Source organism: Coregonus lavaretus (genome assembly GCF_964263955.1).
Source record: "Coregonus lavaretus genome assembly, chromosome: 23".
Lineage (NCBI taxonomy): Eukaryota > Metazoa > Chordata > Actinopteri > Salmoniformes > Salmonidae > Coregonus > Coregonus lavaretus.
In genome coordinates this window covers 26,216,134-26,287,571 of record NC_140010.1, presented here as the reverse complement: position 1 = coordinate 26,287,571, position 71,438 = coordinate 26,216,134, and the positions used below count along the sequence as shown (strand labels likewise).

General features: G+C 44.4%; 4 protein-coding genes across 4 annotated transcripts; 2 read left to right on the top strand and 2 right to left on the bottom strand.

Annotated features, from left to right (window-relative positions):
- Window positions 1–736: 736 nt before the first annotated feature.
- vcpip1 (valosin containing protein (p97)/p47 complex interacting protein 1) lies at window positions 737–6,386 on the top strand. The gene is made up of 3 exons (XM_084139179.1): window positions 737–3,473; window positions 4,575–4,661; window positions 4,808–6,386. Exons 1-3 carry the CDS (start codon window positions 824–826, stop codon window positions 5,629–5,631), a joined length of 3,561 nt encoding a protein of 1,186 aa, XP_083995305.1. The 5' UTR covers window positions 737–823; the 3' UTR covers window positions 5,632–6,386.
- Window positions 6,387–13,465: 7,079 nt separating this feature from the next.
- LOC311150551 (myb-related protein A-like) lies at window positions 13,466–27,153 on the top strand (the record flags this gene model as incomplete). Its single annotated transcript, XM_084188029.1, has 14 exons — window positions 13,466–13,503; window positions 13,591–13,672; window positions 13,766–13,837; window positions 13,948–14,040; window positions 15,315–15,535; window positions 15,882–16,065; window positions 16,201–16,275; window positions 18,643–18,864; window positions 22,673–23,017; window positions 25,645–25,784; window positions 25,881–25,995; window positions 26,175–26,294; window positions 26,595–26,702; window positions 26,869–27,153. The coding sequence occupies 14 exons, from the start codon at window positions 13,466–13,468 to the stop codon at window positions 27,151–27,153; spliced, it is 2,100 nt and encodes a 699-aa protein (XP_084044155.1).
- A 5,195-nt stretch (window positions 27,154–32,348) lies between these two features.
- Window positions 32,349–35,070, bottom strand: LOC311099239 (uncharacterized protein). The gene is made up of 5 exons (XM_084139927.1): window positions 34,908–35,070; window positions 34,500–34,543; window positions 33,279–33,446; window positions 32,870–32,961; window positions 32,349–32,626 (listed from the first exon to the last, which is right to left on the bottom strand). Exons 1-5 carry the CDS (start codon window positions 34,972–34,974, stop codon window positions 32,407–32,409), a joined length of 591 nt encoding a protein of 196 aa, XP_083996053.1. The 5' UTR covers window positions 34,975–35,070; the 3' UTR covers window positions 32,349–32,406.
- An 86-nt stretch (window positions 35,071–35,156) lies between these two features.
- adhfe1 (alcohol dehydrogenase iron containing 1) lies at window positions 35,157–52,100 on the bottom strand. Its single transcript, XM_084139926.1, has 14 exons — window positions 51,992–52,100; window positions 51,724–51,761; window positions 42,307–42,350; window positions 41,936–41,989; window positions 41,528–41,682; window positions 41,001–41,197; window positions 40,541–40,618; window positions 40,285–40,390; window positions 39,763–39,915; window positions 39,513–39,611; window positions 39,295–39,373; window positions 37,102–37,198; window positions 36,721–36,878; window positions 35,157–36,495 (listed from the first exon to the last, which is right to left on the bottom strand). Exons 1-14 carry the CDS (start codon window positions 52,042–52,044, stop codon window positions 36,412–36,414), a joined length of 1,395 nt encoding a protein of 464 aa, XP_083996052.1. The 5' UTR covers window positions 52,045–52,100; the 3' UTR covers window positions 35,157–36,411.
- Between the last annotated feature and the right edge of the window lie 19,338 nt (window positions 52,101–71,438).

The following is a 71,438-nucleotide window of genomic DNA, read 5'->3' as shown; positions in this document are numbered from 1 at the left end:
AGTCCCCATGAAATAACACCATATATAGATTCAACAGACCCTAGTGAGTAATCCCAACCCCACTTTTACTTCTGCACCCAGAATACTTTTCTCTCTATAAGCCAATATGTATTTCATATACAGTGTATTAATAATAATAAGCCATTTAGCAGACACTTTTATCCAAAGCGACTTACAGTCATGCGTGCATACATTTTTTGTGTATGGGTGGTCCCAGGGATCGAACCCACTACCTTGGCGTTACAAGCGCCGTGCTCTACCAGCTGAGCTACAGAGGACCACATTGTATTGGGGACATTTATTTGACCTTGGGACATGTTTTAAAACCCAAATGTAATGCAAATTCCACTTAATTATGAACAAATATGAATCATTGTTGATGTTTAGAACAAATTAAACTGTTCTACTATGATTTGTAGCTCAGTTGGTAGAGCATGGCGCTTGCAACGTCAGGGTTGTGGGTTCGATTCCCACGGGGGGCCAGTATGAAAATAAAAATATATGCACTCACTAACTGTAAGTCGCTCTGGATAAAAGCGTCTGCTAAATGACAAAAAAATGAAGAAAGAAAAATGTAGGGGACTTTTATTTGGAAAATTACCAAAATTCCATGACCCGGAAGTACCTTTTAGTGTTGCTGATGACACGCTGGTCGTTCGTTCATGGAGAGAAAAAACAATCGCTTCCGTGTTGTTATCGGTTGTTATTCTGGCAAATAGCTAGCTAAGTACTTGACCCAAAGCGGGATTGCTAGCCAGTTATTTGGTGGTTAAACCATAATGGTTTTGTAGGATCAATACATAGTATAGTTTTATTCGCCAGAATGTCGTTGCTACAAGGCTCCAAGAAAAAGGACAAACGTATTTTGTCCGGTACCTGCCCAGATCCAAAATGCCAGGCGAGGCTATTCTTCCCTGCTTACGGCTCGATTAGCATTGAATGCACTGAGTGTGGCCAACGCCACGAACAGAATAATCTTTTAAATGTGGAAGAAGTAACTGATCCAGACGTTGTGCTTCACAATTTGTTAAGAAATGCCTTACTTGGTGTCACTGGGGCCCCGAAGAAGGGAACCGAGCTGGTGAAAGTGATGGGGCTTTCCAACTACCATTGCAAGCTCCTCTCTCCTATTCTCACAAGGTATGGAATGGATAAGCAGACGGGAAAAGCGAAACTGCTGCGGGAAATGAATCAAGGAGAAATGTTCGACTGTTCACTTCTAGGAGACAGGGCGTTTCTAATTGAACAGGAGCATGTATCTACAGTTGGCTATGGCAAGGACAGATCCGGGAGCCTGATATACCTTCATGACACTTTGGAGGAGATGAAGAAAGCGAACAGCAACAAAGAATGCCTAATTCCTGTTCATGTGGATGGAGATGGACATTGCCTTGTTCATGCTGTGTCCAGGGCCCTGGTAGGCAGAGAACTGTTCTGGCATGCGTTGAGAGAGAATTTGAAACAACATTTCAAACAAAACCTGGATCGTTACAAGGCACTCTTTCAGGATTTTATTGATGCAGCCGAATGGGAGGACATCATCAACGAATGTGACCCTCTGTTTATCCCACCGGAGGGTGTGCCACTGGGACTTCGAAACATTCACATATTCGGCTTGGCCAATGTGCTGCACCGCCCCATAATCTTGTTAGATTCACTGAGTGGAATGAGGAGCTCCGGGGATTACTCTGCAACTTTTCTCCCAGGGCTCGTGCCGGAAGAGCAGTGCAAAGGAAAAGATGGGAAGTTCAACAAGCCTATATGCATTGCCTGGAGTAGCTCAGGGCGTAACCACTACATCCCTCTCGTCGGGATAAAGAACACTCTCCTCCCCAAGCTGCCACCAAGGCTACTCCCCAAGGCCTGGGGAGTGCCACAGGAGCTCATCAAGAAGTACATAAAGCTGGAACAAGACGGGAGCTGTGTCATTGGGGGAGACAGGAGCTTACAAGACAAGTATCTGATGAGACTGGTCAATGCCATGGAGGAAATCTTCATGGAGAAGCATGGCATCCACCCCTCCCTTGTGGCAGACGTGCATCAGTACGTTTACAGACGGACCGGTGTGATCGGTGTCCAACCCGAAGAGGTGACGGAGGCTGCCAGGAAATCAGTCATGGAAAACCGGCTACATCGCTGTCTGATCTGCAATGCACTCTCTGAGCTTCATGTTCTACCTGAGTGGCTGGCTCCAGGTGGTAAGCTCTACAACTTGGCTAAATCCACCCACGGGCAGCTCAGACCTGACAAGAACTACAGCTTCCCGCTGAACAACGTAGTCTGCTGTTACGACCCTGAGAGGGACATCCTCATTCCTGACTACAAGCTGAGCTCTTTGAACACCTGCAACTGGTGCCATGGCACCTCAGTGCGCCACATCCATGGCAACGGCTCTGTGGTGTATCTGGATGGAGACAGAACCAACACCCGCTCCCAGGGGGGAAAATGTGGCTGTGGCTTTAAGCACTACTGGGAGGGAAAGGAGTACGACAATCTGCCAGAGGCTTTCCCCATCACTCTGGAGTGGGGTGGGCGAGTCGTGCGGGAGACTGTGTACTGGTTCCAGTATGAGATGAATGTGGACCTGAACAGCAACGTGTATGATGTTGCCATGAAACTGGTCACCAAGCATTTCCCTGGGGAGTTTGGGAGTGAGCTCCTGGTGCAGAAAGTGGTGAACACCATCTTACATCACACTGCCAAAAAGAACCCAGACGAGTATAACCCAGTCTCCATTGACGGGGCGCATGCTCAGAGGGTCACAGACGTGGTGGAAACCCAACAGGCTGTTGACACACAGCCACCGACTAAGATCATACTAACTGGGCAGAAATCAAAGACCATTCACAAAGAGGAGCTTACGATGAGTAAGGCAGAGCGGAGCCTTCAGCAAAGCATCAGCGAGCAGGCCCTAGTGACCCAGAAGAGGAGGACAGATCGACTGAAGCAGAAGGGACAGGGCAGGCCACCCTCCCCAAGTGCTGCTCAGGAACCTTCTTCCTCCTCCGCCCCAGCCACGCCCACCAAATCCTCCTCCTCCCCCACTGCCAGTAAGGAGAAGAAGATCCGTGTCACCACTAGCGATGGGCGGCAGGCCATGCTCACTCTACAGGCTCAGACCACCTTCTCCGAGCTCCAGAGGAGCATTGCTAATGAGTTCACCGTGCCTCCAGCCCAGCAATGTATCCGACATGGGTTCCCTCCCAAAGAACTTTTCCCTCCCAAGGATGGAGAGGAGAATGAGCCTGTGGCCCTCCAACACGGGGACAGGGTGACTGTGGAGATCCTGAGAGGTCCAGAGGACCGCAAGGCATCCGCCCCAAGCGCTTCCAGTTCCTATTCATCCCTGCATTCCCTCCTCTCTGTGAAGAGTGATGATCCAGTGACTTCCAGCAGAATGAATACTAGCAGAGAGCTGCAGGACAATATTGACCTTGAGATGTCCTCCCTCTGTCTCCTAGCAACCTTAATGGGTAAGAAAGGGGAAAGGTTTTAGTTTTCAAGTCAATAGTTAGTTAGGCTATCTTTATCTTTACATTCTATAATTATTTACTGCTACAAAAGACAGACAATCTAGCAACACATAAGTGACATAGGAGTTAAGCAGAACACAGCTGTGATGTCATTACAAAAAGTCTAAAATGACTGGCTGTAGAGGGAGAACTTGTTTGTTGATTCTCCTTTTAGACTAGGCCTATAGTTCCAGGCATATTAGTTATCAAGTCTTAGAAGCGTCGTGCCTTAGAACATCCCTTCAGTAAATATAAGGCCAGCAACTGAATGTGATAGGTGTGAGAGTGACAGGCTAGTATATAGGCGTCCCAGACAGTAGCTTTACACAGCATAAGGGCATGCTGTTCTTGGATTAGTTACAAGAAGCAGGATGAATGACAAAGTAGCCTACTACAGGTGTTGAGTGACTGGGTGGGCTTGCCAGGGATAGATCAAGGCCCAATCTTTGGGGATAATGACTTTTTTCCACTTGAAATAATTATAATCTACTCCAAGTGCTTTTTGTATAGCCTACATCAGCAACATGGCATTTGGTATTCATTGAAATGCGTGCAGCAGCAGTCTCAGGAAGAGAGAAGAGGGTAGATTTGATATCCACCTCGCCCTACCAATTTTTTTTTAGCGATGGTGGGGGAATCGATACAGTTACATATCGGGATATTATTTTTGACGATATATCGTATAGTTTTTACAATATAGCAATATTATTTTTGCGCTAGTTGGCTGTATCTGCACCTAAACTCCAGTATTTTTCCTTCATAGCTTGTTCTCCATCTTCTTTTTAAATAGGGAGCCAATTTGTTTTCAGCCCTTTATTTCCATGACTGATCAAAACTCATTTTCTCATGTCTGTCTCTTGTCGAATCACAGTAAAACCACAGTATCAAATCGCAATACATATAGAATCGTAGTACATATCGTATCGGCAATTCCCAGCCCTACTATTTTTACTACATAATTAGAATTTTGATCAAAGGCACACATTTCTCTGAGGAATTTTTGTGTATTAATTTATTTTCATGTTTCAAATGCTAATTGCAGTATGTTTTATTCCTATTCAGGAGAAGATGTCTGGTCATATGCCAAAAAACTGCCTCACTTATTCCACCAAGGTGGAGTTTTCTACAACATTGTGAAGAAAGATATGGGTATGTATTCATGTTTTCTGTTATAGGCTTTATGCTCTTAGCAATTTGTGTAACTTAAATGACAGCTACGGTATATTAGACTTTGCATGTGATATGTACTGATCTGTGTTTATGACCACCTATAATGGCTCTTGTCTCGTCTGCAGGCCTGATGGATGGCAAGCACTGCACCCTCCCACACCTGACTGGAAAGACGTTTGTTTACAACGCAGCAGAGGAGCGTCTGGAGCTGTGTGTGGATGCAGCTGGACATTTCCCTGTGGGCCCTGACGTGGAGGACCTCGTCAAGGAGGCCCTGGTGCAGCTCCACTCTGAGGCTGCCTCCAGGAGTCGCGAGGGAAGCCCCTCTCACAGCATGCTGAGGCTCGGGAGTGGAGGTGTGGTGCGCAAGAAGGAGCAGCTCCAGAGTGTCAACGCCTTCCAGGGTAAGGGCCACTCCCTGGGCAGCGCCCCAGGCGGCTCTCCCCCTGAACACAAGCCCATCACCAGGCAGCACAGCAGCGGGGTGGACCTGAGCGCCAGCGCCTCCAAGGGACCCGACCTCTCTGACATCTCAGAGGACGCGACCAAGAAGCTGGTGCGCATGGCTCCCGGTTTTGTCACCATGAAAGACAGCCGACACCTGGACCCTAGTATGATCGAAGAGCAGAGGAAAAAACTACAGGAGATGGTCTCATCCATCCAAGCCTCCATGGACAGGCACCTGAGGGAGCAGAGCAATGCAGGGGCAGGCACTGGGGGCCCTGCAGAGAGGACAAGTGGGGCTAAGATGAGTGCTTCCCAATCTGCCCCAGGGGCAGGCGACAAGGAGGCCTCTTCAATGGACGTATCTACTGCTGGTGCTCATGGCACACCAGTGGAGGCAGGGAACATGCCTGATGGAAAATATGCAGAGTCAGAGGAGCTGGAGGAAATGGATAGCCAGGATGCAGAGCATACCAATGCCCTGGAGCCAATGGATCATTCCTGATGGCAAAAGGGCCTGGTCCTATACTTTTCTCAATCATGATCAGTCACCCCTCTATCTGGTTGGCATTAGTGTGGGAATGCTTCAGGTTGTATCCAAGCTTTGGTATTCATTGTGTTTTGTTGTCTTTACTGCATGATTGACAAAGAGGTTGACCGTTTCTGCCTTTGGTGACAGTCTAATGCTATTATACAGAAACATGCACCAAGATCCAAGGAGCAATGCTGGTTCTTGTGTGTGAAATGCATTCCTGTACATGTCCTCCAAGTCTTAAAGGTCCAATGCAGACGTTTTTATCTCAATATCAAATCATGTCTAGTTAACAATTAAGTACCGTACTAACCATGTTTCCATCCACAGTTTTTATTTGAGTAAAGTAATACTGTATATAAAAATATACAAAAATTACGATAGCTGTGATGGAAATAGGACGTTTTGGTACAATTGTATAAATGCCACAGATAATTTGTTCATTCGACATAGTGGGATCTTTTTATGTCGGTAAAATTAATTAATGCGAGAAATGGCGGTGGAAACAATGACATGGTGTGTGGTCCTCGACTCCTCCCACGACGACTCGGGAAATTATGCAGTTTATTAGGCTACAGATTAAATAAATGATGATGCACTTCATAGGGTGGTGAAAGTGCATTGTATGAGCTTGATCCTCCTTTCCAATAAATGTTGAGGGTCTTATTCTGGTGACATGATGATCGATGCTTGACTGCCGTTTGACAAATAAAAATGTTCTCGCTCTTATTCATAATATTCACATCATGTAGACCAGGGGTGGGCATCCCTGTTCCTGGAGTGCCGCATGTACTGCAGGATTTGGTTCCAACTAGGCACCACGCCTGCCCAACTGAGCTAATTGATCGGTTCAGTGATTGCCTAAATTCAACACACCTGGTCTTCCAGGTTGGTTAAATCAAAAACATGGATCAGGGTTGCTTACCCCTGATGTAGACTAAGCTACATGCACAGCCTACCTGCACTGTATCTGTAAGCTGTTGGCTAGAGCGCACGTACCAAGACCAGAGGAGGCACATTTGCTATTTAAAGCAACCGTTTGTGACAAAACACTATCTGTTGAAAATGCGATGGAAACACATTGAACATTAGATTTGTATTCGGTACATGAAAACGTACGCAAAAAAGTACATTTTATGTGGACTACGTCGTCACACACTGATTTTTATCCGCAACAAGTCAGTTTGGTGGAAACACCACTGGTGGGAAAATGCGCATATTTTCTTTATGCAGATTTTAGAATATTTGCATGAAAATCTGTCGCCAATTGGATGGAAACCTAGCTACTGTGATTGTTTTCAATTAAAATGGTCAACAAAAAACAAAAATAGCTTCTTAGGAAAGAGCAATTTCTCAAGCAAGATTTTTGCTAGGACTGTCTGAGTTGGGAGGGGGAAATGGAAAACTATCTGTTATTGGTAGAGAGTTATTCACAGTATTTCACAGTATTATTCCAACCTCATAGTGTGGGAATGTATATAAAGCAGAGAAAAATCATGTTTTTGACTGCACTGGGCCATTAAGACAGGGAGTAGAAGAGCTTGAGTTAAGATCCCATCCCACACCAGCATTGTAATGTCCACAAACATCCGCTTCAGCATAGTGCACATTGTAAAGGCACTAGCCCTCAAACATGAAAACCTACTGTACCATCACATTTTCTGCTTTACCAACATATTTGCTATACCAACATATTTGCTTTAAACAACAGTGAAATATTCCAAATTAGTTTTATTTTATTGAACTTTGCTCCCCATGTGAAGGTTTGCTGTCTTAATTCCTGAAGGAAGGAGTCACAAGTCGCTCTGGATAAGAGCGTCTGCTAAATGACTAAAATGTAAATGTAAACATGCCCTTATGATAAGTAACATATGCATCAACATTTGTTGTCGGAAAACCTTGTGAAAAAGCTTTTTTAGTTTGGATTTGTTTTGGGAAAATTGTATAAGAGTTTAAAGATTTTGTTAAAAAATTTAATTGAGATTAATGCCATTTCAAGGGAAGCACTGTTCTGAAAATAACTAAGTTAATTGGTGAATCTATTTTGCCGGTGTGGACTGATTGGGGAAGATTCCTGTTGATTATTTTGGGTTCAAGGTTCATGCTACTTGCTAATGTTTGAAGTTATTTATGCTACTTTTCATATTTCTCACGAAACCCAAATGAGTGGGCCAAGTTAAGTGTGCTGTGCAAGTGCTGAACTACTTGATGTGGTGCTGTATTCCATTGGAAGGACCGGCATAACATACTACACACACCTGTGAGTACTGTTTATTCCATTTCCTCAATCACTTTTTTGACTTTAGTGAAAGATTGAATGCAGTGCAGGGTATTTTTTCGAAACATATTTCTAAAGTAAGACTTGATTTATGAATTTTCCTTTACCATACATGTATATGTGTGTGTGTGTGTGTACATAGTTCAGGTTTATAGATTATCAGGAATGATAAATCAATTCAAGAATAGCTGATAATTCTTTTTCCACGAACTGCCTGCAGTTTTAGTTGTTTTGTGAACAATGCTGGCATTTTATTATTCAATCGAAATAATACATTTACGTTTGCACTTGAATTCAAGAGGTGGAAATAAGGCGTGTTGTTGTGCAGGGGTGTGTTGAGCCCTATATATGCTCCCTTTAGTGCTCTTCCCATTAGTTGTGATAAACTTGGGATCATTCAACCATAAAAATTGAATGATTCATTCTAATTCTTTGGAACCAACAATCAGCTGGTATTACTAAGAATGTTATGTCTAGTTTCTTTATTGCTATTCAGCTCTAGAATTTCAACACAACATCCATAGTTTTAATCACTCAAAAAAGAACTGGGTCAATGGGATATATTAAAGTGCTGTGAACATGTATGCCTGGTTGCTGAGTATGACAACGTGATGTCTCCCTTGAGAAATCCTTGAAAGAAGTGTCATGGAGAAGGTATATTTGGTATCTCATAAACACAGAACTACATCTCACAGTGGTGTGTGAAGTATATTTCCAATTGGTTGTTCATCGAATGCAGTTGAATGTAAACGTATAGGCAAACTGTGTAGTAACATGTTGCATTCAGATCAGTTTTGTGGCAATAAATTCCTCTCCAGACATTATATATAAAACGTAACTCTTGGTTTGTTTGTTGGAATTTCAACCAAAAAGTGGGTTAGGGTGTTGATAGGCCCTCGCCTCAGAAGGCAGAGGTCTCACAAATTTAGAGATATTATGGCCACATTGAGTTTACACTTTTGTTACCGACCCAGATTTTGGAGTATTCCAGATCACCTTGTTGTTCTAGAATGACATGGTAACTTTGGATGCTGCCATTATCGGTTTATGGCCTTAAATCATTGAGTCTTACTGAGTCTTGACCTGACTTCTGGACAAGGTTTCTTATTATGGCAAAAAGCAGTTATATTTGTACCTGTCTAAAAAAACAAAAACATTAATTGCAGGTAATATTTTTTTACAGCTCCATGGCTTTTCTTTTGAGTGAACAAAATGTAAAACTCAGCACTTTTAGAAAAAGAGAGACTGTTAGAATAGAGCATATACTAGCTAAACGCAAATTTAGATATTGTCAGTCCAAGGAAAAATAAAAAGGAATTATTAAACTCGCCTAACTCAGACAACACTGATTTGACAAACTTGAAGTTTGTTTTTTGAGACTGCTGTACTAATTACATGTATTGTAAGCCAGTTGTATTATAATAGTATATATTATAGTATACTTTGATCTGTACAGAAACTCAAATTGTTCAGTAAACATTTTTGTTAACTTTTTTTCTTGTTTGCTAATAAAATATTGAAGATACCACAGCTACAACATTGCTGTGTGCATGTGTGATGACTTTTCAACCCAACAATAAAGTAATTGCTTCACAATTTTGTATTGTGGTCACTAATACTGCCTTAACTACTTGCCTTTGAATTCACTTTATATATATATTTTTTTACTTTTGATCAATGGCCTATGCTTGATCCCATAATCTTAAAGTTTGTTTCTTTGTGACTGCTGTACTTGTATTATAATACTTTATATTGTAGTATACTTTGATCTGTACAGAAACTCAAGTTGTTCAGTAGCCTATGCTTGATCCCATCATCCATTGAGCCTCGTTCACGCATTGAATGTGTATGTGCCATCCATTGTCTGTAACTTGCTTGGCAGGCCTATCTTTATTTCACCAGGGAGGGGTCACTGCCTTGTGGCTCACAGACAAGAATGTGACAGACTTTCAATTAGACTAATGGCAGGCAATAATACGTGCAAGGTTCTCTGTTATCTGTCCACCAGGCAGTAGAATTGCATTACTTTAAAATATCAAAAACATTCCATCCGCATACAGCTTTCAGCTGTTAAAATGTAATTGTAAGATTTTCATGAATGACTTGTCCAACAAAAGCTCTGTTAGTGATACAGGTGTTGTTGTCGGCTTTTAAAATAACCTGACTGCCTGAAAATTAATTTGATATATTTCACAGGGCTGATTTGACAGATACTTTGCGATTCTGACCAATGAGGAGAGAGTCCGCGTGCGCTGCACCTCTCTGGAAGGGGGTGGGCGCGAGATTCGGCGGGATAGACACATTTCTGAACAAGAATCCCCCAAAGAGACGGTCACCACGGAGAATTTAAATAAATCAAAAGGAGATGGGATGTGAGTAGCAAGATGAAGACATGAGCTGGAAACAGAATATATAATAGTTTTTGATCATCAGTCATAAACTCAACCACATGAATAACAAACATTGGATGTTTTGTAAATTGTTATTTTAGCTAGCTGGCTCAGCTAACAGTAACAAAGTATAGCTAGTTTTAGCTAGCCAGACATATTAGTTGGCTAATTAGCTTCTTGCTAGCTAGCTAGTTTCAAGTTTAAACGTTTTATTGTCGCATGCACAGGATACAGCAGGTGTAAAACAGTACAGTGAAATGCTTAACTTGCGAGCTCTTTTACAACAATGCAGGAATAAAGGTATCTAATAATATAGATAAGAAGAAGAACACGCGTGAAATACACACACAAAAAAAGAAGAGAAACACGATAATGCAGTTATATCCAGGTCAGTGCCAGTACCATTATTACAATGTGCAGGGGTACTGGAGTGATTGAGGTAGGTATACATATGTAAGCAGGGATGACCTTGTCATCCTTCTCTGTTTCTAGGAGTACTAGCAACCTAGTTTTGAGTTTCTTGTTGAACAAGAGTTCCCACGGGGGGCCAGTATGAAAAATGTATGCACTCACTAACTGTAAGTCGCTCTGGATAAGAGCGTCTGCTAAATGACTAAAATGTAACAACAGCTCTGCAGGAGACAGACCATGTTTTAGTGGAGTAGCCCTGTAGTTTAACAAGGCTAGATACGGCTCTGTCTTTGAGTCGAGAGCTTTCTTAAGCAGTTGTTTTACTGTTTTGACACCGTTCTCAACTAACCCATTAGACTGTGGGTACAGTGGGTTGGATGTGACATGCTTGAACCCGTACAGTTTAGCAAAATCACTGAAAGCTGAACTGTGAGGCGTTGTCCGTACAGACTACCTCTGTGACCCCATGACTAGCAAAGAATGACTTAATGTGAGTTTATCACCTGACTAGCAGGAGCGTCCTTCAGCAAAGCCATCTCTGGGTAATGAGAGTAATAGTCCATCAGTAGAGCATAGTTCTTGCCCTCAAGAGAAAAGAGATCTATTCCTACTTTGCCCCATGGTCTCAATACCTCTTTTTACCTCAACCCACATTGGCTCATTGCTCTGTTTTGATCTATATTTCTGGCATGTTTCACAGGCTCTGACTGTCTGCTCTATGTCAGCATGAATCTTGGGCCAGAATAACACTGCTTTTGCATGTCGTTTTGACTTTTCCATCCCTAGATGGCCATCGTATTTTGATCAACATGTTTTTCTGTAACACACTTGGTATCATAATTCTTGAACCCTTAAACAGAATGCCATCAAGTACAGATAGCTCATCCCTGTATTGACCATAAGGGTATGGTATAGCTTGTACAGACCACCTGCATATTATGGCTTGAATACCCTTTTGCAAACACTCATCTTCTGCAGTAGCATGTGAAATAACTGTCCACATTTCATCTATGAGACTGGGCAACTCATTCCGATAAGGTTTACATGTATGGTCTCGTTCTGCTCGTATATCTGGTTTGGTTCTGAGCTGTCAAAAGCTGTGGACAATGTGTCTGCCACTATCAATTCTTTCCCTGGTCTGTACTCGAGTTGCAAGTCATATTCCTGAAGTTTTAGAAATGGTCTCTGTTCCCTTGGTGGTGTGTATGTTAGACCCTTCTTTGCAATAGTAACCAAAGGTTTATGATCTGTTTCAGCCCACACTGTTTTACCATAGATAAACACATGGAATTTCTCACATGCATATGACAATGCCAATGCCTCTTTCTCAATCTGAGTTTAGTTACACTCAGAAGTTGTCAGAGCCCTGGAGGCATATGCGACTGGGCGCCATCTAGTGCCATACTGCTGTAACAACACTGCACCTAAACCTGCTTTAGAGGCATCTGCTGAGATTTTGGTTTTGCGCTTTTCATCATAGAACCTCAGTACTGGAGCATGCATGATTCATGCCTTGACAAGGAGTTAATGTTAGCTAGTTGACGTGAAGCCTCTTGGCGCCGGTAAGGATTTTCGACCAAAACTTGATGATGGATGAGTCAAAGGCGTGTTCTGTCACTCCTGGTACCATGTTGTATATTCTTGTCTAAGAAATACTAAAGAAAATAACTGTTTTTTAAAAACGTAAGTCCATTTTTATTCAAGTTAACCAGAGCCGTACAAGTATCATGCATTGAGCTGAGCTCTCCCACCCTCTGCGCGGGCTGTGCGTCCCCTAAGTGGTCATATTTCACAGAGTCGTGCGTGGGTAAACAGGTAGTACAGGAGGGGCTAAGCGCACACCCCAGGGGGGCCTCCGTGTTGAGGGTCAGCGTTGCGGAGGTGTTGTTGCCTACCCTCAACACCTGGGGGCGGCCCGTCAGGAAGTCCAGGATCCAGTTGCAGAGGGAGGTATTCAGTCCCAGGGTCTTAAGCTTGGTGATGAGCTTGGAAGGGATTACGGTGTTGACACTGAGCAGTAGTCAATGAACAGCATTCTCACAAAGGTATTCCTCTTATCCAGGTGGGAGAGAGCAGTGTGAAGTGCAATTGAGATTGTGTCGTCTGTTGATCTGTTGGGACGGTATGCAAATTGGAGTGGGTCCCTGGTATCTGGGATGATGGTGTTGATATGTGCCATGACCAGCCTTTCAAAAGCACACATGATTACAGATGTGAGTCATTTACAGATGATAGTCATTTAGGCAGGTTACCTTAGATTTTTTGGGAACAGGAACAATGGTGGTCAGCTTGAAACATGTTGGGATTACAGACTGGGACAAGGAGAGGTTGAAAATGCATGCTCTGAGAACGCGCCCTGGTATTCCGTCTGGCCCAGCGGTCTTGCGTGTGTTAACCTGTTTAAAAGTCTTACTCACATCAGCCACGGAGAGCGAGATCACACAGTCGTCCAGAACAGCAGGGGCTCTCATGCATGACTCAGTGTTGTTTCCCTCGAATCCAGCATAGAAGGCATTTAGCTAGTCTGGGAGTCCTGCGTCACTGGGCAACTCACGGCTGGGTCCACCTTTGTAATCCGTAATAGTCTGCAAGCCCTTCATAGCTATTTTATCTGATCTATTATTTCAGCAAACTACATTTAATCAACATCTGATGCTTCTTGTATGCTTTCTCCATAGTTTGTCAATAAGGTTGCTGCATAACGAAAACAATTTGAACAGGAGACAGTATGGCTAGCAGTGGCAGCAGAAGAAGTCGATACCTTTGGTAAGTTTGAGGGGATGTCTGTTGCCTGGAAACATTATTCTCCTCTCCTCTCTTGTATATGAATCTTATTGGTCTTTCCTTTCTCAGTGATGTTGGGGATGACCATGACTGCATTGAGGTGAAATGTCCCAAGAAGTCTTTGCAGAAAGTCAAGTGGTCGAGGGAAGAGGTAAGTCATGCCTTGAGTGAGTTGTCTTCTGTGGTAGCAGAGTTAACTCCCGAGAAAATAATATTTAATCTGTTTCTCCCTCTTGATCACAAGGATGAGAGGCTGAAGAGGCTTGTGGATGAACACGGAGCAGATGATTGGAATGTGATTGCAGATAATTTCAAGGTAAGTGTCACCCACACAAAATATGCCCAACTCTGACGTTTTTGTCCCTTGCGTACCTGTATATTGGACTGATGTCTTCCTCTTTTCTTTGCATTTCTCTACTCTGACAGAAAAGGTCTGAGTCTCAGTGTCAGCACCGATGGCAGAAGGTGCTCAACCCAGAGCTGGTGAAAGGGCCATGGACCAAGGAGGAGGATGAGAGGGTAAAGACAGTTTCTATTCAGTTTTCTGTCTACCAAGTTCACTACATGACCAAAAGTATGTGGACACCTGCTCGTCGAACATCTCATTCCAAATTATCATGAGCATTAATATGGAGGTGGTCCCCCCTTTGCTGCTATAACAGCCGCCACTCTTCTGGGAAGGCTTTCCGCTAGATGTTGGAACATTGCTGCGGGAACTTGCTTCCATTCAGCCACGAGCATTAGTGAGGTCGGGCACTGATGTTGGGCAATTAGGCCTGGCTTGCAGTTGGCGTTCCAATTCATCTCAAAGGTGTTCGATGGGGTTGAGGTCAGGGCTCTGTGCAGGCCAGTCAAGTTCTTCCACATCGATCTCGACAAACCATTTCTGTATGGACCTTGCTTTGTGCACGGGGGCATTGTCATGCTGAAACAGGAAAGGGCCTTCCCCAAACTGTTGCCACAATGTTGGAAGCACAGAATTAGAATGTCATTGTATGCTGTAGCGTTAATATTTCCCTTCACTGGAACTAAGGGGCCTAGCCCGAACCATGAAAAATAGCTCCAGACCATTATTCCTCCTCCACCAAACTTTACAGTTGGCGCTATGCATTGGGGCAGGTAGCGTTCTCCTGGCATCCGCCAAACCCAGATTTGTCCGTCGAACTGCCAGATGGTGAAGCGTGATTTATCACTACAGAGAACGCGTTTCCACTGCTCCAGCTGACGCTTGACATTGCGCATGGTGATCTTAGGCTTGTGTGTGGCTGCTCGGCCATGATAACCCATTTCATGAAGCTCCAGACGAACAGTTCTTGTGCTGAAGTTTCTTCCAGAGGCAGTTTGGAACTCGGTAGTGAGTGTTGCAACCGAGGATAGATGATTTTTACGCGCATCAGCACTCGGCGGTCCCGTTCTGTGAGCTTGTGTGGCCTACCACTTCGCGTTGTTGCTCCTAGACATTTCCACTTCACAATAACAGCACTTACAGTTGACCGGGGCAGCTCTAGCAGGGCAGAAATTTTACGAACTGACTTGTTGGAAAGGTGGCATCCTATGACGGTGCCACATTGAAAGTCACTGAGCTCTTCAGTAAGGCCATTCTACTGCCAATGTTTGTCTATGGAGATTGCATGGCGGTGTGCTCGATTTTATACACCTGTCAGCAACGGGTATGGATGAAATAGCCAAATCCACTCATTTGAAGGGGTGTCCACATACTTTTGGCCATGTAGTGTATATGTATCACATGCTAAATTCTTAACCTTGCTGTGGGTCAATGTATCTGTGCACAGGTCATCGAGTTGGTCCACAGATATGGCCCCAAGCGCTGGTCCATCATTGCCAAGCATCTGCACGGGCGTATCGGCAAGCAGTGCCGGGAGCGCTGGCACAACCACCTTAACCCTGAGGTGAAGAAGTCGTGCTGGACTCAGGAGGAGGATCGGATCATATACGCTGCTCACAAACGTATCGGGAACCGCTGGGCTGAGATAGCCAAGCTGCTGCCTGGCAGGTAGTAACACTTTTATAACAAGTCATAACACTGTTATAACAGGCTATAACACTCTGTGTGTGTCCCAAATGGCACCCTATTCTCTAGATAGTGCATTCCTTTTGACCAGAGCCCATAGGAATCTGGTCAAAAGTAGTGCACAATGTAGGGAATAGGGTGCTATTTTGGGCGCCATCTCTGTTTCTAATGGCATCAGACTTATATGTAGAAATCTCATGAGATTGATCAAATATATTTTGTTTGTCTGAATCACAGGGATATATAACAAATAACAAAAAATATAGTGTTGACAATATAGAACATAATATTGTTCTAATTCCATTTATTTGGTCTGAATCCCCCATAGGACAGACAACTCTATAAAGAATCACTGGAACTCCACCATGCTTAGGAAGGTGGAGCATGAGGGCTACCTGCAGGACGTCCCGACTCGGGTCTACAAGACCAAGGCTTCCATCAAGAAAAGGACCAAGTCCTCCTGCTCGTCCTGGCGGAGACAGAATCACTATTTCATGACTATCCCTACAAAGGTGTGCACAGATTTACCAATCAGCACAATAAACTAGGCTGAAGAAATCGACTGAAAATCACCATTGAAATCAGTCCCAAACTGTTTGTTCATTTTATTACACTGTTGTTTGTGTTGTGAATGTGTGTTTTGGTAGATTTCAGGATATTCCCTTGGCTTGTTGGATGGCCAGTACATGGACAGTGTTCCTGAAACCTCTTTCTTTGTCCCGGTGAGTATCCCCTCTCTGCACTCACTCAGCTTAGCTCAACCATGTTGCAAGTGAACTCCTTCCCTCCAATGTATAGTATTTCCTCCTCTGTAATTCAGCATTAAATGTAAGATAAGAGTGGAATAAGACTTGTAAATCAGCTGTTTTTCCAATCTCTCCTGGGCTGCGTGTACCCCAGCAGTCGTTCACTGATGGCTCCCCCAACAAAGAGCAGAGAATTAAGGAACTCGAGCTGCTCCTTATGGCAGCCGAGAGCGAAGTTGGGAGACGAGAAGCTTCATGTGTAAGAAGGAACACGTATGTGTAGTCAGTAGTGTAGTATGCTCTAGAACCCATCCCTACCACCCTCCCCACCGGCTTCCCATCTCACTCCACTCACCCCATCTCACTCCACTCACCCCTGGTTAGCTAGCCGTTCACCCCTGGTTAGCTAGCCGTTCACCCCTGGTTAGCTAGCCGTTCACCCCTGGTTAGCTAGCCGTTCACCCCTGGTTAGCTAGCCGTTCACCCCTGGTTAGCTAGCCGTTCACCCCCAGTTAGCTAGCCACTCACCCCCGGTTAGCTAGCCACTCACCCATGGTTAGCTAGCCACTCACCCCCGGTTAGTTAGCCACTCACCCCAGGTTAGCTAGCCACACCCCCGGTGTCAAGCCAAACATGACAATTGGCATGAAAGTTGTATGAGGAGTTGGCAAGAGCAGAAACGCACTGATACCCAGGCTAGCTGTTCACAACATCTGTCAGGACTCTTTAGATAGATGAATGAAAAAATGCACAGTTCATGTTTAAGTTTCGGCATGAAAGTGAGGCTCCTGCTGATGTCCACCCTTAGTCTCATTACATTTACATTGGTAAATGTACGCTACCAGTTACAAGTTTGGACACACCTACTCATTCAAGGGTTGTTCTTTATTTTTACTATTTTTTACATTGTAGAATAATAGTGAAGACATCAAAACTATGAAATAACACATATGGAATCATATAGTAACCAAAAAAGTGTTAAACAAATCAAAATATATTTTATATTTGAGATTCTTCATATAGCCACCCTTTGCCTTGATGACAGCTTTGCACACTCTTGGCATTCTCTCAACCAGCTTCATGAGGTAGTCACCTGGAATGCATTTCAATTAACAGGTGTGCCTTCTTAAAAGTTTGTGGACTTTCTTTCCTTCTGAATGCGTTTGAACTAATCAGTTGTGTTGTGACAAGGTAGGGGGGTATACAGAAGATAGCCCTATTTGGTAGAAGACCAAGTCCATATTATGGCAAGAACAGCTCAAATAAGCAAAGAGAAATGACAGTCCATCATTACATTAAGACATGAAGGTCAGTCAATACGGAACATTTCAAGAACTTTGAAAGTTTCTTCAAGTGCAGTTGCAAAAACCATCAAGCGCTATGATGAAACTGGCTCTCATGAGGACCGCCTTTTGACTGGTACTGTACACATTTTTACATTTACATTTTAGTCATTTAGCAGACGCTCTTATCCAGAGCGACTTACAGTTTAGTGAATACACATATTTTTTTATACTGGCCCCCCGTGGGAATCGACCCCACAACCCTGGCATTGCAAACGCCATGCTCTATCAACTGAGCTACATCCCTGCCGGCCATTCCCTCCCCTACCCTGGACGACGCTGGGCCAATTGTGCGCCGCCCATGAGTCTCCCGGTCGCGGCCGGCTGCGACAGAGCCTGGATTCGACCCAGGATCTCTAGTGGCACAGTTAGCACTGCGATGCAGTGCCTTAGACCACTGCGCCACTCAGGAGATCTCGTGGTCAGGAAAATTCCTGGTCCTACTCATCATTGGTTCTGACCTTTCCATAGCTCTGGTCCAGGGTGTTTTGTACGGCTTGCTTACGCTATGCCGTCAGCATTAAGGTCTCCGCTTGCTTCCCAGCCGAAACAGTTTGGAAGAGTTTGGGCATATATTATGACAAAGTTTTTGTTAGTTTTGGACTTTGGTGAGGGTTTTTCGGCCGTACGGGCACACATATTTTTTCTAGAGGCAAGCCGAAGTTCGGAGACAAAGTCTATCTTAGTTAGATGTAAAATTGCTCGACTAAGATCTCGGCAAAAACATTAAAATGAATGACAGATTTCTTGAGTTATCTTATATTAATTTGGACTATTTTGAGCTACGGTGTCTCAAAATAGACAAACAGTACTATTGCTGCTTTCTTCTCGTTTTTTCAAGCGAAGGTCTTTTAAGATAGTATGCGAGCACACTCGTTCGGTTCGACTAGACGAATTCGGCTCGGCGCCAGCCGAGCTGAAGCATGCTGATGCCTTTAGCAATCCACATGTAACGCACTGGACCAGAGCTAACCTTTCTTTGACCCCTCCCGCTCAACAGAACACGGAAGGTCACTACTCCAGCTGGTCCAGCAGCCTGACAGACGACGGTCTGACCAACACGACCCTGAGCAGCTTGGGGGACCAGAGTATGGAGGGCCATGGCTCGGCTGTCTACACTCCTATGTCTCCCAGCAGGTTCCTGGCCGTGGAGGCAAGCGCTGTCCTCTCCTCCCTACAAACCATCCCCGAGTTCGCAGAGACTCTGGAGCTCATTGACTCGGTCAGTTGGGTGATTCTCATGAAAGCAGTTTTAACCATGGAAGTAGCAAAATGAGTTAGAAAAACCATGATGCATCTGCAACAATCAACTATCATTCTGAAGACTATGTTGCATAGTTTATGGCACAGTGTCTCATTTTAAATACATTTAAAAATTCAGGCCAAATTCTTAATACTGAAATGCGTCCGTATTAAATTGTCGGGGCATTTTATACAATTTTACTTTAGAAAACCCCAATTTATTTGAATAAAAAACCAAATATGTTGCTGTAGTTTGTCCATAAATCAGAAAAATTGTATACTAGGTGAAGTTTACGTTAAGCTATAATGTTTATTACGTAAAAACACAGTGTCTGGACATGTTTCTCATTACCATAGCAATTTTTCAAGTTGCTGTAAAAACTCCAATCATTTTTTAAATAAAGTTTTATTCACCCATGATACATTATCTAGAGGAGCAGTCCTTAGATGAGCACAAGTTCATTTAATGTCTTCACTTATATGCCTTCAGAATGAGGATCTTATTCTCAAACAACCCCTTTATGACAATTGACCTTCTCATTACCGAAATGACTAAAAAGCTCAAATTGAGAATAACTTAGAGAACTATTACCTTACCAACATGGAGGCATGATTGGGCTTTAGTGATGTGGTCAATTGTTTGCTGATTCATAATAGCTGTCTCCTATTACTTGCAGATTGAGCTAAGGGCCTCTCAATACCGAAACACACATTTTTCATTACTGTATCATTTTAAGGTCCTTTTCGGTAATGAGATCCTTAATTTCGGCAATGATAATAAGCTAATTCTAATGTATGTAATGGGTGTGCTGTGCTGGTAACTTTAATTATTTACTAAGACCACTCCTTACACCTATTGTATAGATTTTTTGTAAAACATCAGTTATTTGATTAAGTAGGGTTTGTCAAGAAATATCAGTGTATAAACCCCATTTATTTAACTTAAAGCCACAATCTGGAGTTTGTGTTTCAGCAAAGAGCAATCTTCCATTTAAAGGAGGATATCCCCCATTTTGACATGTGTACCAGTTTTAGCACTTACGTATACTGTTGTTTGATATCCCAAGACAGTTTTTAGGCCATATCCCACATATTTAGATACTTTATAGGCATATCATATTTGCTCATAGGATCCCATTCAATTTAGAAATCAATCTAAAATACCTTAGAACCACACATATCCATGTCCTAAAACACCAATGTTACCTGTAAACACCTTGGAGAAAGTCCCTTATTTATGCTTAAGTCCACTTCTGACTTTTGAAAATACATGCATGTAATTACAGTACTTATACACTGAACAAAAATATAAACACAACATGCAATAATTTCAAAGATTTACACTTCATATAAGGAAATCAGTCAATTGAAATAAATTCATTAGGCCCTGGTCTATGGATTTCACATGACTGGGAATACAGATATGCATCTGTTGGTAACAGATGCCTTAAATAAAAAAGGTAGGGGTGTGGATCAGAAAACCAGTCATGTGGTGTCTGGTGTGACCACCATTTGCCTCATGCAGCGCGAAACATCTCCTTTGCATAGAGTTGATCAGGCTGTTAATTGTGGCCTGTGGAATGTTGTCCCACTCTTTAATGGCTGTGCAAAGTTGCTGGATAACGGCGGGAACTGGAACACGCTGTCATACACGTCGATCCAGAGCATCCCAAACATGCTCAATAGGTGACATGTCTGGTGAGTATGCAGGCCATGGAAGAACTGGGACATTTTCAGCTTCCAGGAATTGTGTACAGACCCTTGCGACATGGGGCCGTGCGTTATCATGCTGAAACATGAGGTGATGGCAGCGAATTAATGGCATGACAATGGGCTTCAGGATCTCGCCACGGTATCTCTGTGCATTCATTTTGCCATCGATAAAATGCAATTGTGTTCGTTGTCCGTAGCTTATACCTGCCCATACCATAACCCCACCGCCACCATGGGGCACTCTGTTCACAACGTTAACATCAGCAAACCACAAGATGCCACACAAGATGCCATACACGCTGTCTGCCATCTGCCCGGTACAGTTAAAACCGGGATTCATATGTGAAGAGTACACTTCTCCAGCGTGCCAGTGGCCATCAAAGGTGAGCATTTGCCCATTGAAGTCGGTTACGACGCGAACTGCAGTCAGGTCAAGACCCTGGTGAGGACGACGAGCACGCAGATGAGCTTCCCTGAGACGGTTGTGCAAACCCACAGTTTCATCAGCTGTCCAGGTGGCTAGTCTCAGATGATCCCGCAGGTGAAAAAGCTGGGTGTGGAGGTCCTGGGCTGGCGTGGGTACACGTGGTCTGCGGTTGTCAGGCCATTGAAAGTGCTGCAAAATTCTCTAAAACGACGTTGGTAAAGAAATTAAAATTCAATTCTCTGGCAACAGCTCTGGTGGACATTCCTGCAGTCAGCATGCCAATTGCAGGCCAATCTGTGGCATTGTGTTGTGTGACAAAACTGCACATTTTAGAGTGGCCTTTTATTGTCTCCAGCACAAGGTGCACATGTGTAATGATCGTGCTGTTTAATTAGCTTCTTGATATGCCACACCTGTCAGGTGGATGAATTATCTTGGCGAAGGAGAATTGCTCACTAACAGGGATTTAAACACATTTTTGCACAAAATTTGAGAGAAATATGCTTTTTGTGCGTATGGAACATTTCTGGAATCTTTTAGTTCAGCTCATGAAACATGGGACTAACACTTTACATGTTGCGTTTATATTTTTGTTCAGTGTACTTATGCTAAAATAACGGGTCTTTAGTCAATTGCGTTATCAGTGATTTTAGTTTTATGCAAGTCATTTGGGGTTGACAAATGACACAGTTTGATGATGTATTGGGTTACTGAATCTCTAATAGAGCCCGGTACAGTTTTTCAATGGCAAACTATGAAACACTCATTACCGAAACATGCATTCTCATCTCTGAAACCTGTTTATCATTACTGTAATGCACCAATATTGATAAAATATTAGGAAAAATAAAATGTGTACTTGAGTAATTTTGGCTTAATCTGATAGTGTGCCTTTTGTTCTCTATCTAATATGTCATTATAAATACCTAAACATGCCAAGTAGCTATGACAAAAGAAACTTGATTAAGAAAAGGTTATGTGTTGCGGAAAAATGACAAAATACATTTTAATAATCACATTTTAAATATATTTGTTTTCAGTGTCAGGCCTTTTAATTAGATGAGCAATGTACAAAAAATATTAGAAATATATTTGTTTAACTTTTTTTGGACTTCGAAAACTCTTGCTGTAATGAGAATTTTTGGATTGGTAGTTGTTGAAATTGTGGTAAAATGCATAATATCTGATCAATAAACATAACAATCATTATGAAATCGATAAATACAGATCCTGATCTTAGTGATCCAAGAGGAATTATGGTGGAAAATGTGTTTCTTTTTTTTTGTCATTTTGTTTTGTCAAATGAAAATTATTAGCATTCTATTTATGTGGTAGTGCTCCTCCTGTCTCCCTGTTGGGTCTGACTCAGTATGACACATAGATACAATATAATACTACAACAAGTTGTCTATTTAATTCTGTGGTGTTATTTCTGCTCTTTTTCCTCCTGTCTCTCATGTTTATTTTCAAACGAAGCACTGGCTCAGTTTTTTCATCCTGTGAAGTGTGTTCATAGATTAAGGTTATTGAACATGCAGATAACTGTTAGGTTGTGTAATTCTGGTTAACAATCCAAATACAATTAAGTATAGTCATTGTGTTATAATCACGTTTATGTCAAACCATTCATTCTTATTTGACCCTGTAGGACCCAGTGGCTTGGAGCGAGGTGACCAGTTTCAGCCTGAAGGAAATGACTTCGCCCCTGAAACAGGAAGTGACATTGTCTGTCTCTCAGGTGGGGATGCCAGAAGGAGCTAGCTACCATTTTGAGGACTCAGTCATAATGGACCTGAGTGAGAAATACACTGAACTGATGCCTGCCTCTTCACCCAACGTGACCAAGCTGAGCACACCTACCTCCATCCTGAAGAGGAGGGAGAGTGGGGAGCAGTACCCTGCTAGTCAGTGTCACAGCGCCTCCTTTTTGGATAACAGCACCTCCTCACCTAGCATCACTCATGTCAAAGCACTGCCATTCTCTCCCTCCCAGGTAGGATGTCCTGTTTAGGTAATGTATAATATAATACCATCAAGTAATTATGCAAACCACTGATCTATGATCTAAACAGATCAACATTCACAAGGCCACAGGGCAGACGGATTACAAGGACGTGTGCGCTGACCAACTGGCAAGTGTCTTCACTGACGTTATCAACCTGTCCCTGACTGAGTCTGTAATACCAACATGTTTCAAGCAGACCACCATAATCCCTGTGCCCAAGAACACCAAGGTAACCTGCCTAAATGACTATCGACCCGTAGAACTCACGTCTGTAGCCATGAAGTGCTTTGAAAGGCTGGTCATGGCTCACATCAACACCCTCATCCCAGAAACCCTAGACCCACTCCAATTCGCATACCGCCCCAACAGATCCACAGATGACACAATCTCTATTGCACTCCACACTGCCCTTTCCCACCTGGACAAAATGAACACCTAAGTGAGAATGCTGTTCATTGACTACAGCTCAGTGTTCAACACCATAGCTTAGTGAGGAGCTCTGAGCGCACTAAGGACCCTGGGACTAAAACACCTCCCTCTGCAACTGGATCCTGGACTTCCTGATGGGCCGCCCCCAGGTGGTAAGGGTAGGCAACAACACATCTGCCACACTGATCCTCAACACAGGGGCCCTTCAGGAGTGCTTAGTCCCCTGCTGTACTCCCTGTTCACCCACGACTGCTTGGCCAAGCACGACTCCAACACCATCATTAAGTTTGCCGTCAACACAACGGTGGTAGGCCTGATCAACGACAACGATGAGACAGCATATAGGGAGGAGGTCAGAGACCTGGCAGTGGGGTGCCAGGACAACAACCTCTCCCTCAATGTGATCAAGACAAAGGAGATGACTCCCGAGTTGCGCAATGGTCTAAGGCACTGCATCGCAGTGCTAGCTGTGCCACTAGAGATCCTGGTTCGAGTCCAGGCTCTGTCGCAGCCGGCCGCGACCGGGAGACCCATGGGCGGCACACAATTGGTCCAGCGTCGTCCAAGGTAGGGGAGGGTTTGGCCGGCAGGGATGTGGGTTCGTTTCCCACGGGTGGCCAGTATGAATTTAAAAAAAATAAATAATAATAATAACATGTATGCATTCACTAACTGTAAGTCGCTCTGGATAAGAGCGTCTGCTAAATGACTAAAATGTAAATGTTAATGATCATGGACTACAAGAAAAGGAGGGCCAAGCACGTCCCCATTCTCATCGACGGTGCTGTAGTGGAGCAGGTTGAAAGCTTCAAGTTCCTTGGTGTCCACATCACCAACAAACTATCGTGGTCCAAACACACCAAGACAGTTATGAAGAGGGCACGACAATGCCTGTTCCCCCTCAGGAGACTGAAAAGATTTGGCATGGGTCCTCAGATCCTCAAAAAGTTAAACAGCTGCACCATCGAGAGCATCCTGACTGGTTGCATCACCGCCTGGTATGGCAACTGCTCGGCCTCCGACCGCAAGGCGCTACAGAGGGTAGTGTGTACGGCCCAGTACATCACTGGGGCCAAGCTTCATGCCATCCAGGACTTCTATATCAGGCGGTGTCAAGAGGAAGGCCCTAAAAATTGCCAAAGACTCCAGCCATCCGGAGCGCCAAATCTATGTCCAAAAGGCTTCTTAACAGCTTCTACCCCCAAGCCATAAGACTGCAGAACAGCTAATCAAATGGCTACCCGGACAATTTGCATTAAAAATATATATATAATTGCTGCTGCTACTCGCTGTTTATTATCTATGCATTCACTTCACCCCTACCTACATGTATATATTACCTCAATTACCTTGACTAACCTGTACCCTCGCACATTGACTCGTTACCAGTACCCCCTGTATATAGCCTCGTTATTGTTATTTTATTGTTACTTTTTATTTTGTAAATATTTTCTTAACTCTCATTTCTCTTAAAACTGCATTGTTGGTTAAGGGCTTGTAAGTAAGCATTTCACGGTAAGGTCTACACCTGTTGTATTCGGTGCATGTGACAAATATAATTTGATTTGATTGTCATATAATTATAATAATTTATTCTCTGCAAATTGACCACAACTAAGCCCAAAAAGAGATTGTATTTGAAAATGACAATAATTTCATATCTTGATTACCGTAATTTTCGGACTATAAGCCGCGCCTTTTTTCCCATTTTTCGACCCTGCGGCTTATATAACGGTGCGGCTAATCTATGGATTTTTACAGCTAACGGCCACTAGAAGACCTCCTAGGTATTAAACATTAAAACACCTGCGGCTTATAGTCCAGTGCGGCTTATATATGTACACATCATTCAATTTAGCTGCTGCGGCTTATATTCCGGTGCGCCTTATAGTGCGGAAAATACGGTACATTGAGACACAATTGCATATGTCTATAATTGGTGAACAGATTTCCTAAATGAAACTCATTTTTAGCAGAATTCCTGGAGATTTTATTTTATTTTACCAAAAACTAAAATCCCCTAAAAACGTTGGGCTAAAAACCTAGGCGGGTCCAAGAAAGTCACTTGCGCGCCGGTTTTGGCCCGCGGGCCTCCTGTTGCCGACCCCTGCAGTAGAGTACATTTGTGATATATTATATAAATATATGGTACAAACACTACCCTGAACTTCTGTATTTCTCTGTAGTTTTTCAACGTGTCTGGAGTTGAGGATTTGACTCTAGACAACCCAGCTCTGACGTCCACCCCAGTGTGCGGTCACAAACGTGCCAACACCACCCCCCTCCAGAAGGAGTTAACAACTAAGTATCAGAAGGAGAATGCTGGGTAAGTGAGTTTTCTAGAACAGTTCTGTGTTAATATTTCACTCCTCCACCCATAGAGGGTTTCTCACATGCATGTACTGTCTGACTGTGTTACAAGGTTCAGGACCCCCAAGATTCGTAAAGCCATCATGTTTCCCATGCCACTAACTCCAACACCCTTCAAGACTGTCACGGCCACCCAAGAGAAGATGCAGGCCCAGCTGAAAATGATGGTATATTTATAACACAGGAATAACATGTTTATAAGTAATGTCTATATTGTGTGTATTGTATTTGTCGTGTGAGGGGATGTAACTCTTCCTGAGTGATGTGTGTGTGACTGCGTGAGCGCGCGTCCATGTATGTGTGTGCCCTTGCTCATGTTTCTATGTGTGTGTGTGGGTTCTGTTAGATGCAGCAGCCCCAGTCCCTGGCCTACCTGGAGGAAGAGGTGCTGAGAGAGGAGAACAAGGTTGATATGTTAATTCATGGAGAAACTCAGGCTGACTTCTGCTCCTCCTGGAAACATGAGGTATCCGAAGCTCGTATTCATCCATAGAGATTTGTACACAGTAATTATGAAGTAATTCAATTCCATTCAAACAACTTTATTTGTCCCCTTAGGGCAATTATGTCAGGGCTATAGCGGTGCTTAAGACACATTCAACAAACAACAAATGAGCACTAAAGAGTAAATCGAGAATAAATAGACAAGAACATGAGATATATTGACTTCAAAGTGCCGTCCAATAAATATATTAGTATTAAACATAGATGGAAATAAACATTTTGTTTTTTTACAGTCCTATCCATTCCATGTTTTGTAACCCAGGTTGATCCATCGTCCAGGAGTGTTAGGAAATCCCTGGCTGTGGAACCCTGGAGTAAGGACTGCCACAGTGCTCAACTCTATTCCCAAGAACACTTCAACAATGTACAGGTGAGAGGAGAGGTCAGTGAGAAATCACTATTCAAGTTACCATCAGAAACACTGAAAATGAGACTCATACAGACTATTGTAGATGAGGGTGGCAAACCACGGTGAGAGTGAAGGACAATTAAGAGACGATTGAAGAATGAGACAGTACTTTAAAACTCTGTCTCAGATCCATGGGGAGAGCCTGCTGACCAGCGCGCCCCTGAGGTCATCCATGCTGGGCTGTGAGGAGCTGGTGTACTCGCCATCCCCTGTAGTAGTACCAGGGAGAGAGGAGCCATGCTGTTACCTGCCCCACCACACCCTCACCATCGCCCCGAGGAGAGACGACAACTGTGAGTGGGATGCTGTGGTATTTGGGAAGACTGATGATCAGATGATCGTAGCTGAGCAGGCCAGACAGTTCCTCAGCTCCCAGACACCTGGCTTTACCTCCAGAACCTTGGTACTCTGACAGGATCTCAATACTACTTAGGCTGTTTTTAGACATTCAGCCCAATTCTGATTTTGTTTGCCACTAATTGGTCTTTTGACCAATCAGATCAGATCTTTTGCCAGTAATTGGGCAAAAGATCAGAATTGGGCTGCTTTAGTAGTGCAGCTTTAGTAGCTAACAGTTAGCCTGGTCCTTCTGTTTGTGCTGTCTGGCTTGACACTGACGATGGGAGTTGGCAAGAGAGCACAAACAGATCTGGGTCAGACTAGCTAACAGTCACTAAGATAGTTTTTACACAGAGGTATGCTAATACTAGACAATCTTACTATAGGTAGGAAACATCATATTACCTACTTTTATTTTTTGTCCAAGATTCCCACAAAACAACCACTTGTATTTCTTTATTTGTCTGTTTTCAATTAGAGGTTGATAGGAAAATGACAACCACATGTAGCCGATTAACCATACTGGTAGCAATTAATGTAAGTTATTTTGTATTTAATAACCTTATTTTGAATGTGCTCCGTTAGCACTTATTATTTAAAAAGGTGAATATGAAGAGAAATTCATAAATTGAAGTCTTAAAGACCATAATTCTGTTGATTTTGCACTATAAAAAAGTGGTATCTGTATGTGATGCATACTGTAGCAAGAGAAAGGTGGAGGCATTTAATGAATGTTTTCTGCATTGAAGGTGCAGAGAAATTGGAATGGGTACCTTTTAAATTTATTGTGCAGAAGCCTTTGAAGCTTTTCTCATCAAAAATCATATTTAAGTTGGACATCTGAAGGTGTTAATGCTGTGTTACTGTTAAACAAAACCCCACCTGATCTGAATTTTTAACACTTCATCAGTGAATCATGTTGAATACTGAATGTACTTTTCAAAACTTATATTGAAATGTACTGTTACTTCTTTGCACAGACTGTAAACATTTTCTAATTATTTTGAATTGGACAATAGCTTGTGTATCTAATATCTCTCCCTGGAGATGAAAGCATTGCAAAAACACATCCTGCCCCATGTTCACATTTTGTCCCATATTATTACAAACACCGTTGACAGCCTTCCACCTCAGATGTCTATGCAGATGCAAATTGCACTTATTGTTTTCAAAATGTGTGTATTCCTTTGGATGTAGCATACACATTTTGTTATGAGTTAATGTACTGTTAACTGTTATTATTAACCAGAAGTAATGGTGATGGAGGAGTTGGGTATTGTGGCATGATACTGTGTGCATATTTTGCTGCTACTGAGACAAAGCAGGTCATGCACTTCTGAGGGTCAGAAGCCATTGGAAAAATACTGCCTGGGATAAACATACTTGATGTGTACATAAGTTAAAGTACTTGCTCTATGGGTGTCAAAAGAGTTTGTTTTATGTTTATGAAAGGTACACTGATGCAGTGTAGAATGATTTTACTTACCGGTAGCTAAAATTGTAAAATGGATAGGTATGTAAACTGATTCCTTTCTTAGCAAAGTTTTAAACATGGATTTTAATTTGAAATCATAAAACACTATTTAGCAAGTTCCGTAAGGCATTTTTAAGAAGGTCAAGTGTTGATCTACAGTATTTGATTCTGAATCTTAGTGTGTTAATAGTTTTACCCTACATTAAGAAGTATTTTATCAACCTGTGCAAGCTATAGGTAATACATCCAGCTAAATATAGGGAGTGACATTTTTTGTTGGTAGGAGTACTAGGGCAACTGAAGGATATTCCAATCAAAGTTCATTTCAAGTGTACTGCATCTTTGTGTAAAGATTTATTGTAATATGGTTTAACATTTTGTTTACCTGTAATATAGTTTATTTTTAAACCTGTTCCTAATTATAGGTTTGGAGGGGAAAAGGTACATGCAGCACTTTGGTCTTTTATAAAATATAAATTTGTTTTTCAGTTTTTATGACACATTGTTTATGTCACCTATGTATAGAGTCACTGCCAACTCATGCACATGTACCTCAGTTTGGTAATAATAAAATGCTAAAACTATTATCTTGTGTTGCAGTAAGTTCCCACTGTAGAGGAGTGTGTTTTGCTTTTGAGTGCCTGAAGACTGGGTGGGCAGGATGCTCAATCTTCAATGTCATTCATACTATGAAGAAGGCAAACAATGATGTAACATTACAATGTATTTTATAAAAATATAATATATACAATATGTACAAATTAAAGTGAAGCAACAGTGCAAATAACAATGGGGTAAAAACAGCTAAAAATAAGGGATCACGGTTAGATATAAACAGTAAAGAAGACGGACAGAACATGTACCTTTGCTGTACTCCATTAATCTCAATGGTAAATAGAGGATAAACAACATACTCCAGAACAAGTAGTGCAACATGTCACATGCTTATGATAGATCTTTCACTATTACCCCAAAATATGACAGCTATAATAGCTACAGTTTTGTGAACTGTGTAGTTTGTGTTTTGATTAACTTAACAGCCATGGAAACTACCACAGAATAAAGGCCTGCACAAACAGTACCAGTCAAAAGTTTGGACACACCTACTCATTCCAGGGTTTTTCCATTTGTACTATTTTCTACATTGTAGAATAATAGTGAAGACATCAAAACTATGAAATAACACATACATTTGAAGTCGGAAGTTTACATACACCTTAGCCAAATACATTTAAACTCAGTTTTTCACAATTCCTGACATTTAATCCTAGTAACAATTCCCTGTTTTAGGTCAGTTAGGATCACCACTTTATTTTAAGAATGTGAAATGTCAGAATAATTGTTGAGAATGATTTACTTCAGCTTTTATTTCTTTCATCACATTCCCAATGGGTCAGAAGTTTACATACACTCAATTAGTATTTGGTAGCATTGCCTTTAAATTGTTTAACTTGGGTCAAATGTTTCGGGTAGCCTTCCACAAGCTTCCCACAATAAGTTGGGTGAATTTTGGCCCATTCCTCCTGACAGAGCTGGTGTAACTGAGTCAGGTTTGTAGGCCTCCTTGCTCGCACACGCTTTTTCAGTTCTGCCCACACATTTTCTATAGGATTTAGGTCAGGGCTTTGTGATGGTCACTCCAATACCTTGATTTTGTTGTCCTTAAGCCATTTTGCCACAACTTTGGAAGTATGCTTGGGGTCATTGTCCATTTGGAAGACCCATTTGCGACCAAGCTTTAACTTCCTGACTGATGTCTTGAGATGTTGCTTCAATATATCCACATAATTTTCCTCATGATGCCATCTATTTTGTGAAGTGCACCAGTCCCTCCTGCAGCAAAGCACCCCCACAGCATGATGCTGCCACCCCCGTGCTTCACGGTTGGGATGGTGTTTAGCGGCAGGTAGCTTAGTGGTTAAGAGCGTTGTGCCAGTAACCGAATGGTCGCTGGTTCTAATCCCCGAGCCGACTAGGTGAAAAATCTGTCTGTGCCCTTGAGCAAAGCACTTAACCCTAATTGCTCCTGTAAGTCGCTCTGGATAAGAGCGTCTGCTAAATGACTAAAATGTAATGTAAAATGTGTTTTCCTCCAAACATAACGATGGTCATTATGGCCAAACAGTTCTATTTTTGTTTCATCAGACCAGAGGACATTTCTCCAAAAAGTAAGATCTTTGTCCCCATGTGCAGTTGCAAACCGTAGTCTGATTTTTTTATGGCGGTTTTGGAGCAGTGGCTTCTTCCTTGCTGAGCGGCCTTTCAGGTTATGTCGATATAGGACTCGTTTTACTGTGGATATAGATACTTTTGTACCTGTTTCCTCCAGCATCTTCACAAGGTCCTTTGCTGTTGTTCTGGGATTGATTTGCACTTTTCGCACCAAAGTACGTTCATCTCTAGGAGATAGAACGCATCTCCTTCCTGAGCGGTATGACGGCTGCGTGGTCCCATGGTGTTTATACTTGCGTACTATTGTTTGTACAGATGAACGTGGTACCTTCAGGCATTTGGAAATTGCTCCCAAGGATGAACCAGACTTGTGGAGGTCTACAATTATTTTTCTGAGGTCTTGGCTGATTTCTTTTGATTTTCCCATGATGTCAAGCAAAGAGGCACTGAGTTTGAAGGTAGGCCTTGAAATACATCCACAGGTACACCTCCAATTGACTCAAATGATGTCAATTAGCCTATCAGAAGCTTCTAAAGCCATGACATCATTTTCTGGAATTTTCCAAGCTGTTTAAAAGGCACAGTCAACTAAGTGTATGTAAACTTCTGACCCACTGGAATTGTGATACAGTGAATTATAAGTGAAATAATCTGTCTGTAAACAATTGTTGGAAAGATTACTTGTGTCATGCACAAAGTAGATGTCCTAACCGACTTGCCAAAACTATAGTTTGTTAACAAGAAATGTGTAAACTTCCGACTTCAACTGCATGGAATCAAGTAGTAACCAAAAAAGTGTTAAACAAATCAAAATATATTTGAGATTCTTCAAAGTAGCAACCCTTTGCCTTGATGACAGCTTTGCACACTCTTGGCATTCTCTCAACCAGCTTCATGAGGTAGTCACCTGGAATGCATTTCACTTAACAGGTGTGCCTTGTTAAAAGTTAATTTGTGGAATTTCTTTCCTTCTTAATGCGTTTGAGCCAATCAGTTGTGTTGTGACAAGGTAGGGTTGGTATACAGAAGATAGCCCTATTTGGTAAAAGACCAAGTCCATATTATGGCAAGAACTGCTCAAATAAGCAAAGAGGAACTACAGTCCATCATTACTTTAAGACATGAAGGTCAGTCAATCTGCACAATTTCAATAACTTTGAAAGTTTCTTCAAGTGCAAGTGCAAAAACCATCAAGCACTATGATGAAACAGGACAATGACCCAACACACCTCCAGGCTGTGTAAGGGCTATTTGACCAAGAAGGAGAGTGATGGAGAGCTGCATCAGATAACCTGGCCTCCACAATCCCCCGACCTCAACCCAATTGAGATGGTTTGGGATGAGTTGGACCGCAGATTGAAGGAAAAGCAGCCAACAAGTGCTCAGCATATGTGGGAACTCCTTCAAGACTGTTGGTAAAGCATTCCAGGTGAAGCTGGTTGAGAGAATGCCAAGAGTGTGCAAAGCTGTCATCAAGGCAAAGGGTGCCTACTTTGAAGAATTTGTTTTAACACTTTTTTGGTTACTACATGATTCCATATGTGTTATTTCATAGTTTTGATGTCTTCAATATTATTCTACAATGTAGAAAATAGAAAAAATAATGGAAAACCCTTCAATGAGTAAGTGTCCAAACTTTTGACTGGTACTGTACATGATACAATTCTAAGAGATAAACAATCAGTCAGGTTCGAATGCTACATTGATGGAGCCATTGACGGAGCAATTTACATCTCCCAGTCCCTGGGCGTCACTCCTCCTCCGGTGGCCCTTGGACAGCACACGGTGCAGCAGGCTGGGGGAGCTGTGGGCTGAGCCTGACTTTGAGGAGGCCTTGTGTCCCAAAGCCCGTAAGAGGCTCTCTTTCTCATGCCTGGGGAGCTTTGGAGTACTACGACCGCTGCATACATAAAGAGGGAAACAAACACAGAGGGCTTCTTGTTGATTCTCTGACCCAATTTATAGAAGTCCTATTGGAGGGGAAAACTGCATAAGGTGGGAACAACTAAAAATATTCTAGTTTTTTATTTAAAACTGTTAAACAAATTACTATACTGAGGACAACTACAATCAACTGAAGTCAATTGCCTCTGTGGTTTTGTTGGGTGGGGAGGAGGTGGGATTGGATCACAGATGTTCTTACCTTGTGCAGCCACAGGGGGCATCAGGAGCTGCATCCTTGGATGAACTCCGTAACGAGCTTGGATTGGCATTCACTGGCTCATGATCATCACTCTGTAAACACAAACCAAACTCACTTGCCAAAATTAGACCTGGTCAACATCCATGAATACATCATCAAGTTTTTGTCCAACAATTAGTTGGGAGGGTTTATTTCTGTTGAGTTCATTGCCAGGAAGCTATATTATATATCTACACGGTAAGTTCTACACTGTGAAAACATGCTTGAAATCTATTTTTAGTGCAATATCTGGATGAGGAACCTTAAAATGAAAAGTTGTTAGCATACAAAAATAGAAAAAACGTTCTACATTCCTATTTTTATTTTTATTTTTTTATCTTGCTTTTCAGCAGGCAGAGGAAAACCTTACCTGGTTCAGTCTGGTCACACATGCGGTTGGGAAGTACCCCTCTGCCCCGTTCTGTAGACGCCCGAACCACCACGACGGCTCATCTCTGAAGAGAACTTGGATGACGTCACCCTGACATAGTTGAAGCTCATCTGGCCAATGAGGCCTGTAGTTGACTGCTGCTACCACCTGAAGGAGAATAAGTAAGTTACCACTGTAAGTCAATAAGAGACAAAGGACAATGTACAACTCAAGGAAAAGTTGATCTATGTTTGGTTCCAACTTCCAGAACCTCTTTCATTTGTTTACGCAAGACGATAAGAACTGAGCATGCTCTCTCCCTTTCCCTGAGACAACTGAAGTTAAACTCTGTGCACTCAGAATATTAAATCATGCTATATAGCCTATTCTTGAGATTTAATTAATGAATTAATATATTTAATTCATGAATTGTCTATCTTGCTGAACCAACAGGTCACAGAGGCCAAACCCAGCCGCTGCTCTTTCATTCAAAATGTCCCCACAGAAGACCAGATAAGAGGATTATCTTGTCTTAAATTACAAGTACTGTATGTCCTTCTTACACTGACATCAGTGACATGTAACTTTTGCCAGGAGAGAGACTTGGACACTACCGTGGACAGTGTATTTGTTGCTCTATGTAAACAGTAGTTACCGTACAGTTTATGAGCACAGAAGTTAGATAATAATGAGTTACTGAACACTAGCCAAAGAGAGGGATAAGAGTCTATCTCGGTCTCCTGTTCCTCATGTCTGTCAACAGTCCAAGGCTGTCTGGAGTTGATCTCCTTTAAATAACCTGTAGAGAGCTATATATAGATGGTCCTTAGCTGTGATGTGGAAAACGGAGAGGGTCAAGGCCTGCCTGGAGGAGTAGGCTAAACCACACAATAGGGGGCAACACTGCTTCCCTCAAGTCATTCCCTTATGTCACTTTCTGCTGAGACAGCCCACCCTTACCTGTTTTTTCAACCAATCACATCTGACTAATCTTGCAAAATTATAAGTACACCTTGTAGCTCTACTATATACTGTATAGTTTTCACTGTGTTGATCTTATCATGCATTCATTTTGTTGCTCCATTCCTCTAGTCTAAATGACAACACATCTTGATCCTCTGCAGAACATCACCCTGACACTGGATCGTTCACATCTGTGATGTTCTGGTTGTGAGTTACTATACATGTAGCTCTATCAATAATGAGAAATCATTAACATACCTTCACTGCTTCCCTAGGCCTGTATCTTGTTCTTGCTCTACAAGCTGATAAAAAAGGGTTGAAATTTAGATATGAAGTCATAAAGAGCTGTTAGGCAAGATGACAGCAAAACTATGATAGGCTCCCGAAAACCAGTTAATGAAAATAACCTGAAAAGGCAAATAAATTAATCTCTATGCACAATAATAACCTCAATAAAGACCAAGACAGTATGACAACATGAGACTAGCCCATAATAGAACTGGGTCCGTAATGGATCAAGAGTCTCAGAGTACTCTAGGATAAGTTACTTCCTGTTCATGCATTCTTATTCATTGTGATTCAAGGCAAAACTGATCCTAAATTAGCACTCCTACACTGAGAAACTTCATACCTACAGCCCCAGAGAGGATTGCAGGTGGTACTCACCTTGTGGGGGGAAGACAGTGGTGAACACCTCAAAGTGCCCATCACTCTGCATGTATATCTTCTGCATCCTCTCCTGCTGTGTCTGAGACACTGTCTGGCAGCCCCACACTATAGCTCTCCGCTTTAAATAACACCAGTGTCACTAATCCCACTGCACAGAAACACAGTAACACATACCCTTGCCCTCCATCACACACACACGCAAGTCGCATACAACAGTGTTTCTTCGAACTCGCTGACACCTTTGAATCTATTTTCATCTGCAATCTGTTATTTTTATTCAAACGAATACGATGACGCAAAACAAAACTGAGCTCAACAAAAAGTATGATTGATCCACCATTAACATTTTAAATCGTTGCCATGTAAAAACACAAGTATAATGTACTGCAGATTTTTTCTGTCTACTCATTCATTTGTAGCCCACATAATAAAATGTGGTTTTAATTAAAGTTTACAGTATTTAAATTACTATTAATTAATTGCAATACTTAATCTATTGAAATTCTTATTTTCTTATTCAGAAAAATTAAATGTGATATATGCATATATGAACAGGAGTGAAAAAATAAACATTGCCAAGACATGCTGTGAGAGGCGGCAAAGAAAACAGAAACTAAAATGATTTAGTGATTTTAAGGGATCAGAGTCATGTACGTTTACAAAATATCAATTATTCTTCCTATACTTGTAACCTAAAATGTATTTATTTTGACATCCAGTTATATCCTGCTTTACATCAGGACCTAACAGTAATGAGGATGGACCGTAAATCTATTGCCATGTCAATATACAGTATCTATAATTAATAATGGCACCCTATTCCCTATATAGTGCACCAGTTTTGACCAAAAGTGAATAGGGTGCCATTTGGGATGCAATGATATTCTGTATCATATTGATACCTTAACTTGGCTCTCTTTCTCTCAATGGACTTTAAAATCTCTCCTAGTGTGCTCTCCTGGGTTAACCCACTTAAAAGCAGCCAGATCAGAGATTTTCTAAGCATTAGGGCACACTTTACATAACAGTTAACCTGAGTAATCTGGAAACTAGATTAAAAATAGTACACTTCTAAGAATGACGCAACACTGCCAAAACAATATAGTCCAGTCCAGACCAGTACAATCTATTCTCAAATGAATGGGTGGGGAACATGACAGCAACTGTGTACTATATTGTAGTAAATACGAATCAAAACTCACATTTGAAATAGGGGTAATATACTGTATAATCAAATAAGGAACCTTATCATTTAATTGTATCTATCAATAAAATAAGGATGGGATGGCAAACCAGTGGGAGGCTACGTCTCAAATGGCACCCTATTCCCTATATAGTGCACAACGTTTGACCAGAGCCCTATGGGTACTGGTCAAAAGTAGTGTGCTGAATAGGGTGCCATTTGAGAACCAGTGAGAGATAAGCACAGAATCCTTTGGGCTCTCATCATCTCACACAGGTACAGTAGGAGAGTGGGTGATGACAAACAAGAGAGCCAGTCTTAGTACAGCTTCAGGGAGGCCTCAAACAAATGACTCAAATCTTCCTCTGTGTGTTCCCTAGGAGACAGCTTTGTCACCCTTTCCTGCAAGAGACCATAGTGACACGATCAGGGGCAGACACAGGAAATTCCATTCAGAAAAAGAGACAAAGTACATGTAATGCATTATGAATAAGAAAGTAACACTAGCACACTCAACTCTCCTTGCTTGTGGGTTTATTACCAACATTTGGGCTCAATAGCCTTCATCAGGGCGTGAAAGAACGTGTTTTGCACAGCTAATGTGAACCATTTCTAATGTGTAGTTACCTGAGGTATTGTTCCTCTCACTAGGTCAGGTATGTCATCCTTGGTGTAGCCGACAGCACTCAGACCGTCCTCTACCTTCAGGTCATAGAGGAACTGTCTCAGGGTGTCGGCCAGGAGGAGCCCAGCGTCCGCCCTCTTGGTGTTAATCACGTCAGCCCCTGAGGAGAGACATGGAGGGGTGTGAGCTTGACATCACAAAATCAGTAAGGAAACAATAGTGCCATGCGTGCATGACACTTCTTACTACACCTATTATGCACTATATTTGACCAGTGCACTGTATATGGAATAGAGTACCCTTTGAGACAAAGTAAAAGGACATTTCTGTTAGTATTTAGTGACAACACTGTTGGGGGTGTTGTTGAGAAGAGTTGCTGTTACCAAGTATCTCTGCTGCCTCCAGGTGGCGCTCTGGACACATACTGGCAGTGAAGGCAAAAACAGCAGGAGAGGTCAGAACCACGGATAGACCATGAGGCTATAGGACAGAAGAGCAACACATGGGAACTATTAATGCTTGATAGTTAAACTGTGAATGGAGATACATATTTCTGAAACAATATATTTGTTATATACAGGTAACTGCCAAAATAAAGGAAACACTTGAGTAAATGAGGGATACTAAGTATACTGAACAAAAATATAAAAACAACAACTATTTTACTGAGTTACAGTTCATATAAGGAAATCAGTCAAATCAAATAAATAAATTAGGCCCTAATCTATGGATTTCACTTGACTGGGCAGGGGCGCAGCCATGGGTGGGCCTGGGAGGGCATAGGCCCACCCACTTGGGAGACTGGCCCACCCACTGGGGAGTAAGGCCCAGCCAATCAGAATGGGTTTCTCCCCACAAAAGGGCTTTATTACAGACATAAATACTCCTCAGTTTCATCAGATGTCCGGGTGGGTGGTCTCATACGATCCCGCAGGTTAAGAAGCCAGATGTGGAGGTCCTGGGCTGGCGTGGTTACACGTGGTCTGCGATTGTGAGGCCGGTTGGACGTACTTCCAAATTCTCTAAAACGATGTTGGGAGGCGGCTTATGGTAGAGAAATGAACATTTAATTATCTGGCAATAGCTCTAGTGGACATTCCTGCAGTCAGCATGCCAATTGCACGCTCCCTCAAAACTTGAGACATCTGTGGCATTGTGTTGTGTGACAAAACTGCACATTTTAGAGTAGCCTTTTATTGTCCCCAGCACAAGGTGCACCTGTGTAATGATCATGCTGTTTAATCAGCTTCTTGATATGCCACACCTGTCAGGTGGATGGATTATCTTGGCAAAAGAGAAATGCTCACTAACAGGAATGTAAACAAATTTGTGCACAAAACTTGAGAGAAAAAACTTTTTGTGCGTATGGAAGATTTCTGGGATCTTTTATTTCAGCTCATGAAACATGGGACCAACACTTAACATGTTGCGTAAAATGTTTTGATCAGTAAATATTGAAAGCAGGTGCTTCCACACAGGTTTGGTTCCTGAGTTAATTAAACAATTAACATGCCATCATGCTTAGAGTCATGCATACAAATGCCCAGTTGCCCATTATTTTTGGCTCCCATGGCTAGAAGAAGAGGTCTCAGTGACTTTGAAAGAGGGGTTTCAAAGGAGCATAGGGGGTTTAAAGGTTGTGCGTGTCTCAGTCATCAGATCTCAACCCAATTGAACATTTATGGGAGATTCTGGAGAGGCGCCCGAGACAGCGTTTTTTCACCACCATCAACAAGATACCAAATTATGGAATTTCTCATGGAAGAATGGTGTCGCATCCCTCCAATAGTTCCAGACACTTGTAGAATCTATGCCAAGGCGGCCTAACGCCCTATTAAGACATTTAATGTTGGTGTTTCTGTTATGTTGGTGTTTCCTTTATTTTGGCAGTTACCTGTATATAAACACGGAGTATACAAAACATTAGGAACACCTTTCTAATATTGAGTTGCACCCTCCCCCCCTTTTGCCCTCAGAACAGCCTCAATTCGTCGGGCCATGGACTCTGCAAGGTGTCAAAAGCGTTCAACAGGGATGCTGGCCCATGTTGACTCCAATGCTTCCCACAATGCTTCCCAAGTTGGCTGGATGTCCTTTGGGTGGTGGACCATTCTTGATACACACCGGTGCACCTGGCACCTACTACCATACCCCATTCAAAGGCCCTTAAATATTTTGTCTGGCCCATTCACCATCTGAATGGCACACATACACAATCCATGTCTCAATTGTCTCAAGGTTTAAAAATCCTTCTTTAACCCCTTCATCTACACTGATTGAAGTGACATCAATAAGAGATCATAGCTTTCACCTGGATTCACCTGGTCAGTCTGTCATGGAAAGAGGAGGTGTTCTTAATGGTTTATATACTCCGTGTATATCACAAACATGGAGCAGAAAACCAATGAAAACACATTATATCAGTGTCAAAACTGTGGTCATAGATAACATAGATATTTGGAACTAAATATAAAGAATTTTCAATTATATAAAGTTCAAATTTAACAGAAATGTTTCAATAATAAGATTTCTTTTTATTGGTTCTAAAATGAAGAAAAGGACCAGAATAGCTTTACCACGACAGGGTGATCCACATTGTAGCCCTTAGCCATGTAAGTCTTCACATTTCCAGCAATAGGATAAGACATCCCGTGGCTAAAAAAATTAACAAAAAGGGTCTTATCAGTCACATTAATCATCAATCACAGGACACACTGTAACTATTCATATAAGGAAGGGGATGCGTGCAGTTTCAATCATGATAAATGCATAATGAACCATATGTTTGCTTTACCATAAGTGGACCCCAGCATTTCCAAACCCGATCCCGGCAAACACACTGGCAAGATGCATGCTGGACCTGGCCTTTACATCCTCAGCATCGTTCACCGCCCTTAGAGGGAGAAAGTCAACTGTTAATGACCCCTTCTATCAGCACTAATAATAAGAAACCACTGATAATAATATTCACAATAGCCGGTAGTGATTGTTTGGGGATAAAACTGCGGAATAGCTAGTGGAAGCCTCATCAGGAAGCCGTTTACCGTTTCATGTACTTGGCCACTACATTCAGGGCATGTCTGGACCAGACATCACTAATGGGGTTACTGCCCTGGTAGGCCGGCCGGTTGATGGGGTTGGGAGGGCAGGGGCTGCGCATGTTGTAGGGAAGAGCCGTGTAGGACTCCAGGGCATGGCTGCATAGGGACACACAAAGAGAACAGATATAGAAAAGAGCTTAATCCAACTCCTATTCTTTTAATCAATCACTTCTATCTGGCACCACCTTGACGTTATAAGGGCAAAGGGAAATTTGAAGATGTGGAGAAAGCACCGAGTGGGCAAAAGGTCTTACAAAGGTATAAGTCAAAGGCCTCTGCAACATGTAGGTAGAGAGAAGCATGTTGATGAATGAGATCTTTGGCTTATAAGGTTGATAAAAGATGTGAATGTAGCCTTATATTGAATGTGATCAATTTATATATATATATATATTTATATATATATATATATATATATATATATATATATATATATATATATATACACACAGTATATTTACATACCATAGCACATCAAAACCGCTGTTGGCAGCCACCCTCTCGGGCATATGCAGAGTGTGGAGAGGATCCACTATTCCAAGAGTCGGCTTAATGGCTCGGCTGGCGATGCCTGAACAGATTAACCAGGAGACAAGCAAGTCATACTGAGTCATTGAATGAAACATTGAAACATACAGTTTGCATTGAATGATCATTTGAATGTGAGGCCAGCAATGCAACTAAGGAGAGAGATAGCTGTGCACTGACAAAGTGTTTTTACCTGTTTTTGCTTTCAGTTTTTCGAAGTCGAAGATGGCAACACCTGTTGTCTCACTGCCAGTTCCTGCTGTTGTGGGAACTTAAGAGAAAAATAGGAGCCATGTGACTAACATGTACAAGTTTAGCCTATATTAGGAAAACTGCATATCTGCTCATCCATTTAATTGTTCTAAAAGTGTATGGCATATTAATTTCCTCCCAGAGAGGATTTGAGGTACAGTCTAACAAGATCAGGTATGCACAACCATCCACAAAAAAGTATTAAATCATCTGTAATAACCTCTATCTAATCTGTAATGGTCAAAGAAACATGCACTTATGTACAGTGTAAATACAACAAATTCTAAATGGTCCAGTGTACCAGGGTCATTTAGTTCGTAAACCTATTAACTTCAATGTGTAATCGTGACTGGGGCTTGTCGTGTGATGAAACAGACAGAGATACAACTCTTTCATAGTACCTGCGATCAGGGGCTTGAGAGCTCCAGTAATAGGCTTTCCCTTCCCTATAGGCGCGTTGACAAAGTCTAGGAAATCAGCCTCGGGATGGCAGGCATACAAGTTGGCAGCTTTACAGGTGTCAATCACTGAGCCTCCACCCACAGCAACGTAAATGTCAAACGTTTCTTTCTTCGCAAAAGCAATGGCCTCCTTGAAGCTGTATAGTAAAGAGTGAAAATGATTACTTTATTGACAATTCATCCCTTGATTGACTTTTGTATTCCGCTTCTAAAAACGTAGTGCTTCTGATAATCCATACATTTACTTCAAATAAGGAAAAACTATAATCAATATCAAATGTGATGATGAAAATTCCATTAGAAAGTCATTGAGAAAAAGCATAGGGGGTGCGTCCCAAATGGCACTCTAGTCCCTATATACGGTAGTGCATTACTTGTGACCAGAGCCCTATGGACCCTGCTCTGTTCAAAAGTAGTGCACTATATAGGGAATAGCTAGGGTGCCAATTGGAATGCACAAGGGTTACCTGGAGTCTGTTGGCTCCACCCGAACATTGTCATAAACTTTGTAGTTAACCCCATTCTGAACCAGGGACTCCAACACGGCCTTGACAGGAGGGAGCTGAGACAGATTATTGTCTGTCATAAGACACACGTTACGGGCTCCCATGTTCTGAAGATCCTGCAATTTAAAAGAAAATCACAAAATAGGAGAGATAGTGTTATTCATATCTTAGACAAAAACTTATGTGATTAATGTTCAAAGTATCATATACATTTCCATTTTAGGCCTGTTCATGTCTCTTCCATTATTGGACCTTTTTTATTGTGAACACAATAGAACACAAACCCTTACCATTTAGGAAGAACAATTATGTACACATAAGTGGTTTCATATCTTGTCATGAACAGAAAAATAGCAGAGACTTATTTACCATACCAATTTCCCGTGTGACACCCTCTCCATATCTAATGTTTGAGCTGGCCATCTGAAACCAAATAATAACATGAAAAATATGGTTAACGTTGGCCAACATCCTAAGGAAGAATACTGTTGACTACTTTTCATTAATCAAATAGAGAAATAGATATCTTAGATATTTTTTTGCAGTACTTTAGCCTAAAGACTACTTTTAAAGCTTTTTAAAAATGGGGTTTTATGCTGAGCCTCATGACAGTAATTGGATTATATGGTTGGTTTTAGTTTAATTAATAACTAATGTCTGCCTATTAGTATGGCTTATTTAAGCATTTTGCAAAGCTTCTGTGGGCCATGTCAAAGTCAGATGAGTGAAAATATGGTTACCTCAAATGCATAATCAGTTTTTCTTCCACAGTCATGTCCTGAAGCTAGAGCACAAACATTACAACTTTAAAACATGTTGTGACAGGGTAGGAACCACAGTTTTGGTCCATGTTTCTATGGACCCTAATTAGTGGTACACATGTACACATTTATAAAAACACCCCTTTCTATTCAAGTGAGAGTGTACTGTCCTCCTTGAGGTGTTTCTAACCAAAACAGATAGCCAAACTCCATTCAAGAACTGAACCAGAGTCAGGGACAGGCTTTCCATAAACCTCCGGTTTTAATAGATAAACCGGAGTAAAGAGCAATGCTTACGCAGGCATAACAAAAGGATGGCAGCAGATCATCATGAGTGCAACAGACTATTGAGGAATGTGTTTAATTGAATAAAACAGTTCCTGTTTATTACACCACATAAGAAAACACCATAGAATAAGTGCAAGCTAGATGCAGCTAAATAAAATGGCCACTGGGTGCCGCCTGGCATCTGTAAGATGCCACTACGAACTTTTAACGTAAACTCAATGGTTACCAAACGTTCAGTCCTTTTTAGCTAAAAGGAGTTGACCGCTGACACATGTCTCAGGTGGAAGGCATACAGTGAGGGAAAAAAGTATTTGATCCCCTGCTGATTTTGTACGTTTGCCCACTGACAAAGAAATGATCAGTCTATAATTTTAATGGTAGGTTTATTTGAACAGTGAGAGACAGAATAACAACCAAAAAATCCAGAAAAACGCATGTCAAAAATGTTATAAATTGATTTGCATTTTAATGAGGGAAATAAGTATTTGACCCCCTCTCAATCAGAAAGATTTCTGGCTCCCAGGTGTCTTTTATACAGGTAACGAGCTGAGATTAGGAGCACACTCTTAAAGGGAGTGCTCTTAATCTCAGCTTGTTACCTGTATAAAAGACACCTGTCCACAGAAGCAATCAATCAATCAGATTCCAAACTCTCCACCATGGCCAAGACCAAAGAGCTCTCCAAGGATGTCAGGGACAAGATTGTAGACCTACACAAGGCTGGAATGGGCTACAAGACCATCGCCAAGCAGCTTGGTGAGAAGGTGACAACAGTTGGTGCGATTATTCGCAAATGGAAGAAACACAAAATAACTGTTAATCTCCCTCGGCCTGGGGCTCCATGCAAGATCTCACCTCGTGGAGTTGCAATGATCATGAGAACGGTGAGGAATCAGCCCAGAACTACACGGGAGGATCTTGTCAATGATCTCAAGGCAGCAGGACCATAGTCACCAACAAAACAATTGGTAACACACTACGCCGTGAAGGACTGAAATCCTGCAGCGCCTGCAAGGTCCTCCTGCTCAAGAAAGCACATATACATGCCCGTCTGAAGTTTGCCAATGAACATCTGAATGATTCAGAGGAGAACTGGGTGAAAGTGTTGTGGTCAGATGAGACCAAAATGGAGCTCTTTGGCATCGACTCAACTTGCTGTGTTTGGAGGAGAAAGAATGCTGCCTATGACCCCAAGAACACCATCCCCACCGTCAAACATGGAGGTGGAAACATTATGCTTTGGGGGTGTTTTTCTGCTAAGGGGACAGGACAACTTCACCGCATCAAAGGGATGATGGACAGGGCCATGTACCGTCAAATCTTGGGTGAGAACCTCCTTCCCTCAGCCAGGGCATTGAAAATGGGTCGTGGATGGGTATTCCAGCATGACAATGACCCAAAACACACGGCCAAGGCAACAAAGGAGTGGCTCAAGAAGAAGCACATTAAGGTCCTGGAGTGGCCTAGCCAGTCTCCAGACCTTAATCCCATAAAAAATCTGTGGAGGGAGCTGAAGGTTCGAGTTGCCAAACATCAGCCTCGAAACCTTAATGACTTGGAGAAGATCTGCAAAGAGGAGTGGGACAAAATCCCTCCTGAGATGTGTGCAAACCTGGTGGCCAACTACAAGAAACGTCTGACCTCTGTGATTGCCAACAAGGGTTTTGCCACCAAGTACTAAATCATGTTTTGCAGAGGGGTCAAATACTTATTTCCCTCATTAAAATGCAAATCAATTTATAACATTTTTGACATGCGTTTTTCTGGATTTTTTGGTTGTTATTCTGTCTCTCACTGTTCAAATAAACCTACCATTAAAATGATAGACTGATCATTTCTTTGTCAGTGGGCAAACAAACAAAATCAAATACCTTTTTCCCCTCACTGTAAGTGCCCAGTGCCACGGGCCTCCCGAGTGGCGCACTACAGACCCAAGCTGTGTCACAACTGGCCGTGACCGGGAGTCCCATAGGGCGGCGCACAATTGGCCCAGCGTCGTCCGGGTTAGGGGAGGGTTTGGCCGGGGGGGGGGGGGGGGGGCTTTACTTGGCTCATCACGCTCTAGCGATTCCTTGTGGCGGGCCGGGCGCCTGCAGGCTGATTTCGGTCATCAGTTGTACACCTTGTGTACTCTGACAGAAGGATTTTGGCACTTGGATCCAGCTCTGGGATGTGGGCTGCCACCGGCTTGAGGTGGGCTTGGTGAAGGGCTACCTTGGGTGTAGGTACTGTATGTTAGATCTGTTATTGAGAATGTTGTTGCACTCCATGAATGGAGGAAGGGCTTACCCCTCCGTTTACTGCTTCGATCTGAAAGCCATCAGCTTTTCTCCCTGCTGTTTCCAGGACTACCGCACAGGGCAATGGGCTATCCTGGATGCTGAAGAGAACAAAGAAGTCTGACTTTGCCAGTGACCGATTGCTCTGTTCGTCGAGTATGGCATACATCTTGACCGCGATTTCACACTGCCCCTGGGAGTATACTCTCACCAGACATATTTTGGAGCATGATCGCGCTGTTGGACCCTTGTCTCATACCTCAGTGCATTGGGAACTGACTGCTGGTGCAGTGGTCTGGTTTTTTTCCTCCTCCCGCCGTTTTCAGACGCAGGGATGGAGGCCGTTGAGGTCCAGGCGGAAGGACCTGGTTGCATAGCTGTGTTGTGGCTGTCGCTTCCACACTCATTACATTTCACTGCTATGGTACAGTCTTCTATATGTACTGAGCGGATGACGTAGATTGTGGATGGGGCAGCTTTTACCTGGGCTGTCTTCTTTTGTTGTGGGGGTTTCTGCTGGAGTCAGCAGCTAGGTCCACATCTGCTTTATGTACAGATATGGAGGTTCTTGTGATTATGTTTCTAATGGCAGGACTCTCACTTCTCGCAGGGCCACTGCTACTGCTGGGGAGAGCGAAGCTCAGGTCCTTTCTGGTTCTTGCTTCATCGCAGATTAACTTTGTGAAGAAGGAGAATGAGGCAAAGCACTTGTTGTGTTCGTCTTTGATTTTTTATTGGAGGCCCTGTGGCAGTTTCTCCACAATAGAACTGATGCCACAAGCGGTGGTCCAGGTACAGTGGGGAAAAAAAGTATTTAGTCAGCCACCAATTGTGCAAGTTCTCCCACTTAAAAAGATGAGAGAGGCCTGTAATTTTCATCATAGGTACACGTCAACTATGACAGTCAAAATGAGGAAAAGAAATCCAGAAAATCACATTGTAGGATTTTTAATGAATTTATTTGCAAATTATGGTGGAAAATAAGTATTTGGTCAATAACAAAAGTTTCTCAATACTTTGTTTTATACCCTTTGTTGGCAATGACACAGGTCAAACCCCTACCTGTCCCAGACCTGCTGTTTTCAACTTTTAATGATCGGCTATGAAAAGCCAACTGAGATTTATTCCTGATTATTATTTGACCATGCTTGTCACTTATGAACATTTTTGAACATCTTGGCATGGTTCTGTTATAATCTCCACCCGGCACAGCCAGAAGAGGACTGGCCACCCCTCATAGCCTGGTTCCTCTCTAGGTTTCTTCCTAGGTTTTGGCCTTTCTAGGGAGTTTTTCCTAGCCACCGTGCTTCTACACCTGCATTACTAGCTGTTTGGGGTTTTAGGCTGGGTTTCTGTACAGCACTTCGAGATATTAGCTGATGTAAGAAGGGCTATATAAAATAAAATTGATTGAAATTGATTGATCAAACGTTTTCTGTAAGTCTTCACAAGGTTTTCACACACTGTTGCTGGTATTTTGGCCCATTCCTCCATGCAGATCTCGTCTAGAGCAGTGATGTTCTGGGGCTGTCGCTGGGCAACACAGACTTTCAACTCCCTCCAAAGATTTTCTATGGGGTTGAGATCTGGAGACTGGCTAGGCCATTCCAGGACCTTGAAATGCTTCTTACGAAGCCACTCCTTCGTTGCCTGGGCGGTGTGTTTGGGATCATTGTCATGCTGAAAGACCCAGCCACGTTTCATCTTCAATGCCCTTGCTGATGGAAGGAGGTTTTCACTCAAAATCTCACGATACATGGCCTCATTCATTATTTCCTTTACATGGATCAGTCGTCCTGGTCCCTTTGCAGAAAAACAGCCCCAAAGCATGATGTTTCCACCCCCATGCTTCACAGTAGGTATGGTGTTCTTTGGATGCAACTCAGCATTCTTTGTCCTCCAAACACGACGAGTTGAGTTTTTACCAAAAAGTTATATTTTGGTTTCATCTGACCATATGACATTCTCCCAATCCTCTTCTGGATCATCCAAATGCACTCTAGCAAACTTCAGATGGGCCTGGACATGTACTGGCTTAAGCAGGGGGACACGTCTGGCACTGCAGGATTTGAGTCCCTGGCGGCGTAGTGTGTTACTGATGGTAGGCTTTGTTACTTTGGTCCCAGCTCTCTGCAGGTCATTCACTAGGTCCCCCCGTGTGGTTCTGGGATTTTTGCTCACCGTTCTTGTGATCATTTTGACCCCACGGGGTGAGATCTTGTGTGGAGCCCCAGATCGAGGGAGATTATCAGTGGTCTTGTATGTCTTCCATTTTCTAATAATTGCTCCCACAGTTGATTTCTTCAAACCAAGCTGCTTACCTATTGCAGATTCAGTCTTCCCAGCCTGGTGCAGGTCTACAATTTTGTTTCTGGTGTCCTTTGACAGCTCTTTGGTCTTGGCCATAGTGGAGTTTGGAGTGTGACTGTTTGAGGTAGTGGACAGGTGTCTTTTATACTGATAACAAGTTCAAACAGGTGCCATTAATACAGGTAATGAGTGGAGGACAGAGGAGCCTCTTAAAGAATAAGTTACAGGTCTGTGAGAGCCAGAAATCCTGCTTGTTTGTAGGTGACCAAATACTTATTTTCCAACATAATTTGCAAATTAATTAATGAAAAATCCTACAGTGTGATTTTCTGGATTTTTTTTTCTCAATTTGTCTGTCATAGTTGACGTGTACCTATGATGAAAATTACAGGCCTCTCTCATCTTTTTAAGTGGGAGAACTTGCACAATTGGTGGCTGACTAAATATTTTTTTTCCCCACTGTAAATTAGGCCAGGTAAGTGTCCATCTTCATTTGCAGACTGACCTTCCATCAGGAGATCTCTGAGCTCGCTTAGCTTGAGGAAATCTCTGCTGGAGATTCTGGAGAACGGTATAACCTCTTTCGATGATTTTGGGTGTAGAGTAACACTGTTTTAGTCTGTCCAATGCTGCGCTTGGGTCGTTGATGTGCACTGAGCTCACCCTCTTTGCGTGTTCCGAGGACTCCTTGCCCAGTCACTTTGTTAGCAGATACAGCTCCTTACTAGAAGTGAGGTCCAGGCCCTTGATAGCGTTGTTGAATGATGACTGCCATGCCCTGAACCTCTTCGACTGGTTGTCGAATTGTGTGAGTCCTGTGTTCACTAGCTCACAACATGCTAGGTACTTAGCAAAGTCTATCATGTTGGCCTCGGACTGGTTCCGCACAGCTGTGTAGTGTTGCAGGGTGTAGGGCTGAGGTAGGGGGTACTATGACTGGCTTTGTTCTCTTTAAGTGTGTGGGGCTTTTGTAGCGGGGGCTCCCCACTGGGCAAAAACTGGATGAATCAACGTTGTTTCCACGTCATTTCAACAACAAAAATGTGATGACTTTGAATCAACGTGGAAAACTGATGGGATTTGCAAAAAGTCATCAACATAAGGGAATTTAGTCTTTATTCACCCAACTTTTAACCTTAATCCAATGAAATTGTAAAATGTTTTGTTGATTTCACATTAGTTGACAACTCAACTAAATTTCAATCAAAACTAGACGTTGAACTGATGTCTGTGCCCAGTGGGTCCTGTCTTGTTGGGGAGTGATGAATGAGGCTTGAAGCATGCTGCATATTTCCCAGTTTGCTTCAAGTTGTGCTGCTCTTCAGTGAAACTGAATAGGTTGCGTAGCCTGAAGTCTGACATGTGACTAGGGTGTCATCAAGATGAGGTGGTCGCCGTATGCTGGTACAAGTCCCGGCGAGGAAGGATGTCTGGTATGTAGCTTAGCTTGCTTAATGATGTATTCACCTTTGCGTTCAGCAATGTAATTTTGTGTTAGAGGATGTCTAAATAAATAATAAAAAAATAGATATATATATTATTGTGGAACACCTCATCCTCTAGTTCTACTGCTGCCTCCCAGATCTCAGCCTGAACCAGTGCTGCGGCTGCCTGTCTATGAAGATGTAATGTGTCTCAGCCTCTCGCCAGCGAATGATGCACGGCGTGTGCTTCCTCTGCCCTGGCGCAGGCTCTAGTTGCTGCAGCGGCTTGAAGATCCTGTTCTGGAACTGACCTGGGATGCTACGTCATCTTGTCCTTGTTGAATGTCCATGTTACAGCTGCACTGTACTGATGTCTACCGCCGAAAAAGTTGTGCCGATGGTCACTGTTTTTTCACTGTACTGTCCTCCTTGAGGTGTTTCGAAACCAAAATTAGACAGACAGCCAAACTCCAAATAAAGAACTGAATCAGTTAAGGATAGCCTTTCCATAAAACTCTTGTTTTAATAGATAAAACGGAGTGAAAAACCAATGCTTATGCAGGCATAACAAAAGGATGGCAGCAGATCATCATGAATGCATCAGAATGTATTGAGAAATGTGCTTGATTGAATAAAACACTTTGCGGCCCTACTTGCGAACATTGCTGTAAAAGATGCGCAGGCTAAAAGGTGTTTGCTGTTGAATTGCTACATTTAAATACGAGTTTATTATTTTTCATTGTACACTGAACGAAAATATAAATGCAACATGTAAAGTGTTGGTCCCATGTTTCAAGAGCAGAAATAAAAGATCCCAGAAATGTTGATGTCTCAAGTTTTGAGGGAGCGTGCAATTGGCATGCTGACTGCAGGAATGTGCACCAGAGCTGTTGCCAGAAAATGTAATGTTCATTTGTCTACCATAAGCCGCCTCCGTCGTTTTAGAGATTTGGCAGTAGGTCCAACCGGCCTGACAACCGCAGACCACATGTATGGCGTCGTGTGTGCGAGCAGTTTGCTGATGTCAACGTTGTGAACAGAGTGCCCCATGGTGGCGTTGGGGTTATGGTATGGGCAGGCATAAGCGACGGACAACGAACACAATTGCATTTTATCTATGGCAATTTGGATGCACAGAGATACCGTGATAAGATCCTGAGGCCCATTGTCGTGCCATTCATCCGCCGCCATCACCTCATGTTTCAGCATGATAATGCATAGCCCCATGTTGCAAGGATCTGTACCCAATTCCTGGAAGCTGAACATGTCCCAGTTCTTCCATGGCCTGCATACTCACCAGACATGTCACCCATTGAGCATGGATGGACGTGTACGACAGCGTGTTCCAGTTCCAGACAATATCCAGCAACTTCACACAGCCATTGAAGAGGAGTGGGACAACATTCCACAGGCCACAATCAATAGCCTGATCAACTCTATGCAAAGGAGATGTGTCATGCTGCATGAGGCAAATAGTGGTCACACCAGATACTGATTAGTTTTCTGATCCACACCCCTACTTTTTTTTTTTTTAAAGGTATTTGTGACCAACAGATTCAAATCTGTATTCCCAATCATGTGAAATCCATAGATTAGGGCCTAATTTATTTATTTAAATTGACTGATTTCCTTATATAACTTAGTAAAATCTTTGAAATTGTTGCGTTTATATTTTTGTTCAGTATATGTACACTACCGTTCAAAAGTTTGGGGTCACTTAGAAATGTTCTTGTTTTCAAAAGAAAAGCTATGTTTTTGTCCATTAAAATAACATCAAATTGATCAGAAATACAGTGTAGACATTGTTAATGTTGTAAATGGCTATTGTAGCTGGAAACTGCTGATTTTTAATGGAATATCTACATAGGCGTACAGAGGCCCATTATCAGCAACCATCAGTCCTGTGTTCCAATGGCACGTTGTGTTTGCTAATCCAAGTTTATCATTTGAAAAGGCTAAATGATCATTAGAAAACCCTTTTGCAATTATGTTAGCACAGCTGAAAACTGTTGTGCTGATTAAAGAAGCAATAAAACTTATTGAGACTAGTTGAGTATCTGGAGCATCAGCAATTGTGGGTTCGATTACAGAATCAAAATGGCCAGAAACAAATAACTTTCTTCTGAAACTCGTCAGTCTATTCTTGTGCTGAGAAATGAAGGCTATTCCATGCGAGAAGTTGCCAAGAAACTGAAGATCTCGTACAACGCTGTGTACTACTCCCTTCACAGAACAGCGCAAACTGGCTCTAACCAGAATAGAAAGAAGAGTGGGAGACCCCGGTGCACAACTTAGCAAGAGGACAAATACATTTCGAAAACAAGGACATTTCTAAGTGACCCCAAACTTTTGAACGGTAGTGTACATTGAAGTATGATTCCCAGTTGTCACTATGACAATGAACACACCCTGAAAGCACTGACTGGTCTGTGTTACCACCTTATTAATAGGCCTACAGCGTGATGTAGGATGCGTCTAGGCCTACTGTAGAACGACAAACTTTCCTCTGGTGTGGATCCTCGACAACATGTTTTCGAGTCCGGACTTAAAATAACTAACACTTACTACAATACTGCCATCTGTAGAATGATAATGAGAGTGCTTGACTTTGTTATGGTCGCTCTTATGGAAAAGTGTTTGTTCATGTCCATCTATGTCAACATTTATAATTGGCTATGCGGAATTTTGTTCCAGGAAATAATCACTGTCATCTGGTGAGGTTAGCATAGGGCTAACGTGTGCTACGTTATCTGACGGGACCAGGTACAATGTAGCGTTCTTTCACGTGCAAGTATATGAACGATTTAATTGGCTGATGCGTATTTTGACACGGAGAAACTGTTTTATAATGTTCGCAATTATGGGCCCTATTACCTGTTTATTACACCACATCAGAAAGTACCATAGAATAAGTGCAAGCTAGATGCAGCTCAATAAAACAGTCCCGGGTGGCGCTAAATCACAAGGTGCATATTAAACTTGAATGAGAGGCAGAATAGAGCCTTTGCACATGAAGCTGTGTTAGGTGTTACAATTAACAAATTAACAATAAAGCTGTGTGTTATAATAAATAGGTTATTTGATCCAACTACTACCTTGATGGAATGTATGAGAATGGGCAGGGCATCTGCACCTGTAAATGGGGGGGAAAACAGCATTTTCATAAGCAGTGTAATCAATTGACGCAAACCTGCGAGTGCAACGAGGTTGGGTTGACGTCGATGTTTGCACTGTCATCTGGCTACTGCATAACAAGTTAGGTAGGGGCCTAGCTAAATTAGATAACTACCTTATGTAACCACTACCTCAAGTGCATTTAACAATCTTGTATTTGTGCATTTTCGCGATTAGGAATCAACTTACGCTGCTTTTTCAAGTTGCCTGAGCAAATGCACAATCCTGTCGCGTCCTGCCATGTTGTCCAATAGTTGTACTTCTTCCTTCGTCTTTTAGGTTGAGTTCAACTCGAGGGGGTCGAAGTCTGGAGTTTGAACTGATACATGAGCGCCCCTTACTGCACCGAATGTGAAAATATATAGGACAGGGGTCAGACCTTTATTTTTGTCAAAAAAAATTAAAAACTTTATTAAACTATGAGGTTACCCAAGGCTCTACCACTCACGTCATGATGAGGAAAACACAATTTCCATTTACTGTAACAGGCAGTAGATTTCAGTTAACAAAGATGGCCTAGTCCTACTATTGAAAATATAATTTAGGGCAGCCAAAATATTAATGTTCAATATCAAGTTCAACTCATAGGAAAAGGAGGGTGACTATCAGCTGAAATCACAACCTATCTCCTGGGGGATTTAGATTGATTCACTGCACATCATAGGCCTAAGCTATAACATGCCTGGATGAATACCAATCAATAATAACATCTCTGCCCTTTACTGCTAGTGATTGACAGTCAGGCATGTGATTATGTAGCCTACATCAAGTGCTGTGAGGAAGAGCACTTTAGACAGTTGGCCTCAAGCAACAAGCAACACGCAGCCTAACTGACTGTCAACCCCAAAGTTGCCTTACTGCATAGGCTGCCACTGTTGTGGTTGTCACTAGAGAGTGAAAATGCCCAGAAAAAAACCTGAAGCCCACCATAGATGTGGGTCATCATTAAATCTCTCACTTTTCATTCATATCTACTTTCTATTAATGTATTTACAGTTTAGTCATTTAGCAGATGCTCTTATCCAAAGCGACTTACAGTTTTTTAGTGAGTGCATACATTTTCATACTGGCCCCCCGTGGGAATCGAACCCACAACCCTGGCATTGCGAACGCCATGCTCTACCAACTGAGCTACACGGGACTACTTCCAGTGTCCCCATCATTAAAATAGAAAGATGTTTTATTAAATTATATTTCTATGGTACTAATTCTAATTCTGTGGTCCCCTTAACCCTGTGACTGTAATCTTCCACATATACTGTACAACCTGCAAGGTACCAGCCAGCCCAGAGCCATTATTAATGGTTATACACAGCGCTGATACCAGGCAATCTAAAGGAAGAGACTGATAAGGAATAAGGTATGTTGGCTACTGTAACTGAATGTTTGATAAGTGGAAAGTCACTCAGTTCATATGGATAAATTGCTTGAAGCAGACTTAGGTTTACATCCTGTAAAGGCACCTCTATTCTCCATACCTCCGACACTGATCGTTTCATTCAGCTGGATGGGTTTCTTCCACCAAGTGACTCACAGTGATTTAGTACCTGTACTGTGTTCACTCGCACCGCTACACTACATGTTAGCTCTTAACCAGGGCATGAGGAGATCCGTGTTGAGCCGTGATGATGGCTATCAGAGGGGACAGACTAGCCAGGCTGTGAAAGAAACTCCATGTCCTCAGCCTGCTCTAAAAATATAAATTTGTCTGTGCCCTTTCAGGGTCAGCGTGGTGCAGCCAACACCATTTCTCTGAGACTGTGATACAGGTGGCTGTCCCAAATGGCACCCTATTCCCTATTTAGTTCACTACCTTTGACCAAAACTAGTGCACTATGTAGGGAATAGGGAGCCATTTGGGACACACAGTCACAATATTATTGTAAGTAAGTCGCTCTGGATAAGAGCGTCTGCTAAATGACTAAAATGTAAATTATTGAATGACAGTCCCAACACGCTGCAGCTGGAAAGGGCTCCCCCATTTAAGCACCTAGCAGCAGCACTGTCATTCCCAATATGACAGATCAGCCAATGAGTACATTCAATTTGAAATTGTTCCAACCGAGTTGTATTCAGAAGTGTATTTTTAGAATTGTATTCTGTGATGTGGATTTGAGAGTGTTTGGTTCAGGTATTGGCATCACAATGGCATAACATTTATAGTTAATTTAGCTTATCATGAATTGTTTAGTTTTTTAAAATAAATAATTGTATTCACCTAACAACATTTGAATGTGGAATACCAGTGATCTTTTCATACGTAATTTTCATAGAATAAATATACTGTAGTTCACTTCAGAGCAATTGTTCCCCATCCCTCTTGAAATACTTGGCCCTATTCTCAGATAAAGGGTCATAGTGTGTGAGGCCCTTTAATTCATCATTACAGCATTTAATTTAATTTCATAACACAGTTAATGAAAATGACAAAACGTAAATGATATCCATACTACATGAAGATCATCACTATGGGATACACACATCTTGCTTTCTCCATCACACTCTCATGGATCTAATTACAATGGTTCATTATGGGTCAGTGGAGGGCTTGTGACATGAGACTGATCACCAGAAACAATGTTAATTGGATAGACATGCCACATCATGCATCTGCAATACTAATATCACAAATTATATGAGAATATGGTATGGAGTTTCCATGAAGTGCACAGCTTCATGCAATTTCCCTATTTAGTCTTTTTACATCAACATACACTACCAGTCAAAAGTTTTAGAACACCTACTCATTCAAGGGTTTTTCTTTATTTTTACTATTTTCTACACTGTAGAATAATAGTGAAGCCATCAAATCTATGAAATAACACATATGGAATCATGTAGTAACCAAAAAAGTGTTAAACAAATCAAAATATGATTTATATTTGAGATTCTTCAAATAGTAGTGTAAATATTACGTTTATTTGAATTGATGCAAGTAAGTGTACATGATAGTAATGAATAAGTAATAATAAGATGCATTTGGATCCATGGCCTGACAGTTCCTCCAGAGCATGAGTTCTCTCTCTGGATGAGCAACAAGAGGAAGGAGAGAGTCGATAGCTCCGCAAAAGGTCAAACTGTCACAGAAAATGTATTCTGCCACAAACACTGACATTGTAACACTTTGTGACTGGTGGCACCTTGGATGAGAGCTGGCCATTGTGATTCATGAATCATTGAGTGTGCGACCCAAATGGTGCCCTATTCCTTATGTAGTTTACTTCCAGGCCCTGGTCAAAAATAGTGCACCAAATAGGGAATAGGATGCCATTTGGGACGCATTCGCTGAAACACGGATGTCACATAAGTGGAGTCTTAGTATTGGGAATGGGCTGTCAGGTTTGCCACTCTTACTGACACATTGTTTCTGACCCGTTGTAACCTGGAGAAAGGAGCAAGAAGGAAGAGGGGATGGAGAGAGGGATGGAGAGAGGGGATGGAGAGAGGATCGTGAGAGAGGGAGAGGGGATGGAGAGAGGATGGAGAGGGGATGGAGAGAGAATGATGCAGAGGGGATGGAGAGAGAATGATGCAGAGAGGGGATGGAGAGAGAGGATGAGAGGGGGATGGAGAGAGGGAGAGGGGATGGAGAGAGGGCACGTTGCGGAAACACTTCTGTCAACACGGCTGTGGTAAAATCAAAGTGACTCGGTGTGGTCAAATTGATATTATTCTTGTTGGTCTCAGTGATATAAAATACTTGTATTATATAAATAGTCAGATCTCTTACCTATTGTGATGAAATGTGTTGGTTGCTTCAGGGGCATAAACACCATACAGTTGTGCATCTGAAATGGCACCCTATTCCATTTACATTTACATTTTAGTCATTTATCAGACGCTCTTATCCAGAGCGACTTACAGTTAGAGGAATCGAACCCACAACCCTGGCGTTGCAAACGCCATGCTCTATCAACTGAGCTACATCCCTGCCGGCCATTCCCTCCCCTACCCTGGACGACGCTGGGCCAATTGTGCGCCGCCCATGAGTCTCCCGGTCGTGGCCGGCTGCGACAGAGCCTGGATTCGAACCAGGATCTCTAGTGGCACAGTTAGCACTGCGATGCAGTGCCTTAGACCACTGTGCCACTCAGGAGTACATAGTGCACTTATTTGTGGTAATAAGTGCACTATGTATGTGGTAAAATAGTGGCAACCCCAATAATTTTTTTGGGGGGGCACACGGGGTGGATGACAAGGCTACAGGAGGCTAAAAGGGAGAAGGAAAGTGTAGAGGCACGGCGAGAGCAGCAGAAGGAGGGGGGGTTATTAAAAGAACCCAGTCCCGCTCCTCGCACCAAGCAAGTGGTGCGTGTCGCCAGCCCGGTCCGGCCTGTTCCTGTCCCTCGCACCAAGCCAGTGGTGCGCGTCGCCAGCCCGGTCCGGCCTGTTCCTGTCCCTCGCACCAAGCCAGTGGTGCGCGTCGCCAGCCCGGCCTGTTCCTGTCCCTCGCACCAAGCCAGTGGTGCGCGTCGCCAGCCCGGACCGGCCTGTTCCTGTCCCTTGCACCAAGCCAGTGGTGCGCGTCGCCAGCCCGGCCCGGCCTGTTCCTGCCCCTCGCACCAAGCCAGTGGTGCGCCTCGCCAGCCCGGTCCGGCCTGTTCCTGCCCCTCGCACCAAGCCAGTGGTGCGCGTCGCCAGCCCGGCCCGGCCTGTTCCTGCCCCTCGCACCAAGCCAGTGGTGCGCGTCGCCAGCCCGGCCCGGCCTGTTCCTGCCCCTCGCACCAAGCCAGTGGTGCGCGTCGCCAGCCCGGCCCGGCCTGTTCCTGCCCCTCGCACCAAGCCAGTGGTGCGCGTCGCCAGCCCGGTCCGGCCTGTTCCTGTCACTCGCACCAAGCCAGTGGTGCGAGTCGCCAGCCCGGCCCGGCCTGTTCCTGCCCCTCGCACCAAGCCAGTGGTGCGCGTCGCCAGCCCGGCCCGGCCTGTTCCTGCTCCTCGCACCAAGCCAGTGGTGCGTGTGTCCAGTCCGGCACGGCCCGTGCCTGTTCCACCGGTGCCTGGTCCGGCACCGGTCAGCTGCTCCACTCCGGAGCCAGAGCAGTCCGCTCCACCGGTGCCCAGTTCAGCTCCGGTCAGCTGCTCCACTCCGGAGCCAGAGCAATCCGCTTCACCGGGGTCAGGATCTTGTTCCGTGTAAGGTATGTTTTGTGTTCTACCTTGGACTTCACGTTTCGTTTAGTTTGTTGTTTTGTCGTGTTGTTTATTAAGTTAAAATAAACATGTACGCATATCACGCTGCGCCTTGGTCTGACCCGTCGATGAACTAACGTGACAACAGGCTTGATGCAAATGAATACGTGCTAAACGTTGTTTTATTTTCATTCATTTAATTTGTTTCATTAAATATTTACATTTGATTACAGACAGTGCAGCTATGTTGCAATTATATCTAAAAAATATATATATATATATTCTGGACGGCCTCGTCGAACTCTCAGTGCGGTTAACTGCTCCACTCCGGAGCCAGAGTAGTCCGCTCCACCGGTGCCCAGTTCAGCTCCGGTCAGCTGCTCCACTCCGGAGCCAGAGCAATCCGCTTCACCGGGGTCCAGTCCAGCTCCGGTCAGCGGCTCCACTCCGGAGCCAGAACAGTCCGCTCCACCGGTGCCTGATCCAGCTCCGGTCAGCTGCTCCACTCCGGAGCCAGAGCAGTCCACTCCACCGGGGTCTAGTCCAGATCCGGTCAGCGGCTCCAGTTCGGAGCCAGAGCAGTCCGCTCCACTGGTGCCCGGTCCAGCTCCGGTCAGCGGCTCCAGTCCAGACCCAGACGTCAGCCCCTCTCCAGGTTCGGGGTCTCCCACACCAGGGTCCAGACAGGGCTTGGTACTTCGTGGGAGGAAGGAGAGGGGAAGCAGCGCGCTGAGGTCCAGACCAGACCAGGGGCGCAACAGGGAGGCGGAGAGTAAGTGGTCGTCACGCCCTGACCCGGATCCGCCTCCGAGGCGGAATGCCCACCCGGCCCCTACCCTGTTATGTTTATGTTGTGGATCGGAGTCCGCACCTTTGGGGGGGGTACTGTCACGCCCTGACTCTGGGGACTGGTATTTGTTGAGTCAGGGTGTGTATTTTCTGTGTGGTAGGTTCTATGTTGTATTTTCTAGGTTTAGATCTAGATTGTCTAGATCTATGTTGGCTGGTGTGGTTCCCAATCAGAGGCAGCAGTCGCTCGTTGTCTCTGATTGGGGACCATACTTAGGTAGCCTATTGGCACTAGTGGGTTGTGGGATCTTGTTCCGTGTAAGGTATGTTTTGTGTTCTACCTTGGACGTCACGTTTCGTTTAGTTTGTTGTTTTGTCGTGTTGTTTATTAAGTTAAAATAAACATGTACGCATATCACGCTGCGCCTTGGTCTGAGCCGTCGATGAACGAACGTGACAACAGGCTTGATGCAAATGAATACGTGCTAAACGTTGTTTTATTTTCATTCATTTAATTTGTTTCATTAAATATTTACATTTGATTACAGACAGTGCAGCTATGTTGCAATTATATCTAAAAAATATATATATATATATTATGGAATTATAGATTAACAGGTAGTTAAAACGTCTAAATTGAAAATATATCATTATGTTGTGTTTTGGTGATTAAACCAATGTTCTCATTACATTTCACAATAAACATATATTTTGAATCAATGGTTGTGTGGTAAGAGATGTTTACAATCCAAATGAATGCACAATGACAGGTTTTGAATGAAAGACTGGCTGCCTTACAAGTGTGACCAGTTTGGAGTTTTGTACTAAGAGTTATAAAAATGTACCACATACTTGTGAAAATGGTACCAAAGCAATTTTTAAAAACGGTATTTTGGCCCGCTGTCTTCGTGTGCTGTGTAAATCAAGAGTAAGAGGCATTGCTGTAGGGGATATTGGTTAAGTTATTACTATAAATTAATATATGTTATAAATCAGGGCACCAGTCCATTACTGGACAAAATTGTATTTTAAGAAGACCTGACATGAGTTAACTTAACAATAACACAATAAGACTAAAATGAGAACAATAGCAATAATTGATTTATCTGAATATATATCTGATTAACCTAATATCAGACTCATGAATTCATACTGTTTTCTAGAGCTTGTATCAGAGAAGCACACAACAATAGGTCAAATACAAAAGTTTAATAATAATATTGGTTACAGGATGAATGAGGATAATGGCGTATGATCGATACAGGAGATAATTATGAATTCAATACAATATTTACCAGAAAATTATTAGAGGATGATATTCTCAATTTGGATAGAGAAACATTTACACAATCAAGAATATTTACTTTTTATTTAATTTTTATTTAACTAGGCAAGTCAGTTAAGAACAAATTCTTATTTACAATGACGGCCTACACCGGCCAAACCCGTACGACGCTGGGCCAATTGTGCGCTGCCCTATGGGACTCCCAATCACGGCCGGTTGTGATACAGCGTCGTCCGGGAAGTGTATGGTCTATGAATTGTGAATGGAGGGAGCAACTTCTAAGTTCTAATGTAAAAGTTATGCAGATATTTAATGTCAACCTAAAGAGCTACACATTACATATCATGCCAATACAAGAGAGAGAAAAGTCAATTAGCTGAATAGTTACGCTCAATAGATGGAACGGGGGTCTTCGGTCAGATAAATAGTGCGGCCATACTATCTGATAGTGAGTCGGCTTCACGCAAGCTCGGAGAACAGAGTCCTGGGAGGTTGGAGACTCAGATGCCGGGTAGTCCTGGGCTGTGCAAGGCAGAACAGGGTCAAAAATAGGCATTCGCCTAGACTGAGATCTAGACGGGATCAGTCGGATGTGAGGTGGTGATCTGGAATCCTTAACTCGGCTTCAATGGAAGATTTTTTTTTGCAAGAGTAAGTCCTTGGGTGGTTCATCCAGAAGTCGTCACGACAGTCACGTATGACAGCCAAAACATTCATTGGAACTGAGTTGTGAAACATTCCTCAGTTCTTTTATTCCCTCCATTTGAGTGTTCAAATTGTCCCGCCAAACCATCTGACCCTGATGATTGGTTCAAGCGCGAAAAGGGGGAGAGAGTCATCCAAGCCTCCCCTGACCTCTCCTAGGGTTGGCATGTTCATGCCAATTGGAGAAATAATGGATTTAAGTGTCCATAGCATTTTCTTCATGTACCATGCACTCACAGAAACAGTCCAATAGTGAATGAAATGAAGTTTGCAGTCCGTAGACACCAAACAGGCCTTGGTTAGGTTACACATTGCATGGTTACTTGAAATAAGCATATTATACCTTCTAAAAAGATAGGAAAAACTAAATAATATCACACAACATACTTTACACTAACCCCAACGTTTTATGAGTCCTTCATGTTTGCTGTGCTGTTGGGAAAGGTTTTTTAGATGACATCTTGGTCCTTTGTTGAATTATCTTAGAAAAAGGCTTGCCACTTTCTGTGGTCAAGAGAAAGTATGTGGATCTGGACTTTATTACCCTTTTGTATACTGGAGCAAAAATAATTCCAGCTTAGACTTTTCTGGTTTGTTTAGAATACGTGATATAGCCCTGGATGAAGATAGCAGGCTGATTGGGGCCATATCATGGCCCTACTGGTCAAGCCTGGCCAGTGGGGTCAACCAGGGTTCCTGGTCTGAAGGGCCCCTGTCCAGTAAAAGGGTCTTGTGCTGATGTGACGTGAGGGTCCAATCCTACATTGCTTTGTCCTCTGTATTAATCTACTGCTTCTCTCAGTGATCCTATCACTATGTCTCCCTCCTCAGTTGACTCTGTGAGTAATCACTTAGTGTGGGGAGAACTCCAAAAGCATTACATTAGGATCACAGTCACTGTCTTAAGTGGTCTGTCAATGAGCAATAGAAAGAGTTGAGCACCTTGATCTGCTCCTTTTTCAGAGAAGGGATTATATCCAATAGTTTTTAGCATATAGGGCGGAAAGGGTGTTGACAAGATACATGAAATGATTTTCATTTGTCTTCATAGCTTTTAGGGAAGTTAGATGCCCAATTTCATGGAATGTCAGAGATGATTCAAACATCTGTCGACTTAAATTGTCATCATCACAAGACATAATTAGCTCTTAACAGGTTTTGAGTCATAAAGTTGATCATCACTTTGTCTGTGAAAAATCATGGGAGCAATTTAAGGTTATGCTGGGTAATAGAGGATTTCTATCAGATGACAAGGCATGGACAATTTTGAGAAATTGAGAATTACAAATAATCTTTGCTGGAAGACAATAACAGCATCTTTCGCTGCATGTCTTAACATTGTTTATAACTTTAGATGACTATCATATAAATGTATCATTCATGCCACGTCTAGCAGAATCTGGAAATATTGGTGGTTAACAATTCTTCACAAACAGTCATGGGGGTTTGGCAACAATTCAGCAATTATTCTGTCCCCGGTAGCCATATACCAAATGTTCTAGCCATTAGAATAAAGGTTCTCAGCTAGTAGGACCCCATCAAGGCTGGCTGACCCTATATAATGCAATACTATTGCCCAGGGCCCATATGGCTCTGGTCAAAAGTAGTGCACTATGTAGGGAACATGGTGCCATTTGGGACACTCCTCGAGTGAACACCTCCCTCTTTCTAGTTTCGTGCTGCGCTTGCTAATTGTCCGGACCACTCTCTGAAATGATATTATGCACAAATGTAGCAATTCCTTGCCTGCCTGCCTAAAATTCTAAGACTGTCCATTGCCCATAAATAATGCAAGTTATGACTACAGAACCTTAATTGTGAAAACCATGCATGAAAAAACATGTATTATTATACAAATGAACGCCTGTATCTCATTGCTTTTGCATATCAATGCATGTATGCATGTACTGTATGCATATAATTTCTTATCAGATGTACAAAGCACTGTCAGCTATAAGCATCACACATTTGATGGCGGTGATGGTGTACTTGGCCATGCGTGTGTGTGTGTGTGTGTGTGTGCGGGGTGTGTGCGGTGTGTGTGTGTGTTTGCTGCAAGCGCCAGCTCTCTCCTAACACCCCTATTTTAGACAGGCCAGTAATTGGTGTAACATTAAACAGACAATGGCAAATCTGCTGTCCTTCCCTCGTTAAATAATTGCACTTCTAATTAAATTGGCAACTTCAAGACTTGTTGACATTAGGCTGTTTCTTTTTAAGAATAAGTTTAATTATGAACTAATAGCAGTTACATGAGAAGGCTTGGATTTACTTATTTTAGTTTTGATTGATATACAGAGAGTGTTCGGGTTATTGGCAGATGGAAACAGAATGGAAAGCGGCACAGAGGCCCAGTGTCACACCCTGGCTCTGGGACTCTATATGTTGAGCCAGGGTGTGTTCATTCTATGTGTTATATTTCTATGTTGGGGTTTCTAGTTCTTCTGTTTCTTTGTTGGCCTGAGTGACTCCCAATCAGAGGCAACGAGTGTCAGCTGTGGCTGGTTGTCTCTGATTGGGAGCCATATTTAAACTGTCTGTTTTCCCTTGTGGGTTTTTGTTCCAGTTGGTCATTGTTACCTAGGACGTTACGAGTCGTTTTGTTGTTTTGTATCGTGTGTGCACTTTAACTAATTAAAGTATGTTCGCTCAACACGCTGCGCCTTGGTCCTCCTCTATGTATGACGATCGTGACAGAAAAACCCACCATACCAGGACCAAGCAGCGTGTCCAGGAGCAGGCAGCCTGGACGTGGGAGCAGATTTTGGACGGGCAGGGGTCCTGGACCTGGGAGGAAATCCTGGCCGGGATGGATCGCCGGCCATGGAGTGAGACTGTAGAGAGGCGACGGAGAGAGGAGCAACGGCGTGATCAGGGTCGTCGTCGGACGGTCGAGAGGCAACCCCAAATAATTTTTAGGGGGGGGCACAGGGCATGGACGACGGGGCTGACGGAGGCAGAAAAGGGGCGTATTCAGAAGGCCACCAGGTTACGGGGGCCACTGGTCAAAGTAGAGCCAGTGGTGTGTGTCCCCAGTACGGTCCGGCCTGTTACGGCCCCTCGCACCAAATGGACGGTGTGCGTCGCCAGCCCGGTCCGGCCTGTCCCTGCTCCACGCACCAAGCCTACGGTGTGCATCGTCAGCCCGGCCCGGCCTGTTCCTGCCACTCGCACCAAGTCTACGGTGCGCGTCGCCAGCCCGGCCCGGCCTGTTCATGCCACTCGCACCAAGCCAGGGGTGCGAGTCGTCAGCCTGGTCCGGCCCGTTCCTACTCCACGCACCAAGCCAGGGGTGCGAGTCGTCAGCCTGGTTCGGCCCGTTCCTACTCCACGCACCAAGCCAGGGGTGCGAGTCGTCAGCCCGGTCCGGCCCGTTCCGGCTCCACGCACCAAGCCAGGGGTGCGCGTCGTCAGTCCAGCACAACCCGTGCCTGGGTCACCGGTGCCTGGTAAGGTACCGGTCAACGGCTCCACTACGGAGCTGAAGCTAACCGCTCCTGCTACGTCCAGTTCAGCTCCAGCCAGCGGGGCCAGACTGGACCAGGGGCGCTATGGGGGGTTTATTGGAGGGTGGTGGGCAAGGCCGGAGCCAGAACCGCCGCCGAGGAGGAATGCCCACCCAGCCCTCCCCTGTTTTGTTCTAGTGGAGGCGCGGTCGCAGTCCGCGCCTTTAGGGGGGGGTACTGTCACACCCTGGCTCTGGGACTCTATATGTTGAGCCAGGGTGTGTTCATTCTATGTGTTATATTTCTATGTTGGGGGTTCTAGTTCTTCTGTTTCTTTGTTGGCCTGAGTGACTCCCAATCAGAGGCAACGAGTGTCAGCTGTGGCTGGTTGTCTCTGATTGGGAGCCATATTTAAACTGTCTGTTTTCCCTTGGTGTTTGTGGGTTTTTGTTCCAGTTGGTCATTGTTACCTAGGACGTTACGAGTCGTTTTGTTGTTTTGTATCGTGTGTGCACTTTAACTAATTAAAGTATGTTCGCTCAACACGCTGCGCCTTGGTCCTCCTCTATGTATGACGATCGTGACACCCAGGGGCTATGTTTTGTCCAGCCCCGACACAAGAAGGCTCGGATTGAATTAAAAACAAAACTTTGTTATCGTCACTGTGTGAGTCACATTGACTAGTTAATTTATTTGGACCAAAATGTCCTGTAATGTCCTGGACATACAGTGAGGGAAAAAGTATTTGATCCCCTGCTGATTTTGTACGTTTGCCCACTGACAAAGAAATGATCAGTCTATAATTTTAATGGTAGGTTTATTTGAACAGTGAGAGACAGAATAACAACAACAGAAATCCAGAAAAACGCATGTCAAAAATGTTATAAATTTATTTGCATTTTAATGAGGAAAATAAGTATTTGACCCCCTCTCAATCAGAAAGATTTCTGGCTCTCAGGTGTCTTTTATACAGGTAACGAGCTGAGATTAGGAGCACACTCTTAAAGGAAGTGATCCTAATCTCAGTTTGTTACCTGTATAAAAGACACCTGTCCACAGAAGCAATCAATCAATCAGATTCCAAACTCTCCACCATGGCCAAGACCAAAGAGCTCTCCAAGGATGTCAGGGACAAGATTGTAGACCTACACAAGGCTGGAATGGGCTACAAGACCATCGCCAAGCAGCTTGGTGAGAAGGTGACAACAGTTGGTGCGATTATTCGCAAATGGAAGAAACACAAAAGAACTGTCAATCTCCCTCGGCCTGGGGCTCCATGCAAGATCTCACCTCATGGAGTTGCAATGATCATGAGAACTGTCACGCGACGTGTATGCGGTAGCGAAGTCAAAAGCAGGACACAGAGCGGCTGGCAACGTTATTTACTGAACACAGTAAAATCAACGTACACAAAAACAAACCTCCAAAACAGGGAGGAAAGCACAAAGACCCGTACATACACGAACTGCCGGAATGACAACAAACAATAACACACAAAATACCAAATGAGAGACAGGGTTAAATATAGGGAATACAATCAAACATAATGGGGAACAGGTGTAAACAATAAAGACCAAACAAGACAAACACCGAAACATCGATCGGCAGCAGCTAGTACTCCGGGGACGACGAACGCCGAAGCCTGCCCAAGCAAAGAGGAGGAGCAGCCTCGGCTGAAACCGTGACAGTACCCCCCCTTGACACAAGGGGCAGGTTTCGGGTCGAGAGCCAGACCCGATCTCCCGGTGCATAAACCGGACCCTCACTGCGGTGGCGATCGGCGCTCGCCTTTTGCCGTCTGATAGCCCGCTGCAGATGGACATGCGCAGCGTTCCATGTTTCCTCCGAGCGCCGAAACCACTCATCCACCGCAGGAGCTTCGATCTGGCTCTGATGCCAGGGTGCCAGGACCGGCTGATAACCCAACACACACTGAAAAGGCGTAAGATTAGTGGAGGAGTGGCGGAGTGAGTTTTGGGCTATCTCTGCCCAGGGGATATACCCCGACCACTCCTCCTGCCGGTCCTGGCAATAGGACCTCAGAAACCTACCCACATCCTGGTTTACTCTCTCCACCTGCCCATTACTCTCAGGGTGAAAACCCGAGGTAAGGCTAATCGAGACCCCCAAACGTTCCATAAACGCCCTCCAGACTCTAGAGGTGAACTGGGGACCCGGTCAGACACTATATCCTCAGGCACCCCGTAGTGCCGGAAGACGTGAGTAAACAGGACGTCGGCCGTTTGTAGGGCTGTAGGAAGACCTGGCATTGGAATGAGACGGCAGGCCTTAGAAAACCGATCCACAACGACCAAGATCGTGGTATTCCCCTGGGAGGGGGGAAGGTCCGTGACAAAATCCACCGATAGGTGAGACCACGGCCGTTGTGGAACGGGTAGAGGTTGTAACTTCCCTCTGGGCAGGTGTCTAGGCGCCTTACACTGGGCACACACCGAGCAGGAAGAAACGTAAACCCACACGTCCCTAGCTAAGGTGGGCCACCAGTACTTCCCGCTAAGGCAGTGCACCGTCCGACCAATACCAGGATGGCCAGAGGAGGGTGACGTGTGAGCCCAATATATCAGTCGATCACGGACCTCGAGCGGCACGTACCTCCGGCCCTCTGTACACTCTGGGGGAGTAGGGTCGGCACGTAACGCCCGCTCGATTTCCGCACCGACCTCCCACACCACCGGTGCCACTAGACAAGACTCCGGAAGTATGGGAGTGGGCTCAATGGACCTCTCCTCTGTGTCATATCGTCGGGACAGGGCGTCTGCCTTAGCGTTCTGTGACCCTGGTATATAAGTGAGCTTAAATACAAACCGGGCAAGAAACATGGCCCACCTAGCCTGACGAGGGTTCAGTCTCCTCGCTGCCCGGATGTACTCCAGGTTACGATGGTCAGTCAGAATGAGAAAAGGGTGTTTAGCCCCCTCAAGCCAATGCCTCCACACCTTCAGGGCTTGGACCACCGCTAGCAGCTCCCTGTCCCCCACGTCATAATTGCGTTCCGCCGGACTGAGCTTCTTGGAATAGAAAGCACAGGGGCGGAGTTTTGGAGGCGTGCCCGAGCGCTGAGACAGTATAGCACCGATCCCCGCCTCAGACGCATCCACCTCAACTTGGAACGCCAAAGAGAGATCCGGATGTGCCAGCACTGGAACCGAGGTGAACAGGTCCTTCAGATGTCTAAACGCCCCGTCCGCCTCAGCCGACCACTGCAAACGCACCGGGCCCCCCTTTAGCAGGGAGGTGATGGGAGCTGCTACCTGTCCAAAGCCCCGGATAAACCTCCGGTAGTAATTGGCAAAACCCAAAAACCGCTGCACCTCCTTCACCGTAGTGGGAGTCTGCCAATTACGCACGGCTGAAATGCGGTCAATCTCCATCTCCACCCCTGACGCGGACAACCGATGTCCCAGGAAGGAGATGGACTCCTGGAAAAACAGACATTTCTCCGCCTTCACATACAGGTCATGCTCCAACAGTCTACCCAGCACCCGACGCACCAGGGACACATGCTCGGCTCGTGTAGCGGAGTATATTAGAATGTCATCAATATACACCACTACACCCTGTCCATGCAAATCCATGCAAATCTCGTCCACAAATGATTGGAAGACTGAAAGAGCATTCATTAAACCGTATGGCATGACGAGGTACTCATAGTGACCCGAGGTGGTACTGAATGCTGTCTTCCACTCATTCCACTCATCTCCTTCCCTAATGCGCACCAGGTTGTAAGCGCTCCTGAGATCCAATTTTGTGCAGCTCCGTCATACTAGCAATCAGAGGGAGAGGATAGCTGTATTTGATTGTAATCTGATTGAGACCACGGTAATCAATACACGGGCGTAAACCCCCATCCTTCTTCACAAAAAAGAAACTTGAGGACGCAGGGGAAGTGGACGGCCGTATGTATCCCTGTCTCAGAGATTCGGTGACGTATGTCTCCATAGCTGCCGTCTCCTCCTGAGACAGAGGATACACATGACTACGAGGAAGCGCAGCGCCTACCTGGAGGTCTATCGCACAATCCCCCTGTCGATGAGGTGGTAATTGAGTCGCCTTCTTTTTACAGAAGGCGAGTGCCAAATCGGCATACTCAGGAGGTATGTGCATTGTGGGAATTTGGTTCGGACTTTCCACCGTCGTTGCCCATACGGAAACACCTACACACCGCCCGACACACTGATCAGACCATCCCTTGAGAGCCCTCTGTTGCCATGAAATGTTGGGGTCATGAGATGTTAACCAGGGAAGCCCCAACACCACAGGAAACGCAGGAGAGTCAATCAAATACAACTGTATAATCTCCTCATGGCCCTCCTGCGTCTTCATCTTAAGTGGCGCTGTGACCTCCCTAATCAATCCCGACCCCAAAGGGCAGCTATCTAGGGCATGGATGGGGAAGGGCACATCAACTGGTACAATAGGAATCCCTAACTTATACGTGAACAGGCGATATACAAAATTCCCAGCTGCGCCTGAATCTACTAGCGCCTTATGCTGGGAGTGAGAAGAAACCTTGGGAAACACAACTTTAATACACATATGTACAACAGAGAGCTCTGGGTGAGTTGGGTGCTTACTCACCTGGAATGACTCATCAGTGCGTTGCCTACTGCCTCGATTCCTAGGAGACCCTCCCCAGCACCGAACCGCAGTGTGTCCTCTGCGGCCACAGTTGGTGCAGGGGACGGCCTCTCTCCTGGTCTCTCTCCTCGTCTCCCTAGCACCAGCACCCCCGAGCTCCATAGGGCTCGGCTCGGAAGTTCTGGGGGATGGAATGGACGGCCCCAACTCCGTACGTCCGTGGGTAGCCAACAGGGTATCTAGGCGAATCGACATGTCCACCAGCTGATCGAAACTTAGGTTGGTGTCCCTGCAGGCCAACTCCCGACGAACGTCCTCCCTTAGGCTGCACCTGTAGTGGTCGATGAGGGCCCTCTCATTCCATCCCGCATTGGCAGCCAGAGTCCGGAAGTCCAGTGCGAACTCCTGCGCGCTCCTCTTCCCCTGTCTGAGGTGGAACAGGCGCTCACCCGCCGCCTTCCCCTCTGGGGGATGATCGAACACCGCCCTGAAGCGGCGGGTGAACTCCGCATAGTTGACTGTAGCGGCGTCTATTCCCCCCCATTCGGCGTTGGCCCACCCCAGTGCCTTGCCGGACAGACAGGAGATGAGGGCGGACACGCTCTCGTATCCCGAGGGCACCGGGTGGATGGTTGCCAGGTAGAGTTCCACTTGGAGCTGGAAACCCTGACACCCGGCCGCGGTGCCATCATAAGCCCTCGGGAGCGAGAGCCGAATCCCACTGGACTCCGGAGGTGAGGCGATGGGTATCGCTGATGGTGGTGGTATCGTTGGAGGAGGTGTGGGCAAACCTCCTCTTTCCCATTGCCTCAAGGTGTTCATCACCTCTTCCATGGCGGTGCCAAGATCCTGGCCACTTGTTGTATAACGCGCTCCTCCAGTGATCCCGCTGGCACCGCCGCTCCTGCTGACTCCATGTCTAGGTGTGTTATTCTGTCACGCGACGTGTATGCGGTAGCGAAGTCAAAAGCAGGACACAGAGCGGCTGGCAACGTTATTTACTGAACACAGCAAAATCAACGTACACAAAAACAAACCTCCAAAACAGGGAGGAAAGCACAAAGACCCGTACATACACGAACTGCCGGAATGACAACAAACAATAACACACAAAATACCAAATGAGAGACAGGGTTAAATATAGGGAATACAATCAAACATAATGGGGAACAGGTGTAAACAATAAAGACCAAACAAGACAAACACCGAAACATCGATTGGCAGCAGCTAGTACTCCGGGGACGACAAACGCCGAACCTGCCTGAGCAAGGAGGAGGAGCAGCCTCGGCTGAATCCGTGACAAGAACGGTGAGGAATCAGCCCATAATTACACGGGAGGATCTTGTCAATGATCTCAAGGCAGCTGGGACCATAGTCACCAAGAAAACAATTGGTAACACACTACGCCGTGAAGGACTGAAATCCTGCAGCGCCCGCAAGGTCCCCCTGCTCAAGAAAGCACATATACAGGCCCGTCTGAAGTTTGCCAATGAACATCTGAATGATTCAGAGGAGAACTGAGTGAAAGTGTTGTGGTCAGATGAGACCAAAATCGAGCTCTTTGGCATCAACTCAACTCGCCGTGTTTGGAGAAGGAGGAATGCTGCCTATGACCCCAAGAACACCACCCCCACGTCAAACATGGAGGTGGAAACATTATGCTTTGGGGGTGTTTTTCTGCTAAGGGGACAGGACAACTTCACTGCATCAAAGGGACGATGGACAGGGCCATGTACCGTCAAATCTTGGGTGAGAACCTCCTTCCCTCAGCCAGGGAATTGAAAATGGGTCGTGGATGGGTATTCCAGCATGACAATGACCCAAAACACATGACCAAGGCAACAAAGGAGTGGCTCAAGAAGAAGCACATTAAGGTCCTGGAGTGGCCTAGCCAGTCTCCAGATCTTAATCCCATAGAAAATCTGTGGAGGGAGCTGAAGGTTTGAGTTGCCAAACGTCAGCCTAAAAACCTGAATGACTTGGAGAAGATCTGCAAAGAAGAGTAGGACAAAATCCCTCCTGAGATGTGTGCAAACCTGGTGGCCAACTACAAGAAACGTCTGACCTCTGTGATTGCCAACAAGGTGTCACGCCCTGGCTCTGGGGTCTCTTATATGTTGAGCCAGGGTGTTAGTTTATATGTGTAGTGTCTATGTTTTGTTTTCTATGTGTTCTTTTCTAGATCGTGTGTTTCTGTGTTGGCCGGGGTGGTTCCCAATCGGAGGCAGCTGTGTCTTGTTGTCTCTGATTGGGAACCATACTTAGGCAGCCTGTTGTGCACTTGTCATTTGTGGGATCTTGTTCCGTGTAGGTTTGTGTTTGTTAACCGAGGACTTCACGTTTCGTTTTGTTGTTTTGTTGTATTGTGTATTAAGTACTATTAAAAGTATGTACGAATATCACGCTGCGCCTTGGTCTGCTTGTTATGACGATCATGACAGAAGATCCCACCAAAACAGGACCAAGCAGCGTTTCCAGGAGCAAACGCCGGAGGTAACGTTGGTAGATGTCCTCCTCGGTTGGGGGAGGATAAGGGAGGAGGAGGCCGTCCGTTACCGGAGGGCGATGAAGGGGGAGACCCAGGCAGGAGAGGAGAAGCGGCGCCAACCGGGCCGTCGTCGGACAGGCGAGAGGCAACCCCAATACATTTTTTGGGTGGGGCACACGGCATGGACGACAGAGCTGCTGGAGGCAGCTACAGGGCGAGATTGTGGACTAGGAGAGAAGGCCACCAGGTTACGGGGGCCATTGGTCATTAGAGGGAAGGAGAGTGTAGAGGCACGGCGAGAGGTACTGGGGTGTGTTACCAGTCCGGTCCGGCCCGTTCCTGATCCTCGCACAAGGCCAGTGGTGTGTGTTCCCAGTACGGTCCGGCCTGTTCCTGTCCCTCGCACCAAGCCTGTGATGCACGTTGCCAGCCCGGCCCGGCCTGTTCCTGCCCCTCGCACCAAGCCTGTGGTGCGCATCGCCAGCCCGGCCCGGCCTGTTCCTGCACTCGCACCAAACCTGTGGTGCGCGTCGCCAGCCCGGCCCGGCCTGTTCCTGACCCTCGCACCAAGCCAGTGGTGCGCATCGCCAGCCCGGCCCGGCCTGTTCCTGACCCTCGCACCAAGACTGGGGTGCGCGTCGCCAGCCCGGCCCGGCCTGTTCCTGCCCCTCGCACCAAGCCTGTGGTGCGCGTCGCCAGCCCGGCCGGCCTGTTCCTGCTCCTCGCACCAAGCCTGTGGTGCGCGTCGCCAGCCCGGCCCGGCCTGTTCCTGCCCCTCGCACCAAGCCTGTGGTGCGCGTCGCCTGCCCGGCCTGTTCCTGCCCCTCGCACCAAGCCTAAGGGTGCGCGTCGCCAGCCCGGCCCGGCCTGTTCCTGCCCCTCGCACCAAGCCTGTGGTGCGCGTCGCCAGCCCGGTCCGGCTTGTTCCTGCTCCCCGCACCAAGCCAGTGGTGCGCGTCGCCAGCCCGGCCCGGCCTGTTCCTGCCCCTCGCACCAAGACTGGGGTGCGCGTCGCCAGCCCGGCCCGGCCTGTTCCTGCCCCTCGCACCAAGCCTGTGGTGCGCGTCGCCAGCCCGGCCGGCCTGTTCCTGCTCCTCGCACCAAGCCTGTGGTGCGCGTCGCCAGCCCGGCCCGGCCTGTTCCTGCCCCTCGCACCAAGCCTGTGGTGCGCGTCGCCTGCCCGGCCTGTTCCTG

Bases quoted from the DNA above. Each gene is read 5' to 3' on its own strand.
- vcpip1 (XM_084139179.1), top strand. From the start codon at position 824: ATGTCGTTGCTACAAGGCTCCAAGAAAAAGGACAAACGTATTTTGTCC. The intron at 3,474-4,574 runs GTAAGAAAGGGG...ATTCCTATTCAG, and splicing joins TCTCCTAGCAACCTTAATGG to GAGAAGATGTCTGGTCATAT. The intron at 4,662-4,807 runs GTATGTATTCAT...TCTCGTCTGCAG, and splicing joins CATTGTGAAGAAAGATATGG to GCCTGATGGATGGCAAGCAC.
- LOC311099239 (XM_084139927.1), bottom strand. From the start codon at position 34,974: ATGCAGAAGATATACATGCAGAGTGATGGGCACTTTGAGGTGTTCACC. The intron at 32,962-33,278 runs GTAAGGTTTTCC...TTGTGTTTACAG, and splicing joins GTGTGACCAGACTGAACCAG to AGTGATGATCATGAGCCAGT. The intron at 32,627-32,869 runs GTAAGAACATCT...TTATGTATGCAG, and splicing joins GCCCCCTGTGGCTGCACAAG to CGGTCGTAGTACTCCAAAGC.
- adhfe1 (XM_084139926.1), bottom strand. From the start codon at position 52,044: ATGGCAGGACGCGACAGGATTGTGCATTTGCTCAGGCAACTTGAAAAA. The intron at 40,619-41,000 runs GTACTATGAAAG...TTTTCTCTTAAG, and splicing joins TCTCAAGCCCCTGATCGCAG to TTCCCACAACAGCAGGAACT. The intron at 39,916-40,284 runs GTATGTAAATAT...GTCCCTATGCAG, and splicing joins AGCGGTTTTGATGTGCTATG to CCATGCCCTGGAGTCCTACA.